Source organism: Cervus elaphus, chromosome 20, assembly GCF_910594005.1.
Source record: "Cervus elaphus chromosome 20, mCerEla1.1, whole genome shotgun sequence".
NCBI classification, from domain to species: domain Eukaryota; kingdom Metazoa; phylum Chordata; class Mammalia; order Artiodactyla; family Cervidae; genus Cervus; species Cervus elaphus.
In genome coordinates, this window is record NC_057834.1 from 79,832,897 (window position 1) to 79,904,985 (window position 72,089).

At 35.8% G+C, this 72,089-nt stretch overlaps 1 protein-coding gene across 1 annotated transcript; it reads left to right on the top strand.

The window, feature by feature from the left end:
• Positions 1-9,147: 9,147 nt before the first annotated feature.
• ODF2L (outer dense fiber of sperm tails 2 like) lies at positions 9,148-45,906 on the top strand. Its single transcript, XM_043877267.1, is given in 18 exon segments — positions 9,148-9,346; positions 15,980-16,148; positions 18,029-18,161; positions 19,051-19,118; positions 19,120-19,174; positions 20,577-20,636; positions 20,763-20,834; positions 21,378-21,494; positions 24,785-24,970; positions 27,375-27,484; positions 28,250-28,385; positions 34,834-34,944; positions 36,223-36,327; positions 38,514-38,672; positions 39,959-40,044; positions 40,128-40,290; positions 42,604-42,729; positions 44,945-45,906. Coding segments are annotated over 17 exon segments (1,929 nt in total). The 5' UTR covers positions 9,148-9,346; positions 15,980-16,035; the 3' UTR covers positions 45,074-45,906.
• The last annotated feature ends 26,183 nt before the right edge of the window (positions 45,907-72,089 follow it).

The window sequence follows — 72,089 nt, forward strand, 5'->3', positions numbered from 1 at the left end:
TGTGTTGCTGATAGAGAAGCCTATGCATGTGTGGGGCAGAAAAACATATAGTATATCTCTATTCCTTCCTCTTAATTTTAACTGTGAACCCAAAAGTGTTCTAAGAAAATTAAGTCTTTAAAAAAAGAGAGAGCTAATCATTCTAATTTTATATCATGTGCTTTGAACCTTAAAACTATCATTGTTTATTAATACTGCCTACTTATGGGAAATCAGGATTTATTAAGGTCAGGGCTATGTGTTCTACAAATAAAGTAACTTGCTCAAGACTTACAACTAGAAAACATGAATGCAGATGGAATGTTTTCAAAGCCCTTGCTGCTAATCACTATGTTACTGTAACAATGCATTTCAACCTTATCTCATGCTTATTCCCAGCCTGATCTCCAGTGGTTTCAGTTCAGTTGAGTTCAGAAGCTCAGTCATGTCTGACTCTTTGTGACCCCATGGGCCACAGCATGCCAGGCCTCCCTGTCCATCACCAACTCCCAGAGTTTACCCAAACTCATGTCCATCGAGTCGGTGATGCCATCCAACCATCTCATCCTCTGTCGTCCCCTTCTCTTCCTGCCCTCAATCTTTCCCAGCATCAGGGTCTGTTCAAATGAGACAGCTCTTCACATCAGGTGGCCTAAGTATTGGAGTTTCAGCTTCAACATCAGTCTTTCCAATGAACACTCAGGACTGATCTCCTTTAGGATGGACTGCTTGGACCGCCTTGCAGTCCAAAGGACTCTCAAGCATCTTCTCCAACACCACAGTTCAAAAGCATCAATTCTTCTGCACTCAGCTTTCTTTATACTCCAACTCGATGATCCAGCGGATGTTGGCAAATTGATCTCTGATTCCTCTGCCTTTTCTAAAACCAGCTTGAACAAGTTAGTCCCAAACTGGGGTTGCTGCATTTCCGAATGTTTTCTGGTAAGGACTTCCTTTCAACAACAGGTAGCATGTTGCCCAATGTTACAGACTATATATTTGTGTTCTCCCCAAATTCATATTTAAGAATGTGATGGTATATGGAGATGAAGCCTTTGGGATATAATTAGGTCATAAGCATGGACCCCATATTATAGAATTAGTGCCCTCATTAAAAGACACATGAGAGAGCTTGTTTCCTTTCTCTCTCCTGGGAGGACAGGATCTATCTGTAAAGTAGGAAGAGGGCTCCCACAAGGAATGGAATCAGCTGCAGTCCATGGGGTCGCAAAGAGTCAGACATAACTGAGCAACTGAACTGAACTGAACTGAAATACAGACTGAGAGGAAATATTCATATTGTATTTGATAAAAGCACAAATATAAAAGACTCCTACAAATCCGTAATAAAAAGATTAACCCAATAAAGGTGGGCAAAAAACTTGAATTACACTTCATAAAGATATACATATGGCCCGTAACTATTAAAACAATGCTCAATAACATTGTTAATTATCTGGTAAATGTAAAATAAAATCACAATGAGATGCCACTTCATATCCATTAAAATAGCTTAAAAAAGGGTGACTATAAAAAATATTGGCAAAAATGTGAAGCAATTGGAACTCTAACACATTGCTGGTACAATCATTTTGAAGATGAAAATAGCATTTTGTTATAAAATTAAAGATATGTATATCCCATGACCCAGCAATTCCACTTCAAGGTAAATAAATGAAAACATGTTCATAAAATGCCTTTTACAAGACTGTTTGTAGCAGCCTTATTTATAATAATCCCAAACTGCAAACTACCTAGATAGCTATCAAGAGGAGAATTGATAAATTGTGATAAATTCATATAACTGAATACTACTCAGGAATAAAAGGGAACAAAGTATTAAAATATGCAAGAACATGAATGAATCTAAAAAACATATATATTGAATGAAAGAAGCCAGACACAAAATAATATATAATGTATGATTGCATTTATATAAAGACCAAGGATAGGCAAAATTAACCTCTAGTGACAGGAATTAGAAAATGGTTATCTCGGTGTGCACATAGGTGGTGAGAAGGAGTGAAGGTAGTTTTGGCTGATGAACTGGAAAGGAATACAAATAAACTTTCTAGGTTGATGTAAGTTTCTAAATCTTTGTTTTAGGTAGTGGCTTTATCAGTGTATCTGATCATCAAAACTCATGTTCTGAACATTTAATATCTGTTTTGTGCACTTTATTGAATGTACATTTTAACTCAGTTTAAAAATGACCTGTAGTGATCAGGAAATAAGTAGTTATTAAAGGCAAGCCTTTGATGAGAATGGCAGAAATGAAGAATACAAACATTATGTGGTGGGTTTGATCTTTATCACTGTATTAAGGGGCTTAAAGAAAAATGCAATAAGCTCAAGAGCTGGATTGGATCCCTGGGTTGGGAAGATCCCCTGGAGGAGGGCATGGCAACCTACTCCAGTATTCTGCCTGGAGAATCCCGTGGACAGAGGAGCCTGGAGGGCTACAGTCCACAGTGACCCAAAGACTTGAACACAACTGAGTGACTAAGCACAGCACAGCGGTCAGGAAGGCTTCTGTGATTGCCTAAAAACATCACTGTGGGTTGCTGGGATGACATGGTGGTGTTGGTTTAGTCACTAAGTCATGTCCAACTCTTGTGACCCCAAGGACTGTAGCCCACCAGACTCCTCTGTCCATGGGATTTCCCAGACAAGAATACTGGAGTGGGTTGCATTTCCTTCTTAAGGGGAACCTCCTGACCCAGGGATCAAACTCACATCTCCTGCATTGCAGGTGGTTTGTTGCATTGCAGGCAGATTCTTTACTGCTGAGCCAGCATACATATCTAAATCAAATATTAACACTGTGAAGAGCTGAGTTACAAAGAAAGTTGAACAAACAAACTGACAAGGTGAAAAATTAAGGCAATGATTGAGAAGGAGCTGGATCTTGAGAACTGTAGTGAAGCTGTTTGGATAGACTTAGATAATTCTGTCATCTTGATACACAGACCTTACAGAGCTTTGGGCTTTCTGAAAAACTCCTCCTTCCCTGTCTTATGAGGCTGGTCCTGTCTTTTTAGAAAATTCTGAAATAACATCGGCTGAGGAATTTACCTTCTTATAACTCAGTGTTATCACTTCTTTATCCTTCTAAACCAGTACCACCGAGTAGAAATATGTGAGCCATATACACATTTTAAAATTTTCTAGTAGCCACATTAAAAATAGTAAAAATAGTTAAAGTATAATGATATATCTTATTTAATTCCATGTATTCAAAATACTATCATTTAAACATGTATTCAATATAAACTTATTAATGTATTATTCAGTCCATTTCAGTCACTCAGTCGTGTCTGACTCTTTGTGACCCCATGGACTGCAGCACGCCAGGCTTCCCTGTACATCACCAACTCCTGGAGCTTGCTCAAACTCAAGTCCATTGAGTCGGTGATGCCATTCAACCATCTCATCCTCTGTCGTCCCCTTTTCCTCCCGCCTTCAATCTTTCCTGGCATCAGGGTCTTTTCCAATGAGTCAGTTCTTCACATCAGGTGGCCAAAGTATTGGAGTTACAGCTTCAGCATCAGTCCTTCCAATGAATATTCAGAACTGGTTTCCTTTAGGATTAACTGGTTTGATCTCCTTGCAAGCAAGGGACTCTCAAGAATCTTCTCCAACACCACAGTTTAAAAGCCTCAATTTTTCAGTGCTCAGCTTTCGTTATAGTCCAACTCTCACATCCATACATGACTACTGGAAAAACTAGCTTTGACTAGTTGGACCTTTGTTCACAAAGTAATGTCTCTGCTTTTTAATATGCTGTTTAGGTTGGTCATAGCTTTTCTTCCAGGGAGCAAGCATCTTTCATTGCTTGAAATGAAGCGTCTTTCATTTCATGGCTGCAGTCACCATCTGCAGTGATTTTGGAGCCCCCCAAAATAAAGTCTGTCACTGCTTCCATTGTTCCCCATCTATTTGCCATGAAATGATGGGACTGGATGCCATGATCTTAGTTTTCTGAATGTTGAGTTTTAAGCCAACTTAATATGTAAAATCAGTGTGTATTTTGCACTTAAAGCATATCTCAATTTGAAATAGTCACATTTTAAATGTTCAATAGCTATAGGTGACTAGTGACCTCTGTATTCTCCATATTGAACCAAGGTTTCTTAATGTCATCACTACAGACATTTAGCCTGAAAAATAATTTTTTTTTTTTTTTTTTTTTGATGTGAGGGCTGTCCTGTTCATTTAAGGATGTTTAGCAGCATCCCTGGCTTCTACTCACCAGGTGCTGGTAGTACTCTCCCACAGCTCCAGTTTTGACTCCAAAAAAAGAAAAAAAAATGTCAAGAACCACTAGTATAGATCTACAGAGTTGGCTCTCAGTATATTCTAGGGTATAAGTAAAAAGTCTGGCCTAGGAAAAGGCTTTCACACAAAACATAGCAAGAATTTGCTTATTTGTGCTGGCAGAAACCTATTGAATATGATAATGAATTCCAATGGTGTTAGAACAGGCATGAAAGAATACAATTTTTGATGAGACAAAAATGTTTAATGACTATACTTTACCAGAGACCATAGATTTTTCATGAGCATCTGGGGTGATTCTAAAGATTTTCTTTGTCTTTTGGTTGAAGCCTGGACTCAGTGGTGGCCTGCACTTAAATATAGTTGAAATGCTAGAACTCTCTCAAGATGTTTTAGAGGATTGATTTAAATGATTTAAGGAGATAGGATAGTTGGAACAGGTTTATCATGTGTGACCCAGTCATCCATCTCCAAATATGTCCTGAAAAGGCCCAAAAGACCTTCTCTTCACTAATGCATGGAGAAAATAGTGGGGAGGAGCACCAGAATCCTTTCACAGCACTGTAGCTGCTATCCTCTAAGCCCAGGGATGAAATTAGGAGATAATGCCATTTAATGGGGTCCCCAATTCCCTAATACACATAGTAGAATCCAAAAATGGCAGAGATCAAATGACCACACTTAACCATCAGAGATGAGGTAGTTGTGGTTATGGTGATAGGCAGGAGGGCCAGAGCAGTAATTATAGTCATTTCACTGAGAGGCATCTTTAGCTGTGGATAATTGATCATGGTGTCCCTACAGCGAAATGGATGGACAATCTACATGATAATGAAAAATTGATAGATATGATGAAGAGAGACCTAAACTTCATCACCTTAACGGAGATTTACAATATCTTATCATTGGCTTCTTAACTCATGGCTATTAAAATAGGAAGCCCAGTTGGAAGCTTTGGAACTGCCTTTTCTACAAAAGGAGTAAACCAAAAGCAATACCATATTCCTGGGGAAATTCTAGTGATTAGTGCCAAAAGCAAAGACTCAAAAAATGCAGGGTGGTGATTCTCACCACACTCCCATTTAATTTGCCATTTGGCCTGTGTAGAAGATGAATGGGTTGTCTAAAATGTTGATTCCTAGCGATTCCTAGGAATTAGATGCAATTCTTAGCACCTAATATGCAGATATCACTCTAACAAATGTCTTTTACTCTTCCTAATATGCATGGAACAACTGAAACTATTCAGTTTCATTTGGAAGTGAGAGAATGAAGGAGAATTTATTTATGTAAAGCTTTAATAATTCTTTCACTCCTTCTCATAATTTAGTGTGCAGGAACCATGATGATTTTATCACCTTATGGGACATCACTTTTGTCTACTCTATTTACAATAATGTGCTGACAAGACCCGATGATCAGGAAATAGCACATACCATAGATGCCTTGTGTAGTAAATTGTCTCCCATAGATGCTATGGACCTTGACACTATCTCATTCAGAGGTGGAATCCCTCACATTTGGCCTGACTCTCTGATATATTTTAGATAACAAAATGCAGCGGAAGAGATTCTGTGTAACTTATGTGGCCATAGATCTGCAGTTTCTGCCTTTGTTGCTTGGAACACTTACTCTTGGGATACAGTTGCCATGAGGAAAACTCAGGTATCACACAGAGAGCCACATAGATGGAGGGGGAAGAGGTCTTAGCCTCTCAAGTGAACCCACCAAGTCACTAGATACGTAAAGTCATCATGGATAGTTCAACTTCAGCTACAATCTGGTTGCAACTTGGTGAGAGACCCCAGGTATTGCCACATGGACCAAAAAAAAAAAAAAAAAACACCCAGCTGAACCCTGCCTGAAGTTCAGAACAAATAAAACAGTGTTGTTTCAAACCACTAAGTTTGATAAAACAACAAAAGAAAACTAAAACAAATTGGAAAGAACACATATGATTTGGGGGTGATGGGGAGGGTGGTTTAAACTCTGTGACAATTCAGAGTTCTGATACCTCACTGAAATTTCTGGGGTCCAAGTGGTCTGGGATATATTTGCTTATTCCCTCGAAATGAAAGTAGTTTCAATTTGCATCCCTTTGGATCATGATGTTGTATTGGCTAGGGTCACTCATTTAGCTGTATTCACCTGGGAACAAGGCTGTGACTTGAAAGTCAACTGGCCCACAGGTCTAGCACCTCAGGTGAGAGGCTCAAACAGCTAGGATATGGCTAAGTCTCCTTCCTCAGCAGGGTAATTTGATTTCTTATATGGTTTCCAAGAGAGGAAAGCAGAACCTTCTAGGTCTCCCAAGGCCTAGGTCTGGAACCAGTCTAGGATCACTCTTTCACTACACTGTATTGTTCAAATTCAAGAGGAGGGAAAATAGACTCCATTTGTGACGTGTGTACAGGCCTGAGAATTGTTGGGAGGCCATCTTTGGAAACAGTTTATTGTACCACCAAACTATTTTTTAAATTGCTTTTTTATTTTGCTCAGTATTTCTATTCATTAAATATCTTTAACCTATTATTTCATTGTTTGCTATTTTACATTATAGTGTACATTTGGTGCCATGAGGGGAAAAAAAAAAACAAACATAAATTTTATCCAGCACTGCTGAGGGGGAAAAAACAAACACATAATTTTTATCCAACTCCATATTGTTGGATCCTACACACAAATGTCCCACTAATGAGTTTAATGTTTATTAGGCATTTGATGTTTTAAAATGCTTTATATCAGAGGTTTGCATACTACGTCCCATAGGCCAAATCTATTCTGGTACTTATTTTTGTAAATAAAATTTTATTGCAGCACTGACAAGTGCTTATATATCTTCTATGGCATCTTTTCTGCAACAGTGACAGAGTTAAGTACGACAAAGGCTGTATAACCCACAAAATTGAAAATATTTACTGTGTGACCCTTTACAGAAAAAGTATACTGGCCTTTGCTTTAAATTATGCAGAAATCCTTGGCAGATTGTTTCACAGGTGGTCAAGTATTTAATGATATTTGGGGAAAGTGGGGTTTTTGATGGACTGGAAAGTTTTCCCATTATGTAAAAATGGAATAAAAGATATTTCTATCCAAAATTTCACTATCCAACCAGATTTCAGGAACAGACTAGAGTCAGATAATGAGGGATTCCATATTTACTTTACCTGGACAATTCAGTTAAATAGGTCAATATAAGAATCTTATGTAATCATTTTGAGATTTTTGTGAATGTTTCCTCTTGAATGTTTATACAGGTGGTAAACAACAAAACAACAACTTATAATACCAATACAATTTAAATAAGTATTTTTCTTAACAAAAGCCTAACCTCTGTGTACAGTTATTTTTCTATGACAAGTTAGCAAAGTTAGTTAGAATCCTAGTTTAGCGCTAGAAACGCCCCAAGAATTATGCTTCTTGGGCTTCCCAGGAGAGGGCTTCCCAGTGACTCAGTGGTAAAGAATCTGCTTGCTAATGCAGGAGACATAGGAGACTCAGGTTCAATACCTGGGTCGGGAAGATCCCTTGGAGTAGGAAATGGCAATCCACTCCAGTATTCTTGCCTGAAAAATCCCATGGACAGAGAAGACAGTCCATGTGGTGTTGCCAAGAGTCGGACAGGACTGATACGAATCATGATACAGCCTATAAGCCATGCTGCAACTAGAATGTATCCACAGCTGCTAGAGAAAGCCAATCTGTTCTCATCCCAGCTCAGGTAAGGTTCACCAAGGGGGTACATAGAATGATGAATACGGATTCTAATGCTGGGATTTTAACCTAGCTGTACAGTCTGAAACAAAAGCTTGTGGTGCAGAAAGCGCTTCCCAGGTAGTGCTAGTGGTAAAGAACCTGCCTGCCAATGCAGGAGACATAAGAGAGGGGGTTCAATCGCTGGGTGGGGAAAATCCCCTAGAGGAGGGCATGACAACCCACTCCAGTATTCTTGTCTGGACAATCCCATGGATAGAGGAGCCTGGCAGGCTACAGTCCATTGGGTGGAAAGGAGTTGGCCATGACTGAGGGACTGAGCAGGCACGGTTGCCTCAATTTTATTTGTCTTCTTTTTTTCAGGTGAGAAGACTAGCTCAGAGAAGTTGACTTGCCAAAGGTCATGATCCATCAATTACGTACTTACAAGTGCAGTTCCTACTGCTTTTTAACATTAGCATATATGGAAGTTAATGTATTGTGAACTTGTGCTGGGGTTGGGGGTCGGGATGGGGGAAGCATTGTTGGAATCATCAACGGAAATTGTTCTTTAGTGAAACCAATAAGTGGTATGCCACGGTTAAACTACTCAGTTGATAAGTTTATTTGTGAACCTAATGTGATGCCCACGATTTTTAACGTTAGGTTGAAGCGCTGTTTAACTTTTTTGTTTTTTAACTTTTCCAAGTAGAATTTTGCCTTGTTCAATTTATAAACGTATCAGCAGGCTGTAGCACCGATACAAATAATCTGAGACCCGAGAGACGGCTAGGAGGTAACCGTCCGGATCTCTCACTTAACAGGACAAAAGAGGCCCAGAGAATTACCTCGGATAAATGGCTTTTAGCTGTTTACATTTACAGTGAACTTTCTTCAAGTCGCGATTGCCTTTTTTTTTTTTCAAATTTCCCCCTTTAAAAAACAAAAGGAGGGCACTTTTGATGATTCAGGCCTACTGTCAGAAGATTTGGAATGCATCGGCCTTATTTCCCTTTCTGGGTGAACTCAACAGTTAAGACTTTCGGTAACTATACACGAGTGCTACCCTTCTCTTAAAACAAAAGGTTGGGGGTGGGGGAATTTACCGGGAGAAGCAATTCAGAGACAGGACGCCTCCCTCGTGCCCCGCCCCCTCACTCCTGACAGCAGCAGCCGACGCCGGCGCTCGCTTTCCTGAACTCGGCGGATTGGCTGCGCCGCTGCGGACCCGAGCGAAGGGGCGGGGCGGCCGTTGCCAGAGAAGCTGCTTGCTGGTTACCAACTCGAATTCGCCTGCGTCTGGAGTCGCGTCCTTGCCTGCCTTCCTAGCTTTCATCCACTGCACTGCCCCCCGCATCCTGCTCCCTGCTGGCCCACCCAGGGCTGGAGAGCACAGGTATGCTCGCCAGGGTTTGCACCAACGTTCACCCAACGTCAGCCTTCGGGGCCCCTGCGGACCCAGTGGCGGCCTGACGTCACGGCGGCGTGATGACGCAGTGGTGGAAGCGACGGCCTGCTTTTGGAGGGGAAATCGTGGGCTTGCGCGGCGGAGGGTCGGTTACCGCGGGTGGCTTTAAGGGTCCCGGGTTGGGGCCGTGGCCGTGGCGAGTTACGGAAGTGAAAGGCCCTCGCGTCCACCCAAAACTAACCTCAGCCCCTTTCTGCCTACACCTCCCACTCGCAGCCTGGGCTTGGGAAAGGCAGCGAGGAAGGGTGTGGTCCCTGGAACAGCCTGGCAGATCTTAGCGAAGTGGGCTTGTCCAGGACGGAGACGTGATCCAGACGGCCCTGGTAACGGCAGCCCTTCTTTAGGAAATACTGCCCCTTCACATATTCGGCTGATTTTGAAGTGCCCACTATATAATATGCCAGGCTCTAGTAGGCTCCGGGGCTCCTTTAGTAAAGAATACTTCAGGCCTCAGGAAATAATTCCTTTTTCAGTGTCCTAGATTTCCAGTCTCTATTCTTTAAAGTGTATGGTTTGGACAAGTCACTGACTTTCCTGGTTTCAATTGCCTTATTCGTAAAATGAGGGGGGTAAGCCACTTTCGAGTGGTTGTAATAAGAGATTTAAGTTAACCAGTGTCAGGTTTTGAGTAGGTGGTCGGTAAGTGGTGCTTGTTTAGTGAGAAAACCATAGCCAGACTTGGCTGGTGTTGGGGAGCAAGTATGGCAAAGACATTTTTCCTAACACTTCACACACAGTTAGGTTTCAGGTGTTTTTGAATGAATGAGGGCTTCCTTGATGGTTCAGTGAATGAGGTTCTTGGAGTAGTTTTAAGTACCACTTGGTTAGTTATGGTTTAAAGAATAGACTGCAGAAAGCCTGTCTACTTTTAAAATGAGTTTAATACCCTCCTGCTTACAATAAAATTGTCACGGTCATGTTTGTTATGATCCTTAACAGCCAGGTATCCATTTTCTTGCTTCTCTCTTTCTTCTTATTTCAAAATTGATGTGTGTTAGTAAGGTAGTTTTGCATCTGAAACTCCCAAAGGTATGAGAAAATGGCTTTGTTTATACCGCTGCTAATCACTGCTTAGTTTGTGCAAATGATTGAGACCCTAGAAGCTGGGTATAGCAATGAGGTTAACATAACATCGATTCCCTTGGGCACAGTTCTGTTGGAAGTCAATGATGGTTCCCCTGGGCCCTGGCTTAGTAGAACTCAGTCAGTTTTTTACTACATTGAAGATGATTTTTAATAATTCTGCAAGAATGATTTTTGAAAGAATTATTTTGAAGTTGAGTTGATTCTGTTACAGATAACTCTGAGAATGAAAAAATAATACGTTTATTTTTGAAAGTTTTTTTTTGATGTGGACAGTTTTGAAGTTTTATTGAACTTGTTACAGTGTAGCTTTTGTTTTATGTTTTGATTTTTTTGGCCATGAGACATGTGGGATGTTAGCTCCCTGACCAGGAATTGAACCCATACTTCCTGCATTGGAAGGTGAAGTCTAAATCACTGGACAGCCAGGGAAGTCCTAATACACACTTTTAAAAGATTTTCTTCAAACTGGTCTAAGTTAATTTTTGTATTTAACGGGATAAGCAGTCATTTTCTGCAACTTAAATGTTGAGCATCCATTCAGATGGTCATGAGTAAATAAGGGGTTACATTTGATCATTTCCACACTGTTCTCTTGCTTTTCCTGTAGTCTAATTCCTTCATTGTTTTCCGTGGTGTTTTGTTTGTTTGTTTTAATCACCAGCAGGAGCAACTTTTGATTTTTAAAAAAATTTTTGTTGTAAAACGTTGAAATTTCATCTGTCTTGGGACCTATTTCTACTCTCTTCCATATGCCTAGTCTATTTTCCAAAACATGACTGGATTTATCTTTAAAAGATGCACTTCTAATCTGGCATTCTCCTGCTTAAAATTATTTAATGGTCTGTCTTAACCTTTTGGGAAAAAACTCAAGCTCTTGAACTTGGCATAGGATTACTGCTTTCATGTGTCCAGTCAGTCTCATCTTTTGCCAAGTGCCCCTTCAAATCATGTTCTGCCATGATTCCTTGTTCTTACTGGTACTTGACTCTCTATCTGGAATGCCTTTTTCTTTTCCCTTTTGCCAACCTCAGATGTGTTCTGCTGGACTCCACTGCGGATTCACCTCTGGGAAGTCTCCCAGGATCCTGCTCGTTGCTTTCAGAGTACCCATTGAGTCCCTTATAACCTTCAGCACACTGGATTTTAGTTGTCTGCTCTCTGTCTTTTCTGGGACTTCCTAGGTGATGCTAGTGGTAAAGAACCTGACTGTCAATGCAGGAGACATGACACATGGGTTCGAGCCCTGGGCCAGGAGGATCCCCTGGAGAAGAGCCTGGCAACCGACTCCAGTATTCTTGCCTGGAGAATCCCATGGACAGAGGAACCTGGCAGGCTGCAGTCCATAGGTTTGCCAAGAGTTGGATACAGCTGAAGTGACTTAGCACGCTCAGAGTCTTCTCTCAAGTTAGACTTGTCTGTGCCTTCAAGGAGCTCAGTCTTACTCATCCTTTATTTCCTTGTACAGAACAGTTTTCATTTTTAAAATCTAAACTGAATTTATAAGAGTATTATTAAAACACTTATAAAAGAGAAGTTTGTATGTTACTTTCAGCTCTGTAAATTCTTATGTTTTAGTAACTGCTGGCTTTTGATTCAATACTGAGTTCTACCACTTCCTTACTTATAAACTTGAGCAAGCTATTTAACCTTTCTAAAACTTGGTTTCTTCATGTGTAGCTTTGGGATGTTAATAGAAACTATGTAGGGTTTTTGTGAGGTGATGTTATAAGGTAAGTTAATGCTCTGTTGATAAATGGCAGCATGTCCTCATGCTGTTCATGTGTTGAAGGGAAAGAAAATGTTTTATTTTTATCTGATAAAAGGATACTGACTATTTAGGGTGAAATGGTACTCTGAAGACTTTGGTCCAGTCTTCTGGGTAATTGGGTTCTCTATGAGGCTTGCTTGATCTCTTAACTGTTTCAGGTTGAATAATAAATTATTTGGTCACCCTCACTTATATGTTGGAACCTAACCTATGCCTCTCACAGTATTATGTAATTTTTGAGGGTAAAGGGTGACGAGTATATTGCCCTCACAGATTTAGTAGCCATTTAAAAATATTACCATTTATAAAGCAATTAAATTCTAAACTGTGTAATTCTGAAAATATTATTAGATGTTTAGGATTCTTAGTGGACTGAATCAGTCAGAGGAATATTTTGAGAAGGAGGGAGGACTTGTGCCTTGAAAATATGTATGTATCCTTTATTTACAAATCAGACACTCTTCCTGTCAACTTTTTTCTCGATATTATACAATCTGCAACCCTTTTATTTTTAAATTCCTTTATTCATTGGACAGAAGCATTATCTAATTTTCAAAGTTAATCTCTATATCAAAAAAAATGCTTTTTTGCAATTTTGATAGCTTTCACTCATAAGATATGTTTTCCATCTCTGGCTATTTTTACTCTGCCTAATTCCAAATACCTTTTTTTTTTTTTTTTTGCTATGGAGTCCAAAAAGCTATACAATTACTTCTAGTAAACTTTTGACTAGTGTTTAGTGAGGGAAATGAGTAGCATTTCTGTATCTAGTTGCTGTTCTTTGCTGAATATTTCATAGTGAATTTTTCAATATAAGCTGCATGCTTTTGTTTGACGCTAATGGGAACTAGTTTTCCAAGGGGTAGTATTTGGCAAAACAAAATGAAATATGCAAGATTCATATGCTTTTTTCTTCAGAGAGATTAGTTTTGAATGCATATTTGAAGCTGATTAGTTTGTATAGAACAATGTAGGTGCTATGGAAGGTCATGGACTGGGATCTTTCCTTTCTGTGATCATGGCAGCATCATGGTCCCTGAACAGCCATCTTTCAAATGCTTGTTGTTGGTCAAAATGGAACATTGTTTGGTGAATGTAGCTGGGTTGCCAGAAACCCATGACTACTCCTGGAAAAGGCTTTAAATATATGCCTTTTGGGTAGAAGACTGAAAGTCATTTCTATATAGGAAATTTAATTCTTTAAACGTTAAAAATATTTTAAAATTGCTGTTCTTTAGGGATTTGATCATTAAAAGTGTGTGTGCCAGAATATGTGTCTTTGTTTCACCATGAGCAAATTGGACAAAAGTTTAATACATTTGTAAATTGGCAGTTTATTCTACACAATTGATGACATTTCCTTGTGAAATATCTGCTTTTTTTCCATGCAAGAATACATTTGGTGCACCAAGATGATAGCTTTTTTTTTTTTTTATAAAGGCAAGACTTTTTATGTTAAAGAAAATTATTACATTTTTTAGCATACATATGTTTCTGCTTATAGTATCATCACAACACAAAAATAGTGGAGTACCTTGGAACCTCTCAACAATAATTTTGAGAACTTCCTGTATTCCTATATATTATAAGTGAATAATCCTACATTCATTTCCCACAAAGCCAAGCAAGAACTTATTAAAGTACTAATACCAAGCTGAATCTTTTTTAAAAAATATTTCTTTTTCTTTATTTATTTGCATGCATTGGGTCTTAGTTGCTACATGTAGGGTTTTCGTCGCTGCATGCGGGATCTGTAATTGAGGCATTTGGGATCTGGTTCCCTGACCAGAGATTGAAGCCAAGCCCCCTGCATTGAAAGTGTGGAATCAGCCACTGGACACAAGGAATTCTCAAACTGAGTCTTAACCTCATAAAATGTTTTCAATACATTGAGGATCCTTATCCTCTTACACTGATTTGTAAACTTTTGTTTTAAATATATGGGCTATTGTTCTTTTAGTGATCCCCTAAAAGATGAATCAAGGGGTGAATAGTTATAAAAAGCATCAGTCTTGATTCATCATATTTGTAAATTACGCCAAGCCTTGAGCCCTCTCCTTCAGTTATTGCTTAGCTTTTACAAGGCTTATAGGTGCTGAGGATTCTAGTAAAGAAGAAATTTTTCTTGAGATTCCGTTGTACAGAGAGACAGATATTTAAACAAGTTAATGGGCAAAAGATAAGTACCAAAACTGAACAAGTGAGTAGATGATAATTTCCTTGATTGCAGTGACTTATCCAAGCATATTCGTTTTCATCTTTAGCTTTGGTTTTTCATTTGATTTTGTGTATTCATGAAAGAAAGTGAAAGTGAAGTTTCTAAGTCATGTCTTAGAGCCCACAAGGCTCCTCCGTCCGTGGGATTCTCCAGGCAAGAATACTGGAGTGAATTGCCATTTTCTTCTTCAGGGGATCTTTCCAACCCAGGGATCCAACTCTGGTTTTCCACATGTGGGCCGACTCTTGACCATCTGAGCCACCAGGGAATGCCTGTATATTAATATTTTAAAATTTTTTCTGGACTACCAGTAGCTCAAAATATTGTTATGCCCTAATAATAGATGTTGCATATTTGTAGCAGTCACATAGATCATCTTAGACTATATGTATCTTATTCTGCATTTCCATTTTGACATGAGTTGCTAGTGTTTAAAAAATATGAGCATGCTTTCATTGGCCTATATCCTAAATATCTCTCTGATGTAGAGAATCTTCAGACAAAAAAGAGATACATTTTTTATAGACATTTTAAATGATTTCTGAATTGCTAATTAAATATTGTGAATACTTTTCAACCTTTAATTTCACATCTATCTAAAGATTTGAAAATTCTTGAACATATGTATTTTATGATACAGAAAATTAAAAATAAATTATAAGGAGCTAAAGTATCTCTGTAACAATGCAGAAGACCTTAAGTATGATGTTTGATTTTGTATAAACAGAATCAGGGAGACACATTTCCTTATATTAGAATTGTGAAAATACAGTCTTAATGATTGCCAAAGCACTAATTCATTACTTAAAATGGAATAGCTTTGAAGAAATTCATAAATGTCGTAAATTTAAAATTCACATTTTAAAATGACATCTCCAAATTTGAGAGAAAACAATTAGATTATTTATTAAGACTTAGATGCAATATCATCTGTCCATTCAGCGTCACCAAAGAATATCCTAGATTGAACTTTTTTTAAAGAATAGGATTTATTTGTAGAAATAAGTGAATTTAATGTTGAAAAGTCTACTTTTAAAAAAGCCTTTATCTTTGCAGCTACTGTTGCCAAATACTTTCAAAAGTATCTTAAATTTTTACTGTTATAGGCATGAATAACATTCATTTCTTGTTAACTAGATCTAATGAAACTGAAATTGATAGTTATTCTATGACTTTTATGTCCATTTTCTAGTCTGTTTGGATCAAGATATTTTAATACTTTAAGAAATAGACTAATAGTAATTTCTACATTCTTGTGAGTATGTAGAAAATAGTGACTTTTTGGAAGCTGGCAGTTGACAATTGTTGAATGATTGTGCTATGCAATTTTGATACTATTTTAAATTAGTATCACAACGAGTAGCAGCTACAATTTGAGTTTTGTCTGTGAAATATTTTTCTTTTATGCCTCTTTAGGATTTTTATCTTATATGGTGATAACAGAAAAAAATAATCTACTGAAATGTTTAGTAATGAAAATATTTCCTAGGTTTCAGCTTATGTGGAGAACTTGCTGTGGAAGCCACCTATAAATCCATTTAATTTATGGAGGAGACTGCAAGTGATGGAAGTCATTCAGAAGAACTCTTTTCCCATTTTGAAAGTAGATCAGAAAAAGAACATTTACCACAGGATGCCAGTGAAAGTCATCTCAGCTGGTATTCTCAACAATAGCAGGGGATAACTTAATTTTCTTGATTTCAAGGTTTCATATTTTGTCCATATTGTAAACTATTTGAATCAAATATAGCATTCTTTCAAGGATATCATCTAACAGTCTAGTAATTGATATTTATTTAATTTGATTACAAAGTACTTATGTAGCAGAATATGGCTATTTTGAAATTTTAATGACAGCAATTAAAATTGAAAACATTACCTATAAAAATTTATAAAGTGTATACCTTTTTACCTAAGGTAAATGGAAATATAAATACCATGTAATAGTGGAAATATAGTTCATGAGTACTAATTCACTGTCATTTGGTATATTGCTATGTAACAGATACCTGTCATACTTTGCTTCTTTGATATGGGGATGCACTTGTTTTTTGTATGACTCATTGCTCCCCAAAGTGACAATCTTAAAATACCGTGGTTGTTGCTATGGATGGTATAGTGCAGCTTCTAGTTATAAATGAAAATAATGTTTGGTCATATATAATTATTTTTGACTTTCTGTACGTGGTTTCTAATAATGATAATTGTCTTTTGTAGCCAGCATTCCTTAGGCCCATCATTTTAAGCCAGTGGTGCTTAAGACAAAAATGTATTTCTTAGAGACATAGCCTCTAAGATGCCTTTCATTGTTGTTGAGCCGTTATATTATGTTCCATAGAAGAAAAGTGGTGTCAATTAAAGAAAGACACAGTGCTTTCTTGGAATGCTTGGAATTTTATTTATAAATACTGTAAAAGCCCCTTCAAACTTATACATAATTTTTGTCCAAATGACTCTGCTCATATAAAGATTAAATAAAATAAATTAGTGAAGGTTTTCTCAAAGCTTCTTTATACTCAAAATCCAACTTCTTTGAGTCACTTTTTAACTCAGAGTTCTCTCTGCTATTAGGAGTATTAGTGAAATGGTATTTCTTAAGCACATCTATATCTGAAATGAAAATTATTGGTGATGGGCTCTTACTTACAGTATACAGCAAGCCTACCTTGGAACTTGCTTCTAGAATGTTGCTAAACATTCTTACTTCAACAACTCCTTCAAGCCCTCTGTGTGACCCGTCTTTGCTAGAGATTAAAAAAGTGCTATATGCCATCTCTGGGATAGTCTTCATACTATCTGATGCTCATTCTATAAGTTTTGGACATGTACAGGAGATACAGCTCAAGACGGCTTCCAGACTGACAAAGATTAGTAAGAAGCATCCCTATTTCGGGACGTAAAAGTATGAACTTCTTGTTCCCCCCAAGAAATGCATCTTATAGTGATACACAGTAGTGTAGATAAAACATAACCAAGAAAGCAAATATTACCAGTTTCATTTTAAATGATAATTTTTATAAAACCAAATGTGAAGAATTTTTAGGTGTCTGGAGCAGTTTAGTTTTTTGTGTGACAAGTGAGTTTAGCTTACACATTCTTCTGGAGGAATTTTTTTGTGAAGAACCATAGATTTCAATAAGGGATTGGAAATAAGGGCTAGAAAGTCAGATCTTTTGTTTTTGGACTAGGGAGAAGGAAGGGAAGAAAAAAAGACACACATTCACATAAATCATTTTACAAACTGAAGAAGAGATGTTGAATAATTATCAAATAGCACAGTGATACATTGCTGTTGGTAGTCTTCATATTTTATACATCTTAACATTTTAGAAACTGTCTTACCATTTATAGTTATGTGTAGGAAAAATATGGAAGTATAGGAAAATTCATACATTGTCAGTGACAGTTCAGTGTTAAATTTTGCAGAGCAGTATATGGAACTGTAATACTTAATCAAGCTATGCTTAGTTTGCACAAAAAGTATAACAAATTTATGTAACAGTTTTAACTTAAATTTTCTTTGTGCATATCTAACTAGCCTAAAGCAGGACATCCAAAATGAGAAGACCGAATTGGAAGCATTATTTAAGGAAGCCGAGTTAGCAACTTGTTCTGCAGAATTACTTCTGCCATTATTTAAGGACACCATTGAAGAGATTAGTTTTGAAAATGTGAGTATTTGACTAGTGAACATCCAATAAAATGAGGAGCTAGGATAACACTCAGAATGCATTAACTGAGGTCTCATATCTTATAGTAATTATGCTCACACACTGGTATTTGATATAAAAAATGCAAGTTTATCAGTGTTCTTTTTTCCTATGTCATTAATTGCAATTCTTTTCGTCAAAAATAATCTCAGGAATGCACTTGATGAGAGGCCGAGCTAGAAACTGTGTACCTCAGTGCTTGACTTACCTGGAGTTGAACTAGAGCCAACTTCTCTCAAGAGTGAATTTAAAATATTCTGAGAGATGAAATCAATTTTCTATAGTACTATGTGGAATAAAAACCTCTATTCTAAAATTACAGTGTACTAAAGTTTGAGTTAAGGGCAAAAAAATAGATTGTATAATATTAGTTTTATTATAATAAATTCCTGAAATATTTTAGGGTTTAAGCCCTTATTTTGATTTCATTTTACTTTAGTGTACCACGTAACAAATACTATTCACTGCTATAAACTTGGCAGATTTTACTACTACTATGTGCAAAAGGGGGCCTCCCTGGAGGCTCAGTGGTAAAGAACCCACCTGCCAATACAGGAGACCTGTGTTCGATCCCTGGGTCAGGAAGGTCCCCTGGAGTAGGAAATGGCCACCCACTCCAGTATTCTTGCCTGGGAGATCCCATGGACAAAGGAGCCTGGCGGGCTCCAGTCATGAGCTCCATGGGGTCACACAGAATTGGATGTGACTTAGTGACTAGACAATAACACCAAGTGCAGAAGAATGATTGTTTTTTCTGGGAAAAAGTATTCTTTGCCAATAGTAGCATTGCATTTTAGAGTGTCTTAATGCAATGTCTTAAAATGTGTTTGTGGCTCTTATATTTTGTCAGGCTAACTTTTCTGCATCCAATTTGAAGATTTCTAAACAGATGGAAATATTAACAATAGAATTAGACACTTAAATGTGTAAAACAAACTTTAGAACATCTTCTTAGAAAGACAGAATACCAACAAGTAAGAAATACTAAGCACTACTTCAATAGTGATATTTCTCACTTGAAGGGTATATTGGTTCTTGAACTGTAGAAATTAAAATATTGGTATATTTGAAATGGAAATGATTCTTGCATTTTTGTTTGAAATGGCAATCATTAACCCCCACTTTCAGTGTTTCATGAGTAGTTTTACATGAAAGTAGCATATTTTATAGCAAATACATTTTTCTTTTCAATCTCAAGAACTTTCATTATTTGTTTTACTTGATTTCAGTTGATTACTATAAAAAACTCTTGGAATTTAAGCTCTTGTATTCATTTTATTTATGCATTCATATATTCCTTTCTTAATGGTTTTATTGAGATCTAATTCACATACCATACAGTTCACTGGTTCAAAGCGTGCAATTCAGTGATTTTTGGTATATTCACAGAATTGTGTAGTCATCACCATCAGCCTTGGAGCATTTTCATAACTACAAATAGAAACCCTTAGCCCTTTAGAATTTTGCTTCTCATCCCCATCTACCCTTCCTTTATCCATTATCTGCTTTTTCTGTATCTATGGATTTGCTAATTTCACATATTTTTTATCAAGTGAGTGAAAGCAGCTCAGTTGTGTCCCATTCTTTGCAACCCCATGGACTATACAGTCCATGAAGTTCTCCAGGCCAGAGTGGAAAGCTACTGGAGTGGGTAGCTTTTCCCTTCTCCAGGGGTCTTCCCAACCCAGGGATCAAACCCAGGGTTCCCACATTGCAGGCAGATTCTTTACCAGCTGAGCCACAAGGGAAGCCGAAGAATACTGGAGTGGGTAGCTTATCCCTTCGCCAGTGGATCTTCCTGACCCAGGAATCAAACCAGGGTCTTCTACATTGCAGGCGGATTCTTTACCACCTGAGCTATCAGGGAAGCCCTGATATTTTATACAAATAGAATCATATGGTATGTGTGACCCTCAAAGTGAATAAACATTTTCTGCATTCTCATTTAAAATATCTACATGGAATTCTTTTATTGATTTGCTGTAATTCTTTGAAATATTTCTTTTTGCTAGACTTTAGATTGCTTATAATTTTTACCTGTTTACAAACAGCATTGTGGGCCTCCTTTATATACAAGGTTCTTATGATTTTTATGTCATTGGCTTGTACTTTATGAGGCATTATTTAGAAACTAATTTTATAAATTGTGGACAAAAATTGATTTGAAACACTTAAGCAAAAATCTTTCTGGTTTTTAACTTAAAAAAGCTGAACTATGCATAGTAGTTGTCCATATTAATTTCTTTGAAAGGCAGCTATGGTCACCACTATATGCTGCACCACATTAGTTTCTTAAGTGATGCTTAGTCCACTGTCTGCTGTTGTGTAGAGAAATATAGCTTGTGAACACTGATTAATAACTTCTTTTTTCCACAGAGAGGGGAAAGTTTATCCAACTTGTTAGAGAAACTAACTGATAATGAAAGTGAAAACATTGTAAGTCTTTTATACTTGGGAGTCTAGTTTTTTGAATTTTTTTGTTTATATGCTGGTCAGTTTTATAAAATTAGCCAACATTACCCAAGTTGTGATATTCTAACTTTTACATTATATTTATTGAAGAATCTTAAGAACAAAGTACTTGAAAAGGAGACCTATATCCAAGAACTTTCTTCTTTGTTTCAGAATGAAAAGGTAAGCAAATTTTGAGCTTAATTCATCATATTTTCTTAATATTGACTCCTTCTTTCTCTTCTTTCCATGCTGGCCTCCTATTTATCCTCATAAATAGACACAAAGATTTTTAGGTTATTTGGACTTTTTCCCCAGTTTTATGTATCAAATATAGCATCTTAATTTTTTAAAGTTGTTTTTTCTTTTTAGATTTTTATGATGCTTCATTCAGGGTACTTGGCATAAGTCAGGGACCTATGTATAAATATATATTTCAGTTTTAGTATAAATTAAGGTATTTCTGTGTTTGTAGGATCATTTTAGACATATCCATGATTTTACTTAGGAGGGTAGATAGGAACTTGTAACAAGAGATAATTAGGAGTTATTAAATTATAAAGGGGAGTAGGAAACATCCCCTTGATTTTATATAAAATCCATTCGTAATGGGAGTGTTGTACTTTGCTCTTTAGCAAATTTTTAGATCATATCCAAGTACTGTGAAGTTTAATATTGTAGAGAAATACATTAAATAACACATTTTTGTTTTGTTTTCTCTTATAGGCAAATGCTTTGAAAGCAAGCCGTTTTTCACAATCAGTGAAAGTAGTACATGAACGACTGCAGTCCCAAATTCATAAAAAGGAAGCAGAGAATGATAAATTAAAAGAACACATAAAGGTTATAAATACTCATCCATTTTTATAGTTTTAAGTGCTAAAAGTAATGAATGACAATATAGTCTTAATTCTGGAATTTAGTGGATTTGAAAGAATTTAAGTGTTGCCATGGGAAATCCATATTTGAGGTAAATCTTAACATTTCTGGTCTTTCTAAAGATTTGGCTGCAGATCCTAATGTGAAAATGCCGTCTCTGTTTAGTACCGATCTAGGAAGGATTTGTAAAGATTGAATTACTTAAAAAAATCTCTCCTATTATTAGTTAAATTATATTTATTTGGAAAAGCTATTAAATATAAGAGAAAATTAAAATAACTTTAAAATACTGAAGTTATTAATATTTGGCATACGGTCATCTCCTTTTATGTGCCTATAATGTACTTAAATACTCTTGCACTTATTTAATGAGACAATAATGTTTATTATATTGTTTTTGTTACTAATGATAATAACATTAAGATTAGGTAACCTAGCATTGGTGTTTAGATAATCAAGTAACCTGTTATACAGCTTTTTTAGCAGGGTAATTAAGAGGAATTCTCTGGTTTAAACTGCATAGTTTAAATATTCTTGTGGAAGCCTCACAGTCACTCTTTGAGGTGAGAGTTCTAGGTTGCTTTGATATGACACAAGCTAACTGGATCTACTGTCATTTTTGCCAAAGGAAAAGAAGCAGTGCTGCCACTTTTGAAAGAGAAGTGTACAAAGACAAACCCCACTGAGTGTGAGGACTTCTGTGCGGGATTTCTGTTTGCTTTTATCTTCCTGAATCATGGCAGATGCCTGTAGCCCAGGCACATGTTTTTCACGACTGCATATCGAGGGTTGTTTTTTGCCCATGAAAGAGACATTAAGCAGACTTATGTGAGATATAAATTTTGTCTTTTGTCTGCCTTTAGGTGCTTTTTAGCACTTTCCCCCAGAGATTCCCTGTGTTCTTTGCATCTGTGTCTTAGGGCACTGGAGATGAACTAGAGTTGAAATGTACTGCTCTGTCATGGTAAATATAAAAGAATACATGTAATTTAACATCCCAGATTATCTACTACAATTTATCTTTTCTTTTTTTTTAAATTATGTCTTTAAATAGCAGTTAGGAAGTTCTTGAAAATATTTTCTTCAGTTTAAAAATGAAATAGTAAAAATTTTTTTAAGTTAAATTAGACAGTTCCTTTTTATATTCATGATATTTAGGAGAGCAAATATAAGGCTATAAAATCCTAAGATTTTGCCATCACATTCACCTGTCTGATACTTTGAGTTGACCGTCTCTTATAAAATTCCATTATTTAGAAATAATTAGAAGTTGAATTAGCTCATGGATTTTTTTTACATTCCTTCTAACACAGTTTTGGAATTTATTTAGGGTTGACAAGTTTTTTTTTTTTTTTTTTTTTTACAAATGTGTGCACAGTGAACTAACTAACTCAGTTTGCCAACATAAATCTCATTTTTTTTAGTACTGTTGATGACTCAACAATTATATTAGGTCTTTTAAATTTTTTGGTTATATTATAATTCTTTGAGAACTACCTTAAAGATACTTTGAACTCATTTTTCTTTCTAGATCTTTAAAATATGTCAATTAGAGTTAGAAGATTTTCACATTTTAGAAGAGACAGAATAATTATCTTTATAATATACTGCAAGTATAATTCTTTGGGAAGAGGAAAAGGCAAATAGTTGGTTTAAAATATATATCCGTTCATTTGGCAAATGACGGTGAAGGGATTATTTTGAAACTATAAAAATAATTTGATAGTTTCAGCATACTTCCTAATAGTGGTTGAGCATGGGATTTGATAATCTAGTAGAAAGTCTTGTGGATCCATGTTCAAAAAAAATCTATTTCACCCTGTGTTAAGTGTGCCTGTCATTCATGATGTGATGATGACACCCTGTGGTTTCTTAGAGAAAGTACAGCTGTTTTTCTTGGGTTGGGGAGGGTTCTTCCTTTCTCTCAGCCGACTTAATTATATTGCGATTTGTTTTCCCCAGCTACTTATTAAAATGGAGTTTTTTAGTTTATAGAGATTTTTAAAAACACTTTAAGAATGTTTTGCTTCTTCTCTTAGTTTGTGAAGTTACTTTTCAAAGAGATCAAGTCTTTAGATCCTGTTTAAGATGTATCTTTTAAACTCAGTTTTACTGAAAGTTAAGTGTAGTTTTTTGTTGATCATAAGGTAGAAAAGCTCCATCTTTTACTGTAACTTCTTTGATTTTTTTTATTGAAATGATTGTCCAGGAAATGAAAGACTAAAAGTTAAATTCTTTAATAATTTTGCATTCTTTTCAGAAACACAACTTTTAAGAAACATAGAAATGTTAAAACCTTAAGTCTTTAAGGTCTTAGTTAGTACTCAGATGCTTTAAAATACAAAGTTTTAAGATAATTTGAAATGAAAACATGAGTTATCGCACTAAATCATATTCATCATTAAACCAACCTAATATTCTGTGTTAAGTTATATCCCCAAGAGATATGTAAGGAAAGTTATGTCAATTAACATTATCAGACTCAGTGAATAAAAACATGCCTTACCTTTGGGTAAAAAGATAACCAAACATCTTTTTACCCTTAATGACTCTTGCTGATCTGGTAGTCATTTCTCAAACCCTGTGTGGTCTTAGAATAATAGCTTCAACAAATAGCTTACTACTTACTGGGCAAAGTAGCACTTTTATTGTCTTGATGTAACTCTTTCAAATGTCAAGACTTCCTCCTTAATTCTAGTAAATTAAAATATAGCAAATAAGTTTTTGTTTATCTCATTTATACTCTTCATGATCTATAGATTTTGATTATATAGCCTTTAAGCATTTATAATTTGAACTGGAGTCCTAATATATTTGGGGAGCTATTGATTCCTTTGAGCTTTATGTATCTACTGTTTGAATTGTCTCTGGCTTAATTACATTTTTTTTTTTTTTTTTGATTTGCAGTAACTAGTAAGTGCTATATATAATTTCTAGATGTGAAACTTAAAAAAAAAAAATTCTAGTTAATCAAAAAGGTTTTAAGGGAATTAGTGTTTCTGCCATAATCACCAGTATTAGCATCTTTAGTAAGAGTAGTATTAGTTTTATATAGGTTTATACATTTTAAATTTGCACTGTATAACTGGTTACAAATAAACATTGGTGAAATCACCTTTCTTCACTGTTTTGCTTTTTACTAAACTTTTTAGTCCTTTTGATAAATTCTATGTGGACGATTACTTACATATTTTAACAATGTTTATGTCAAATTGGCATTCTAAAATAACTTAACTACTGCTGATATTTTTTAGAGCTTAGAAACCCAAATATCAGAATGGAATTTGCAGTTGAAAAAGAGTAAGTATGAGGCTGTAGCAATGAAAGAATCAAGTAGGCAAAAAACTATTGCTCTGAAAAAGGCATCCAAAATTTACAAACAAAGGATTGAACATTTTACTGGAGACATGGAAAACCTTACTTCCCAAATTAGAGAGCAGGTGAGTTATATACATTCTTCCTTAAAGAATTGTTTTATGTACTTAGTTTATGTACTTAACTTCGTAATGCTTAGTATAATTATCTTGTTGGAAAAACTTTACTCATACTAATTTTGCTTTAGTCTTTATTTTGAAAGATTACATAAAGTGACAAATTTGCCTGTTGAATTACATCAGCATTTCCTTGGGACTTTATTTAAAGGATACGTAAGTCCCAAAGCATCTGTGATTAACTAAGGGTTGTACCACTTCATACATACTCACCCTTGGAAATTTACATTGCATATTAACTTTAAATTAAAGTACATTAACAAAGGCTCTGAGAAGGCCTTCAACATCAAGGAGGGTATTGAATTCAGAGTTTTCCACCACTTAGTTAGCTGCGTGAATTCTTCTATTCACAAAGTAACTCTTAGAACTGATTCTGAGGAGTACCAGTTTGGGAAATGCTGATTTGTATTATTAGACCATATGACTTTATTCAATAATTCACTTCACTTAAACTCCATAATGCATTTAAATACACGTGCTGATGTAAACCCACCATGTGAAAGTTATCTTTGGGTTTATTAACACAGTTGAAAATTGACTTAGTGCTTTGTTTTTGATGAATTGTGTTTATTCAATTACCAAGTAATAAAATATTTACTCTTTTTAAGTACCATTGGTATCCCACCTCTTAAGAACTTAGATATGAATGAAATGAAAACAGACTTGCATAAAAGCTTATATAAACAAAACAACCTAATATTTTATAAGCTCAACTATGAACATTAAAAAACTCTTAATATTTAACCTACATTCAGAAGAATTTAATTAGAAAAAAGACTTGAGGACTAAGTGCAAGATCTGTAAGGCTGAAGGCCTAGTTGAATGCCTGAAAATATTCCTGTGTGTTAAAAACTAATGGAGTCATTAACATTCTTGGGATTTTCTTTTAACTAGCACCATGTCACTCATGCCCCAGATCATAGTATAGGAAGACTTTGCCCCTTGTTAGCCTGGTGACTTTGGGTAAGGTACTTAACCTCTCTAAGCTTTAGGTTCTTTATCTATAAAATAGGGGATGATAATACTGCCTGTCTCATATAGGAATAAATGAGAAAATATATGTCAGATGCAGTGTCTGTCAGACTGCGTTTTTGCCACGTTAAGCTCCTTTCTATTCCTCTAATGCGGGTAGTGTGTTTGTTTCACTGTTCTATGCTGTTGCTGGCTGTAATATTCTTCTCAGGTTCTGTAATAGCTGATTCTTTTAAAAATCATTCTGGTATCGTTTTACTTGACATCTCTTCACAGGGGCCTTCCTTGACTACTCCTTTTGAAATAGCCCCACAACAGTTAATCACATCAATGTCTTAAATTTTTTTCTTAGCCTTATTTTATAGGCAAAATTTCTAAATATCTTAATTTATATTCTAATATAATTGCCCAACATATCCTTCATAATGCATATTAATATTCATTTACATGTAATATAAAAACAGAATACTAGTCTTTTTTAAATACATTAAAAATATTACTGTAAAAATGTAAAAAAAAATTGTCTCTCACACAGTAGATGTTGAATAAACACTTGTTCAGTGATAGGAAAGAAGGAAGCACCCAATAAATGTAAACTGCTCATATCGCTACTTCTAAGTCTTCTTGTTAGTAATTATGGGCACCGTTGTCATTCTAGTGAATTTGTTTTTCTTTAGAGAGGGGGCACAATGGCTACAGCTCTTTAGGTGTATTTGTAAAGAGTAGATTCATTTGACAGTTATTTGTTGAGAGTCAGTAGGGTGATCTATACAGAATAGCTTGGCATACAACTATCATATGACCCAGCAATTTCATTCCTGTGTATTTATCCAAAAAAGCCCAAAAAGCTAATTAAAAAAGATATGCAGCCTAAAGTTCATAGCAACATTATTTATGATAACCAAGATATGAAAGCAACCTAAGTATCCATTAACAGATGACTGGATAGAGAAGATGTAGTGTATACACACAAAGGAATATTACTCAGCTATAAAAAATGAACTTTTGCCATTTGCAACAACATGGATGGACTTGAAGGGTATTATGCTAAGTGAAATAAGTCAGAGAAAGACAAGAGTTCAATAAATATAAAGGGAGTTATTTTCAGTAATTATGAAATATTTTTTAAAAATAGCTCCACTAACATCCTTAAAATGTTAAGTTGGAACTGTTATTATATGCATATAAACTAATAGTATTATAAAGTCATTATTAAATTTTACTTTAATGTTTTCCTGTGTTCATATCTGTACACTGAAATTTTCTGTAACAAAAGTTCCATAACTTATAGGGCGAGGGTTTCCTTGTTAATAATGTGTTTGTTTTTAGAACAAAACTAGTGTTATTAAATTACAAGATGAGTACTTTATGTATTTTTTAGGAAGCCAAGTTGTCTGAAACAGTTTCAGCTTCCAATGCCTGGAAAAGTCATTATGAGAAAATTGTAATAGAGAAAACCGAGTTGGAAGTTCAGATTGAAACAATGAAAAAGTAAGAAAAAAGAGAGTCCTTTTACTGTTTTATAAGAAATGTTTAAAAAAAAAAAAAAATGTTTTCAGTTCTTTCCTCTTTGAGTAGTTTATATATGGTTCCTATGAATTACATATGTAAAGCTATTGTCTGATTTGCTGTGTTTGCTATTTATAATTTATAAACTTTTCTTACTCTACTTTAAAAATGCAGTTAAAAATTATTACCCATTAAGATTCATTTTATTCACAAATTATTGATCCTTAAAGTGTCTTAAATGCATAACAAAGAAAATCTGAGTAAAAATATGTATGTTTTATATTTTGTTATTTGTTATTAATAAGTTAACAATAAAGAACTATACATTTGCTTTTGAATGTTTCACTTTCTGTATATTTTCTTCAACTTTTTAACTGAAAAGTAGTATATATTATTTGCTTCTAAAGATTAATTAATATCTTACTTGATCCTTTTATTTATCTCTTTCCCAAAATTGTGTGTATGTGTATATGCATGTATGAATGACAGAAAGACAGGCCTGCCTGTGGATCATAGTTTAGATGTTTTACTGACTAGTGAAGAGAATATTGTGTACTCTTTCATTAGTGTCATCCATGGATAATTATTTCTAATCAGTTATTCAGGTAGAAGTAACCTTATAGATTATGGTTTCCTAATTCCTTTGTTCTGAGTGTGATTAACTTTTGAAACTGTACAAAGAATAACTTCAGAAGCACACTTAAGATATATATTGTTTGAATTAAAATTTCTATGGCTTTTATAAAGGCAAATCATTAATCTTTTGGAAGATCTGAAGAAAATGGAAGAGCATGGAAAAATTTCATGTGAAGAAATTCTTAGAAAACTTCACTCAATTGAATATGAAAATGAAACTCTGAATCTTGAGAATACAAAATTAAAGGTATTATGTGTTTGTGTGTATGTATATCATGTTGTATAATGACAACTTAGTCCTTTGTAGAAGTAGCTTGAAGTAACATGTTTAGAAGTATGCTGTTGTATCATTTATCTTTTATGTTTCTCAGAGTTTTGGAATATCATTATAATAAGTAATTCTAAAACTATATCTTTGTATCTTTATATACTTATATATGGACAATACTTATATATTTAAATGTTTACAGTTGTGTACACAGATACATGTAAAAATCGTTTTTAGTTGTACTGAATAAGATTTATGAAGCTGAATAACTCTCTTTGTCTCAACCTAAGAGAATTTATTTATTCTCCAATTTTAGCAGTTTAGGTGAATCTCCAAAATTACATTAACTTTAATGCATAAGATTATTTCTAGGTGTCATGGTTATGATAGGATATGGCCTCAGGCTTGGTCCATTTGAAACCAGAAAGTATATTTTTTGGCTGCTTCATAACCAGAAAGAATTTTCCAACTTAATCAAATCTGAGGGACAATTGAGTTTTATGTACCAAAGAAAAGATATAGAAGCTTTTATACTTCTTGAGAAAAGGGATATTTGAGTTCCCACTCATAGATATATGTAACCTGATGAGACCTGATTAAAGAGGATGACATCATTTTCAGTTCCTTAATACTGTTTTTGGAGGACAGTAAATAGAAGACAAAAAAAAATCTGTTTACAGGAAAAAAGGCGAGATTTGGCAGTTCAAAACCAGAGTGGCATCAGAGAACTGAGCTACTTTTTAGCTCTCTACCCTGCCATTCAAATGGGTGATGGGGCTCCATCCATTATATATCCAAGATTCAAACAACAGGATGGAGGGAAACAAAAGATTATCTCTCCCTTTCCCCCCATTTCCTCCTCTTTATGGAGACTTCCTAAAAGTTCCATACCACCTGATTCTTCTCCTTAAGTATGGTCACTCAGTTGTGTCCGACTCTTTGTGACCCTATGGGCTGTAGCCTCCCAGGCTTCTCCCATGGGATTTTCCAGGCAAGCGCCTTATTTAGGTATTAATATATGGCTCCCTCTAGTTACAAGGGAGACTCGATAATGGAGCCTTCTAGAGATCCCGAGCTCTAGCCAAATATGAATATTGCTTATTTCCTGCAGTTTGTTCATGTTTTCTTCTATCCCTATAGTTTTACTATTGTTACAGTTTGGAATTTTTTTTCTTGAGTATATAAATCCTACCTTTTCTTTAAAGTTGAGTTTAAATACTCCTTCCTCCCAAAGTCTCCTCAATTAGGATAAATCTTTCCTCACAAACTTCCATCTTTTATGTAGAGGATGCCTAGGGGAGGTCTGACATATAGTTAGTTCTCGTTCAATATTTATTGAACAAATTCTTTTTTTTCCTATTAATTTATTTTGATTGGAAGATAATTACTTTACAGTATTGTAATGGATTTTGCCACACATCAACATGAATTAGCCACAGGTATACACGTGACCCCCTATCTAGAATCCCCCTCCCACCTCTCTTCCCACCCCATCCCTCTGGGTTGTCCCAGAACACCAGCTTTGGGTGCCCTGCTTCATGCCTTGAACTTGCACTGGTCATCTGTTTTACATATGGTAATGTACATGCATGTTTCAATGGTATTCTCGCAAATCATCCACCCTTGCCATCTCCCACTGAGTCCAAAAGTCTGTTCTTGACATCTGTGACTTCTCTGCTGCCATTCAGGTAGGATCATTGGTACCATCTTTCTAAATTCCATATACATGTGTCAATATACATTATGTTAGTATAATTTCTTTCCTTTCTGACTTGCTTCACTCTTTATAATAGGCTCTTGTTCATCCAGGTTCATCATTAGAACTGACTCAAATACATTCCTTTTTGTAGCTGAGTAATATTCCATTGTGTATATGTACCACAACTTTCTTACCCATTTATCTACCAGTGGATGTCTAGGTTGCTTCCATGTCCTAACTATTGTAAACAGTGCTGCAGTGAACACTGGGGTACTGAAATGTGTCTCTTTTAGTTCTTGTTTCCTCTGGGTATATGCCCAGCAGTGGAATTGCTGGGTTGTAGGGCAGTTCTGTTCGCAATTTTTAAAGGAATCTCCACACTGTGCTCCATAGTGGCTGTACTAGTATACATTCTCACCAACAGTGAAAGAGGGTTCCCTTTTCTCTACACCCTTTCCAGCATTTATTGTTTGTGGACTTTTTGATGATTCCATTCTGATCTGCATGAGATGATACCTCATTGTGGTTTTAATTTGCATTTCTCTAATAATGAGTGAAGTTGAGCATCTTTTCTTGGTGTTTATTAGTCATCTGTATGTCTTCTTTAGAGAAATGTCTGTTTAGGTTTTTTTGCCCATTTTTTGATTGGGTTGTTCATTTTTCTGGTATTGAGCTGTATGAATTGCTTATATATTTTGGAGATTAATTCTTTGTCAGTTGTTTTGTTTGCTATTATTACTCCCATTCTGAGGGCTGTCTTTTCACCTTGCCTATAGTTCCTTTGTTTTTATTTCCATTACTCTGGGAGGTGGGTTATAGTGGTTTTTGCTGAGATTTATGTCAGAGAGTGTTGTGTCTATGTTTTCCTCTAAGAGTTTTATAGTCTCTGGTCTTACATTTAGGTTTTTAACCTGTTTTGAGTTTATTTTTGTGTACAGTGTTAAAAAGTGTTCTAGTCTCATTCTTTTGCAGGTAGTTGACCAGTTTTCCCAGCACCACTTGTTAAAGAGACTATCTTTTCTCCATTGTACATTTTTGCCTCTTTTGTCAATGATAAGGTATCTATACATTCATGCATTTATCTCTGGACTTTCTATTTTGTTCCATTGATCTATATTTCTGTCTTTGTGCCAGAACTATACTGTCTTGATGTCTGTAGCTTTGTAGTATAGTCTGAAGTCAGGAAGGTTGACTCCTCCAATATCATTCTTCTTTCTCAAGATTGCTTTGGCTATTCAGGGTCTTTTGTGTTTCCATAGAAATTGTGAAATTATTTGTTCTAGTTCTGTGAAAATTACTGTTGGTAGTTTGATAGGGATTGAATTGAATCTACAGATTGCTTTGGGTAGTGTACTCATGTTCACTATATTGACTCTCCAATCCAAGAACATGGTATATATATTTCTCCATCTATTTGTATCATCTTTGATTTCTTTCATCAGTGTTTTATAGTTTTCTGTACACAGGACTTTTGTTTCTTTTGGTAAATTTATTCCTAAGTATATTATTCTTTTGAATGAATTCTTTACATGTTTTGTTGTAGAAGAGGAAGCAGCTTTATTGATTATGTTTATATTTTCTTAATTTCCTTGATATCCTTCAGAGAGGGAATTAGGATATTTCATTAATTATAAGTCTGGTTTTTAATTACATATAAAAATCATTGAGTTAAAGTTTATATGTTATCATATTGTATTAATAATTCAAAAATATGTATTTTTAACACATTCTCTGAATTTTGTTCAAGGAAAAACATATGTTATATACAATGTAAAATTGTCTAGATGTTGTATTTTGTTACTTTCTCTTATTTCGGAATAATTTTTGATTTTAGTTTCAAATGAAGATGATACTAGCTGATACTGTTTCCAAGGCCCAGTGACCTCCTCTATTAAAAACAACAAAAATTATTTGGAGGGTTACAAAGTTCTATTTGTTCATTATAGAAAGTTTGAAAAACAGAAAAGCACAAGAGGATAAATCTAAAAATCACCTATGATCTCACAAATGAAAGAAATTAAGTTACTATTTTAGCATATATATAATTGGGATTTTGTATTACTTTCAGATTTTTTTCTATTATAAATAAAAATATGGATGGTTTTAGTCTTTTTGCATATATTATATATATATATATTTTAGGATAAATTTCTGGAAGTAGAATTATATGGTCAAAAGAAAGACCCATTCTTAATGTTAGTGTTATATATTTCCAAATCACTCATCATAAATGGGTCCTTATACTTTTGGCAACATTTGACAATTTTAAAACATATCTCTCCAAATTTGATAAGTGATCTTACCTAGTTTTGGGGATTTAGATACCATCTATATCCTGACGGCTCTCAAATCTATATCTCTAGCCTAGACCTTGGCCCTGAATTCCAGACATATTATGTGTTCTACTGCTTACTTGAAATCTCTTGGATATTTCATAGATGTCTCAAAGTTATCATGTCCAAAATAGAGCTCCTATATTCTTCAGTATGGTTCATCCTACAAAGTTTCCCTTGCCTCAGTTAATAGCAGTCATCCTTTCTATTACTTGACTCCTTTCTCTCATACCGACAATCCAGTTTGTCAGCAGATCTACTTCAAATACATCCAGAATTTAACCACTTCTCACCAGCTTCACTGTCATTGTCCTGGTTCAGCCCACTGTCATCTCTCATTATAGTGACTTCCTATGTCTTCTCTGCTTCTGCCGTTGCCCCTGTAGTCAGCATTCAGTGTAGTAGTAGAGTAGTTCCTATAAAAATGTAAGTCGTCTTCAGACCATGCCACTGCTCTTGGTTAATGGAGTAAACCTCTACAAGGCATTATACTATCTGACCTCTGACATTACCTCTCTGACCTTATCTTCTTCCACACTTCCCTTTTTCTTGCTTTCTGCTACATTGGCCTTCTTTCTGTTTTCCTCTAACTGACCAGGTTTTCTCCCACTATGGCCTCTTTCCTCAAAGCAACACATCCTTTTGGTGTTTACTCCAGAGTCTTTTTCAGGAGGCCTTCCTGGTGGCCCATTCTCAACTTGTCCTTACTATCTTGCTATCCTGTATGATATATCTTACATCTTGTTCTTGTTTTCTTTGTCTATATACTCCTTGTTTTTGTCTGTCTATACATGGGGTACATTAAGCTTATGATGGAAGGGGTTTTTGCTCTTTATGTTCACTACTGAAAGACTATAACCAGTGCTTAGGGCATTTTGTAATAACTGGTAAGCATATTTTTTCATGTATTTTTCATCATTTCCATTTCTGCCTTTTGGAATTACCTACTAATTATCCTTTACGTGTCTTTTTTTTTTTTTTTCAAAATTATTATATAAGGGCTCTCTCTATATTAAGGGTATTAATCATTTGTCATAATCCTTCACTTTGTTGCACATTTTGTTAGCCTGTTTAGTACTTTGAGGGCTCTGAAATTTTGGCGATACATATGAACCTATGTATGTATATGTGTATGTGCGTGTGTGTGTATAATGTGTGTGTGTGTGTATATATATATATATATATATTTTTTTTTTTTCCTTTATGGCTTCCTTTGTTAGTCTCTCACATTTCTGTGTATCTTGGGAGCAGTGTACTGACTATGATCGAGAAACAGACTTATCTTTTCAAGGATGTTTGTATAGTGAATATCCTTGGGAGATAGTAGTGTTTCCTTCTACCAAAAGGTATGCTTACTGCCTGTTATAAGAGATTTGGGTTCCCTAAATTTGGAGTTGCTTCTCTATACGTCTCACTGTGTATACAGGTGTCATCGGCCCTCTTGGTATTGCTTTGGAGGAAGTGAGGCTTAGGAAACTAACACAAACACTGATATAAGACTCACCCAGGAGTCTTCTGTCTTCTGCTAGTAACCATGACTATGCTAGGCTAACTGGTAGTCTTGGAGGGTAAAAATTTCAGACTCTTAGAGTTCTTGATATCCTTTTTAATTTTATGCTTAGTTAGGTTTTTACTATTCTAAAATTAAATTTTACCTGAATCTTCTGTGAAAAAAAGTGTAAGCTTAATTTTTTTTTAATATTTAACACATTAAAATAAATATATAATTGACCAATGTAAAAATCATGTTTGCTGAAGGTATATTGTTAACCTGTTTTTTCCTAATGAATGATTGTCTTATTACCATTATAGTGATCCATATTTTCCCTGTTTATTTAAAAATTCAATCTTTGTCATATACTAAATATAATCTTAATATATTTTTTTTCTATTCCATAGACTTCTGTATTATATAGAGAGGGGTCGCAGAGTCAGACACGACTTGGCGACTGAACAACAGCATACATTTTAATATCTAATAAGTACTGAGATTCTCTACTTAGTATCCTTTAAAATTGTTATTAGTCTCTTCTATTTTTCCATATGAATTTTAAGTTAATTTTCTCATATTCCTCTTCCCCTCAACTGTTTTGGTTGTAATTATAGTAAAGTTGTATTGATTTGTAAAAAACTGATATGTCAATAGTATTGAGTCTCCCCTTCCAGGAATGTGGTCTTTCTATTGTTCAAGTCTTTTAGGTCAATAAATTTTTAAAGTTTAAAAATATGTTTTTAATAAATTACTTTTTGAAATTCTTAATTTTAATGGTAATCATATGCAGTCAGAAATAAGCTAATTTTATTAGCTTTGTTGATAAATGAGTTAATTTTTAATGTATTGAAGTACAAATGAATTCTAATGATTTATAAAATCTATTTATATATTCCTTAATAGAGTACACTTGCTGCTTTGAAGGATGAGATTGCCTCTGTTGAAAATGAACTCTTAGAATTGCAAGAAGTAGAAAAACAACAGAAAACCCTTATTGAAGTTTATAAAACTCAGGTGACCATTGCATTTATTTTAATGTTTGTTAAATTTGGTAGATAATTTAAACATTGTATTTGTTTATGGTTTAAAAAAGCAGAACTGAGGAAAGATGGAGTTATTGTGTTAAAATATGATTTATCTCAAAATATTTCTTAAGGTCCCAAATTCATAAAATGATTCTTCTTAGTCCTAATTCAAATGTGCTGTGTTTATACTGGATATTCCTAAAAGTGATATAAAATTAATTGCATAGGTGTAATGGAACTTATAGTAATCTTGTTAGTTAATTTTAGTTATATTTGTCATCTTGTATTTTTAATGGTATTGATTTAGAGTAATGACTCCATTCAAGGGTCATTAAAGCGCAATATTTCCTCTTTGCATCTTAATAAAATATAATTTAGATTTATTCTCATGAAAGACCTGGAAAAGAACATATGTATTGAATAGAGCATATGTTAATTGGTAATTTATAGAAAAGCTTATGATTTAGAAATACAGTATTTAAGAAAAAATTCATTTGAAAGATAGGACATATGCAGGTCCTTGAATGATGGGTAACAAATTGGTCAATAAAGATTTTATTTCCTTGAAAGAGAGTGTTTGAATTGAAGGATAATGGACTAAAGGTTAAAGCTGAAGGAGGGAAATAATGTAGGTAAGTAGGAAGGACTCCATTCCCATGGTTTAGATGGGAAACTGGAATTGAGACTAAAATTTAGTTAGAATATTCCAGTTATCCCTGCTGGAGGTAAGAGTGGAGGCTGTGATGGACTGTGTGATGCCTCACTGGAAATATCATCTGGGTCTTCCAGCTGGTGGTTCTGATTCAACCCTCCATCAAGAATACTGTGGATGAGTATATTCTTGGCTCTGGGTCTTGCATAAAGTGCTTAGGTTTTTTTTTTTTTTTAAACATATTTTGATTTGTAGAGTGAAGTAGTTGCTTTGGGAGCTAGTTTGGACCAGAGACCAATTCTTTAAAGTGACATTGACCTGCTAATGAAGGTTTCTCTCTAATATTCAGAGCTCAGGTGAAGATTCTAGAAATATTATGGGAAAAGACAGGTAAATCACAAAAGGACTGTGGATTAGAGTAGAGCACTGAGTGATTCGTGTATTTAAAGAAGGAATAACATTAGATAAACATACTGACGGTACTAATAGGATAATGATAATGGGTTTAAAATTGAAATTTAAAAATTTAAATTCACATTTTTAGCTTTTTATTTCATATAATGGTTCTAATAAGAAAATAATGCATATTACTGTAATAATATTTTTTATTTTCAGATACAAAAGGTGCAAGAAGCAGCTGAAATAGTAAAAAGCAGATGCAAAAATTTGCTTCAAGAAAATAGCCTAATAACAAAAAACAAAAATAAAAAATTAAAAAAGGTTAGCTTGACATTTTAAATAATAAAATGTTTTATTTATGTTTTGTACTGTATGAATTTTATATGAATTATTTTATATAAATTTTATATAAATTCTTTAATTTTCTTTAGTTTAGACTTAGGAATTATCTGTTTTCGATTTCTGTGGCAATTTGTTGTCTAAGGAAGTAATATTTCTTCACCTGAAATGTGATAATATATTTTTAAAATTTTTCCTAAATATTTAAAAAATAACATAAATGTTTAATTTTTCTGATACAAGAGGAGACTAAAGGAGCATCAAAAGTGGTTATCATTGAGCTTCATGCAAAGTTGACTTTCATTTTTAATCTCACCTTTTTTATTCTGATACTAAATCTTTTGTGTAAAAAAACAAAGTAAATATTCTCTTCTAAATGCTTTTTTGGAAGAAAAGTAACATTAAAAAAAAAAAAAGAACCCAGAATCATTTCCTTTTTTTTTCACCCTATTGCGAAAGAATGAGGGGAAGGTCAGTGTTGGCAAGTTATGATGTTTTTGTGACTATTTTTAAGTTTTTAAATGAAACCGCATCCTTTTTGGGTCTTCTCACATTGCTTTTGGTAAGGAAGCAGTGAAACTTGTAGGACGCTGACACCCCTGACTCGCGGCTGGGGAGGTCATGGGATGTTACTGGTTAGTTCAACTGAGTGTACTAAGGTGACTGTCTCTGGGTTGCCCCCACATCTTGGAATTGAGAAGTCTGAGTAAGACACCAGTGTGAAGAAGCAGTCAGTCAGAGCAGGCATTCTGCTGGTTAAAAGAGAGAAAGGTAGGCCATCAGATGTGCAACTTACTACTTTTCACCTATTTTTAGCAGACCAGAGAAGAAATCATTTCATACCTCTTGATTACTTTTTCTCATGAGACATACCAATGCAAATGCCTCCTCTTTTATAGGCAACACTATAAATAAAAGTCTATTTTAGAAAACCTGTTCAAAAGGCTGAAGAGGCTGGGGCCTGTGCAGGGTTTTCAGATACTGTGAGGTCACAGTGTTTTCTTACTGGTATTAAACCAGATAAGCTGTCTTTTTTTTTAAGTGAAATGCTTCCTTTTTCTTGTCCACTGTTTTAAGTCTCTTTGTCTTTCTCATGGGCTCTTAGATGTTTGGGGACCCAGAGGCAGGCATTTTTCGAATTTTATCATTTGTGATCCAGAAGGCCTGATGTTGCATAGTAGCTCTTGGTATTCCCTGTCTTGGGGAAAAGTCTAGCTTTTGTTTTTCTTCCCTATGAACATTCTTGGTGCCCTATGTCTTGTTATTTTCTCTTAATTATCAGTTCAAGCAATTTTTATGGTTGCTTCTTGTCACATCTCTACAAAAGTGCCGCCTCGAGGAATTGTAGCAGCCCAGAGATAATATAGGTACAATTAGATTTGTTCTTAGTAACATAGTAACATTAATGATCAAATTATAGTTTCCTGAATACTACAGATATTAGGTATTTTGAATTTACATACAGCAAACTTCACTAATTCCGACTCCGCTGAGTGCAGCAAGGCTGCTCTATTCAAAATATCTGCGTTACTAGATCAGATTTTGGAAAAAAGTCTAAAGTTACTTCGGACTGATGGCTGGACAGCAGAAGACTGCTGTACCAGCTTTCTTAGTAATGTCTGTGCTTGCATATAAATGACAGGATGCAGTCAAAAGTTTACTTTCCTAAGTAATTTAAACATTCGCCCTGCAAGCTAATATCACCATATTCATTTACTCAACAAACTTTTTGTACACTAATTAAAGTCCAACATACTTTTGTGTTCTATATTCTTATGTTCTTATTTAATGGGTGGACTTCCCTGGTGGCTCAGATGGTAAAGAATTAACCTGTCATGCAGGAGGTCCAGGTTTGATCCTTGGGTCGGGAAGATCCCCTGGGGAAGGAATCGGCAGAATGTGCCTGGAGAATTCCATGGACAGAGGAGCCTGGTGGCAGTCCATGGGGTCATAAAAAGTCAGATATGACTGAGAAAGTTTCACTTTTCATTCTTATTTAGCACAATCGAACTTGAAGTTTATTCTTATTTATTTGGTTAAATCTCTTTTTATAAACTCTTATACCTAAAGTATTTATTATATTACAGGCATATCTAGTATTTAAGATAGTAAAAACATGAATGCTGAATGTGTGATCTTGCACTTATTTCCCTAATGCTACAACTCAGATGAGAGGCCAGATGGAGTCTCATCTGAAGGAGTTAGAACGAGTCCGCGATTCCTTGACAGCGGTGGAACAGAGGCTTCAGGAGTGTCAGGAGAGCCTGCAGCACCACAAGGGGAGGTGTGCAGACCAGGCGCACACCGTTAGGGAGCTTCAGGGCCAGGTGTCAGCCATCATTTTGATTTTCGTTAGACGTGTTAAATGCTTTGGAATAATTTCGCCAGTTGAGGGCACTCCTGTCAGGGGTTGATTATTTTACTCTTATCTAAGTAAGCTGATAAAGTGTCAGTTTCTTGTGAATACTGTGATTATTTTGTAAGCTATTCTTGTTAGTATTTTATCATGAGAAATGGTAGTTAAATTGCTAATTTAGTTTATTCATACAAATCTATATTTAAACATTTGAGGACAGTAATAGCATGAGAGAAGGAGCAAAGCTATGCTTACATGTATATTTTTGATGTCAGGATAAGATAAATTATTGTAATTTACCTTATAAAAATTAGAATTTATTTCTGTTAGAATTATGCACAAATTTATTTGGATTATTCTCAATTATTTTTTTAAACATATACTTTTTCACTGCATCAGAAGAGAGAGATCAATGGGTTCCATATAGCCATCTCTTAACTAAATGCCTAACACATAGTAAACACTTAATAAATATTTTTTAATCTTTTTTTTCAAAGAAGCATGTCCTAAGGTGGTGGCACATCTTTTTATTTGCAAAATAATTTTAGGAAGAATTCCCTATCTTCCAAATTAATCTGGATTTAATATTGAAAATCATCTCTTTAAAAGAACCCAAACAAAACTTTGCTGAGTTTATCTCCTGAGAAGAGATTTTTCTAGGAAAATGTCAAATCACACTAACTGAAATATGAGAAAAAAATTTTTTTTCAAAACTGCATTATTTAAATGTAGCTTTTAAAGCAGTGGGAAGAATATTCTGTTTTGGTGTAGGCAAGTGTATATTTGGTTGATTTGCTTATCTGTTTTGTTTTGCTTCTCATAAATATGGTTTTTATTCAGTAGTTACAACTTGACAGATATTCAATTATTAATCACTGCCTGTAGGTGAATCAGAAAACTGTGTAAGAATAATCCTAAGTATCCAACAATAGGAGGTTACTGTTTAAAATCTTCACATTTACCTAACAAAATACATGTTATTTTTCAATAAAACATTACTCAGAATGTTTGAATTGCCATCTTTTAGTAAAAATTTTAGTAGATAATTTTCCATGAGGCAGCAATAGTTTTTTTAAAAAATCCAGGAATTTAAGAATTTGTTTCTTAACAATGTAATATTTCTTGGTGTCTCTCTCTGTAGGGGTAATAATATTTATACCATTTTCTCTTTTGTAATTGTTCTAGCAATAAACTATGTAGATTTCTCTGGAAGTCACTTATAAAGAAAATGACCAAGAAAACTTTTTTCTCTTTTAGGTTGATGAAAATCATAATCTTCTGACAAAGCTTTCCCTGGAAGAAGAAAATTATCTTATTCAGTTAAAGTGTGAAAACCTTAAACAGTAAGTATTAAATTGATTTAAAGTTGGTATTACATTTTTTTTCTACACGCTCTAATTTAAAAATATATGTCTTCTGTAAAAAGAAAATTAGAACAGATGGATGCGGAAAATAAAGAGCTTGAAAAGAAGCTGGCAAACCAAGAAGAATGTCTTAAGCACAGCAATCTTAAGTTTAAAGAGAAATCTGCAGAATATACAGCACTGGCCAGACAGCTGGAAGCTGCTTTAGAAGAAGGAAGACAAAAGGTACAGATGGCCTTTATTTAGAAACGTTTTAATTAGATTACCAAAGAGTCATCTTTTTAAACAGACGATATCTCATCTTGCCAAACCTAGTTATTGTTTTTATCCTGATGACAGGGTGAAGGGAGCAATTACATTTTTGTTTTTTATCTACTTTTCCCTTTTGGAGCTAAAGAGATACATTACTGGTCCAGAGTTCTTCACTAAATAAATGGTGATGTGGCAGGGTAAAGGGCAGGAATGGAAAACACTTTATAGGAATCGCCCATCTTCTTTTTTTTAATGAAACCAGAGCAGATATGCAAGTTACTGAACCTTTTGGTTTTGATTGAGATTCAGTGAGCTATAAAGCTTAACTCCCCTTTGGCAAATGTTGTAAAAATAAATATGGACAAGAATTAATTTCCAGTTAAATCCGTGTGATTAGCATTTAATAAATATCTCACTGTCTGTTGAGAAGCATTCTGTTAGTGCTTCTGATGCAAAGATGAGTAAGAACTGGCCTCAGCTCTCAGGACACTCACAGTTCAGTAGGGAAACAACATGTGAACAGACAGTATCACCCAGCAAGTAGGGAAGTACAATGTAGGGAAGACACAAGGGACACTTCCAGGTGGGTTAGTTCAATCTGGAGATGAGGAGAAATGATTCAGGAAGATCTCAGAGAAGAGGTAAATTTATCAAATGATTTGAAAATGTAATCTTGAAAGACAGGAGGTGGGCTTTGGAATTCACAAGAGGTGGATTTGAATTCTGGCCCTGACCCATTGTATCCCAACCCAGGGCAAGCTACTTTCCAAACTTTAGTTTCTTAATTGATAAAATGGGGATGATGAGCTTCCTCATAGGATTGAATGACACTGGAAAGAGATTGTCTATACCCTGATGACTCTCAGAAGTATATCTCTGCCACAGGCTTCTCTCTTTCTTGACATCTAAATTCGTATGCTCTGCTATTTATCTCCTCTTAACATTTTTAAGCAACTCAGACTTAACATGTCCAACACCAGACTTTAAATGTCTCTCTGAACTCTTCTACTTGTGGTCTTTCGCAAGCCTGTTAAAGGCAATTCCACAAGAGTGAGAGAACTTCTGATACCCTTGAAATCTTAAGTGTCACATAGACATATTTTTATTTTTTTTAACTTCTGGGAAAGCTCTTTAAGTTGACTTTGAAAGACATATCATTGAATGAAAGCTGAGTAGTAAAATGTACTGCCAATGATAGAAATGTAATCCAGGTTTCTCAGTCCCAACCTGTGGGAGGAGAAGTGACTTGAGCCTGGGTTCAGACTAAATGAACCTTGGAAATGCTGGGTGCTCTCAGATTCCTTCTCGGAAGTATTCAGAGTCCTCGGAGATGTGTCTGCCCGCTCCTTTCTCTCCTGCTGCAGTGAAATATGGAGCTGTCTCCACCTGCCACATGAGGAGTGCCATCACTGCCCTGTCACTGCAGTCCACACTGCAGGACATTGTAAAGGACACAGATACTTGTCCTGGGGGCTCTTTCTCCCAAAGCTTCAAATCCTGTTAGAATTCTTCTCTCACAATCACCCTTGGAATTTGTGCACAAGAAATCTTTGTAAATAACTGTATAATAACTTAGAATTTAGTCTGTAGGAGTTAGGTTAGAGGACAGTCCTTCCTACTAGCTCCTTGCTCCTGAACTAGTCTCTGCCTCCACTTTCATTCTTGTGGTTCCAACCCACCTTTCCTGCAAATAGGTTCCCATGTATCTGAATCCTTGGATAACATCGCTAAGCTAGACTTTCTGCTGAAATAAACCATCAGAGAAATACGAAAACTCAAATTCAGACCATTTTGGAAGTGAATGAATGAAAAACCAATCTTGTGTGTGTGTGTGTGTATGTGGTGTGTGGTGTGAATATCATCTACCCTGCCCCCAATTCTCTCCATCCAAGTCTGTAGTCAGCATTGATTGTGAACTTTCTATGTCCCACCACCACTTTGGATGCCATGATAAATATAAATACTGTAAAAACATGGCAGTTAATCTCAGCAGGTTGTGGAAATATAGTATTGGGGAAAACCTGCCTACGTCACATCTGTGGTAATATATACACCTCTTCCGCTTGAGGCTACTTTTTCAGATACTTCCATACCAAACAGGAGAATGCATGCTTATGCTATATGTGTTTCTCAAGATAGAACACCTTTAAACCCTTTCTAGTTAAGTTGTCTAATATCCAAATAATATCTATTTGGACAGAAGAGGATACAGTATAATTATGTCAAGGCTTTAAATTATATCTTAAAGCACATTTAGCTCTTTTACTCTTTCAATTAAAATTATAGGTTTCTGAAGAAATAGAGAAAATGTCATCTAGAGAAAGGGCTTTACAAGTCAAAATAGTAGATCTGGAAAATGAGCTTAGAAAGAAAAATGAAGAACAAAATCAACTTGTTTGCAAAATGAACAGTGTAAGTATTAGTATGGCTTAATGTATTTTCATTAAAAATAAGTTAGCATTTAACATTCTTACCATGGAGTTTTAGTTAAACAGTTAAAGTGAAGGGAATCAAGGCTATTACTTTACTGATAGTACTAAAAATAACAAATAATATAAATCATAAAAATAAAAATGTCAGCATTTGGCCAAAGAATTATTATCCTGCATCCTTGGTAGCTTCTATTACATTTCCCCCAAAGTCTCATCAGGCCCTTTCTCTGCGTATTATTTTTACATGACAGATGCTTAATGAAAGTTACAGATATCATTTACTTGTTTTCTTTCTATTATGAATTTTTCATTTTTAAGATAAACACTATGATTAGATTTTGATAGTATTAAATGATGAATAGTATATTTTAGGAAGTTACAAGTTGATGATTTAGATGTTTAATTATATCTGCATGTGAGGTGGATGCTTGGGTCTACTCAGTCATAAAATGAGAATACCAAATTGGCTGTGTTTAGTTAGTCTTCAAAATGTTTTCTCCTAACTATTCATGAAATAGTTGGTGTGATATACTATGAAAGCTAGCACAAGTTGTGATTGACTTAGTTGAAAACTAACTACTTAACAGTGACATAGGAAATAATAGTACTTTTATTTTTTCCAGGAGCCAGACTCTATGATAACTATTTTTTTCATTCCCAAACATGTAAACCATTGACAACATGAAAGGTTCAAAAGTTAAATATTTTAGCCATCATTATTAATTTTATTACCGTCAAAAGTGTCATGGCAATTTAATCAGAACAAAACATTTCTCATTTTTAGTTTAGCACAGGCCTTCACTTTATTTCACAATTTTTTTTAGTCACAGTTTCTGTTATATTATAAAATGTGCAATATTCTGCATGTAATTGAAACTTCTAAAAAATAAGTATATTAAAATGAGGTATGTGTGTTATAATATTCCCAGTACTTGGTTAAAGCTGCTAAAATAAGTAAATTTAAGATCTGATGTTTTGTTAAGCTTGATGATTTTTACAGTAGTAAAAATTTAGAATTCTGACCCTGGATTTAGACATTGCTGAAAAATGGGTTTATTTCTGTCCCTTCCCAAGAGCAGTTCAGTTGGCAGTTTCAGGTATTTGTTTTGTATACATACCTTAGCTCCATCTGAATTGTAAGCACCCTGAGAGGCTGTCTCATAGTTAATTGTATGCTGCTGTCTTCCATAGTGCCCGCCCCACAGTAGCAGGCCCCTACAGGTTTTCTGCCCAGTGCTTCAGAGGGAGAGAGCAGGTGGGATGGATACCCAGACCCAAGGGTGACCCTCAGTGGCCTACTCTAGATCAAGAAGCCTGAAATGTCTTCGGAATATGTTATATACTTATATATTATACTAAAATCTATGTACATTTTGCATTCTACCTTATAATATGTGTGTTTGTATTAATATTTTTTCCTCCGAGTTGTTGAGTAAAATGAATGTTTCTCAAAGATCCATTATAGTCATTCTTTGCCTTTGTAGACTGCAGCCTAGCGAGTTGTTTTATACCACCCACTACACTTTCCTTGGGGGCACTGCTCCGTTTCAGAAGGTATTTGGTGTCACTGAACACCTGGTCGGAAGGATATAAAGGATTTTTCTTCTCATGGTTCCTGCATTTTAGTTGGAAGCTAGGTGATTCTTGTAGCCTGTCTATGTAAAATAGTTCAGTAAACAGATCTATTTGGGAATTTACACACAACTGAATATTTTAAAAATACATTACATTTTAAATGTTTGCCTCAAAGACCACATATGATATTGAGTTCATTTTGTTTTTAAAAGATTCTAAAAATAAAATGTTCATATTATCAAAACTAGAATTCTGTCAGTTTTTAAGATAGCAAAAGTAGTCAGCCTTTTAAGCAAAGAAAATGACAAAAACTAGTATTAAAATATGCTATGTTAAATGTAATAGAAATTGTGACAGTTTTAAGTAAAATCTATTTAAGTTAATCATATTAAATATGTATAATTTGGGGCTAAGTGAGTGTGTATTACAACAAACTATCACAGAGAGATCAACCATGTATGTGCTCTAATAGTCTAGATTTTAAAGAAAAGTGAGCTCTAAGATTTTTTCTTTTAAAAACTTAAAAACTATGTATTCAACTATTGTGTATATAAATTTTTATATTATGACTGTCCTTTGATATTGTAATTATTAACTATTTTTATTTTTTTTTTATTTAGAAAGCACAACATCAGGAAGTATGTTTGAAAGAAATACAACATAGTCTTGAAAAGTCAGAGAATCAAAATGAGAGTATTAAGAATTATTTACAGTTTCTTAAAACCTCTTATGTAACAATGTTTGGATAAATTTTTGGCTTTACTTTCTATAAACAATAGATTTTTACTATGAGTAAAATGTAATTAGGTAAAAATTAAATATGTTATCTATTGCTGTACTTTATGAGTGGTGCTATTAGGCTTTTATGTAAAGATTTTTGAAACATAATTTATTATCCAATTGAAATTTTAAAACAAGATACATGTTAGTATTCCTTTTTTGCTGGGTAGTTTTCACTTAACTCTGGATTAATATCTATTTAATTTATTTTGGTTTTTAGAATATTTTATACACAGAAAAGAAGCTAGAATCATTCTTTGTGGCTCTAGCCACCATTCAAATGAATTTGTAATAAACTTTGCCCCATTATGAGCCAAATACATGATTTTAAATAATGTATGTAATTGTTTTACATTATAGTCCTATATGTATATATATTAATATAATAAAATAAAATACTTTGAATATTATTTTTAATAATATATTTGCATACTTTCTAAAGTTGCCAAATGTCTCAGTGTACTTAATATTGTTTCAAATATATGCTAAAATGCCATTATAATTCCTGTGAGGTTTTAAATATAGAATTCTAAGTCATGGCTTCATTAAATGTCAACTGACAGTGACAGATGAAAACTGTCATGACGTTGGCATGCATTGTTCCTTTATAAAGAATAGGTCTTTAGTCTCTCCTGTGAATTTATAGTCTTTTTTTTGTTCATCTTATGTTAGTGATTGATATTATTAGTGTAGACATTCTGAAACCCCTGAGTTCACTGAGAGATTAAAGAGGACTGATTTTTCCTACCCCTTCCCATGGCCAACTCACATGGGATGATCAAAATAAACACTCTTAATACCAGGAAGCTTTAGAGTGAGATCTTTGTTATTGGGATGGAGTAGAAGAGACACCAAGAACATGTTCTCTGTAATCTCCTACCCTATGTGTCAAGTCAGGATACTCTACAAGGGGTCGGATATAATTGACAAAGAATCAAGTAATAGTGACTCCTCTCGGAGAATGACTTGAGAGCTGTTTATTCAAAGGATACTCAGGTCTCAAAAGATCATTCAAAGCAGCAAGTTGTGTACTACACAGTCGATCCTATGAACTGAACTCAGTCCCTCCAAGATGTTTTATCTGCTTCTCTGACCAGAAATGAGGGCCTGCTTTTCTCTGGTCCCCTCACTCCTAAGACTGCCGTTATCATCCACAGGGGCATACTTCCCAGTGACCCAATTGCTTCATGGTATTTTTCAAAAATACAGTAATTTCAGAAACTGGCCACAATTTTTGCCTAACGATTGCTAACAATATTAGTGTTGCCTTTTAATTTTAGATCATAGTACTTGTGTTACATGCTTGAACCCTGTCGTTCTTTCTTCATCTCCTTAGGCAAAGGCAGCCTTAAGAAATATTCTCATGAAAGAAAAAAAAAATACTCTCAAGAAAAAAAACTAAGGTTCTTGAATATTTGCCACTAGACTGTGAACTCTTTAAGAACAGAACTGTATCTTATTGATGTTTCTATTTCAGCCACAGCACAAGACCTGGTATATAGACACTTGATGTTTGTGGATAGGTAGATAGATGGATGTTAAAAGAAGGAGGTATTCATTTTCCTGTTTTAAATATGAAGAGTATAAGAGGGATTACTCCTGTGGCTGTGGTATAAAACTCTTTGAGTTTTAAAGTTAGTATTTGAACTCGAGTCTTCTGACTCCAAAATCTCTGTACAATACTTTTTTCCTGTTGTAAGCAGTGACAGCAGCATTAGCCCAGCAGCAGCATTGCTATTATTTATTGAGCACTAGTCTGTGGGTGTTCATTGGAAGGACTGATGCTGAAGCTGAAACTCCAGTACTTTGGCCACCTCATGCAAAGAGTTGACTCATTGGAAAAGACTCTGATGCTGGGAGGGATTGGGGGCAGGAGGAGAAGGGGACGACAGAGGATGAGATGGTTGGATGGCATCACCGACTCGATGGACATGGGTTTGAGTAGACTCCAGGAGTTGGTGATGGACAGGGAGGCCTGACATGCTGCAATTCATGGGGTCGCAAAGAGTCGGACACGACTGAGTGACTGAACCGAACTGAACTGAGTCTATGCCAAAGTTCTGACTCTGATATATGTATTAATTCATTTACCCTTTGTCTAATGAGATAGGTGCTATTAATTACATTTACTTTTCAGGAAACCAAAACACAGAAAAGTAACTCACTCAAGGTCACACAGCTAGTAAGTAGCAGGTATCCAGAATCTCTTCTCTCAGCTATGACTATACTATCTTCATGTATATTTCATAAATAAAGGTAATGGTTTCTTGTAACAGTCATGCATTACTTCATCTATGAATATTTTCTCTAATTTTAGACATTTTTAATTTTATCAAATAAATTTGTGTATATGGTATTTAAAAGTTGGTCCCCACCATATTTTGGCTAGACTATGGAAGGAAAAGACCCTAAGGTTGGTACTTAGATGTAATGACACAGAATAACAAAGGAAATTTACCAGAACTAGAACTTCAGCAATCTCCATGCTTAACGTTTCCATGTGAAGCATTAAGCACAGACATTGGGTTTTTCTGGCATGTGAACCAAACTCAGTGTCAGGGAGGCTCACAGTCAGTCCCCTGGAGTCCCCAAGTAGTGTCTGCTTCCAGCTTCCCATCATCCCAGACGAGGAAAGAAAGCCCTTATTCCCACAGTACTAATAGGCTGGCAGGATTTTCCGTTTATCCTTGATATTCAGGGTCTCATGACTCTTAAGTTCTAAATGTTTCCTTCCATTATTTATGTGATTATTATGTCTCTACATATTCCTCCCCTCTTCCTAATTTTGTCTGCTGGATCTGACCTCCACACCATTTGCCTTTTCCCTCAGGCTATCTGTTACAGGACTTCTTGTGAGGCATTTCTTCCATCTGATGTTTCTAACCGCTTATATGATTCTCAGGGGCAGTCATTCTCTTTTTTGTTGGATACTGAATTTCTAAATAAGAAGTCTTGAATTTTAGTTCCTAAAAATGTTGGAGTTTTTTTTGTATTTTGCACTGTAATTCCATTCTATTTTCATTAAAATTCTCTTGTTTCTTCCATTGGTCTTACTTCAGTAGGCATCTCCTGTTTCTGTTCTGTTGGCCATCTTTCTTTCAGAGCGCTGTGAGTGAATTTTAATTTTCCTTGCCTACTCATGGTTGTGGTTCCCTCAGTGTTTGCCAGCAGCCTGCCTTGCATATTTTTGGGGCAGTAGGAAGCTAAGTGGTGAAAGGCACCATGGCTTCAATTCTCATGGCCTGAAACCTCTTACCCTGCAATGCGGTGCTGTGAGAAACCATTCTGCTCCCAGACTTTTCCAGTCACAAGCATCAGTGCTTTCCCAGCTACCAATATTGGAAGCACATCACTCCACTGAAGAGTCTGCTTCAAGATTTTCTGGGGTCAGCAAGTTTGTTGTAGAAACAATGAGTGAAGTTCCCTTCGGAGGGGAACCACGGGCAGCGTCTCTACCAGGAACAATATGCAGCACTTTAAAGAAGGAATTCAGCCTGTATCAGAGATTTGTTGGTGATTTTTATTTTTAGGGTAAAATAACTCTTGGAGTTTTGTATTGGATATGATTAACTTTTCATAATCAAAACAAGCATTTATATGCACATATGTAGAGACAGTTCACATATGTTGGTATGAGCATGGAGGAAGGTGTAGAAAAACCTACATGCCTTGATAGGGTTGGAGGAAATAGTAATAACTTTTCACTTATTCTGATGAGCTTATATTTCAATTTTTTTTTCTAATCAGATTTTAAAAACTTTAAACAGAGGACAGGCATGATAGGTATAGAGTGGAAGAAAAGTAGACTTGATAAGAGGTCATGGTCTGACATTGAATCCTGGAATTTGATTTTCAGAGGTGGACTAATTTGGGACAAGGAGAAAGTGGAGAGAAGCCTGATTGAGGAGGAGCTTGGGGGGTCACTGGAGTCCAGGGTGCTGAGCTGAGAAGTCTTGGATGTGAAGCTATCTGGGATGTAGAGAGCTTTGGAATAGAGCAGAAGGATAAGCAACTAACCCGGTTAAATGTGAGCAGATGAGTCATGACTCTGGTAAGGAGTCAAGTTTCTGGTTGCATTTAGAATAAAATCCAAAATCCTTAACATGACCTTTGAGACCCTGCCCCTCTCCTCAACCCCTCAGACCACTCCCCTCACCCATTTGCCCAATTGTACAGTTTCCTTGAAAACTGAGTTCTTTCCTTCTCATCCTTAAATTCTGTCACTCTTGGCCTGACCAAATCCTACGGATTCTCTCATATACCTTCTTATTCTTTTCTTTCATAATTGACAATGATTTGCATAATTATGTTTCATATTTGTCTTACTAGATTTTAACCTTCATGAGGATTTACTGTTCTATAGCCTACAGCTAACAAGGTGCCTGGCACACGGCAGACGCTAAGTACATACTTGTTGGATGGATAAATGATGGGGTAGTGATATTGTTCCTAGTTCTGAGCTTCAAAGTAGGGACAGGATTTGGCTACTAAAGGGCAGTTGTATGGAGTCTGGGAGAATGAGTATCTTTGACTTCTGAGAGCTGCCAGGGAAACAGTTTCCTGGGTGAGGGGTCAAGTTATCTTTTAGGCAGAGGTAGAGACAGAAGAGACTTAGGATGTAGAGACCTTGTTTATAATCTGATACGCATATGTCCCAGAGGCCGCAGTGGAAAATGGGAGGGAGCAGGTAGTGGAAGTCAGGAAAATAGAATGGGTTCTACTTATGGCTGTTTGCTTCAGATAGTTTAATAGGAATTTCTTTTTTTTCTTGTCTAAGAATTAATAAAAATCCCATACATTGTCTTTTCTTTTGATGCTACTGAACTGGGAAGTTGGTTAAATCCCAAGTGTACCTTAGTGGTTTTGATGTATTTAACATTATAACCAGTTGCAGTACTTTCAGATAACACACACACATGCACACGCTTGCACAAATATTTAAAAATAAATAACATTTTCCTTAAAATTTAAGATTTCTTTAAAATCACAAAGTTTAGTCTTATTTTTAAAAATAACTTTAGTATCTTGCTTCTTTTCTTCTTATATAGGTTTAGTTTGGAGTGGGAGGTAAGAACAACTGTTAGGAATCCTCTGTATCTAGTTTGCTATTAGAGGAAGTTAAAATTGACAGTTGTTTATGGCCAAAACAAAAAAAATTAAACCTGTAATTAACTGTCATACATTACTGACTAGAAACATTTTATTTGGCAAGCTTGAAGTTTATTTTTTGCAGCCTTTTTGTAAAACAGATATCTTTCCCTATCATTCAAAAAAACAAACTCAAAAAAAAAAGAATTAACTAGAGAGGGCATCTAAAGCCAGGGCAGTAAGACATGGTCCTTAAAAAAATGATGATTTCATTTTAATAATTAAATTTCTTGAATAATAATAAAACCTCTTGACTCTCACCTGATATTGCCTAAAACTATTCTTATTTTTAAAAGGTTTGTTTTCATCTCTACAGATAAAACACTTAATTACCTTAAAATTTCATAAATTTTCATTTCTAGAAGTTTAACTTTGTTTTTACTATTGTGAACGTATTTGAAAAAAAAAAATTTTTTAGCCTTATCAATAGTATCCATGAACTTGAACACTATCAGAAGTTGAAGCATTTCAAGAAATAACTTCTAATGAGCTGATTCATGCTAAAACTCTAAGCATAACACTTGAGGGTAAAATAGACTAGAAGACTTTTATACTTTCTTTTATCTGCCCAACATTTAAAGAGCTATTACAAATTAATAAAATATAAATGCCTGTCAGATAAAATAGCCACAGGAAAAAAAAACAAACAACTCAGAAGATTCACTAATGACCAATAAACATGTTCATAGGACGTTCATAGATATTATTAGTAAAGAAATATAAATGAAAATCTTTTTTTCCCCTACAATAATTTAAAAGACATAATCTTAGTATTGACTAGGTTGGGTAAAATGAGAATGATCATGCACTACCAATAGCTTACTGTTCCCCTATCTCTGGATATATCATAATATATTATTTATTGCTCCATTATTGTATAGTTATGTTGTTTCTGTTTTCTGCAGTGAATATCATTATGTACAATTTGTTGTCTGCATCAAGTTATTACTTTAAGATAAATGCCTATATATGAATTTTTGTATCAAATGCCATGAAAAATTTCAAGATTCTTGAAACACAGAATTGTTCATGCCATTTGCTACAATAATTTGCAATTTAGCCATTTGTCAAGAGGTATAGTTAAGTGCTGGCAGAGCTACTGTTAAATGCCATTCCATTGCTTAGTCATTGCCTGGTATCTAGTGAAAATGGTTCTGTCATTCAGCATTCAGATGAGTATGAATTTGGTCATCTCTCAGTTTTGTTATATCTGTCAAGTAGGAATGTGAACATGCTTTGAAAATTATAGAGTTCTGAAACTGTAAATATTAGTATTTGTTCCTAATTTTAGAAGTGCTGTATTTTTTATTTCTCATTAATATTTAGTTGTTAGCAGTTTAGTAATACCTGAAGCTGGTGTTTATTCTCCCATGTCTGTTTATTTTACTATCCATTTGTGTTAAAATTTTCTTATGTAGTTAAAAGTCAGGTGTAGATAGTGTGAAATGAATTCCAGATATGAATTTTCATTGAAGATAGTTATATAAAACATTTTCTACTTTGTGAATTGTTTTTGCCTAACACTTTTTAAAATTATGACTGCTGATCAGGATTTTTGGTTTTTGAATTCTTCATGAAGTTTATTAAGATGTGAATTAATAAATGTTTTAAAATAAATATCAATAATATTTGTGATTGTGAGGGGTTCAGTCATATTTCAAGGCCTTCCCCCTTCCCCACTTATTTTGAAACTGCCTAAGTAACAAATTTTTTTTTAATTGGAGTGTAATTGACCTATACTATTGTATCAGTTCCAAGCATACAACATAGTGTTAGCTATTTCTATACATGATTATCAGAATAAGTCCAGTTACCATCTGTCAGCATACAGAATTATTACCATATTATTAACTATATTCCCCATGTTGTATATTTCATCCCTGTGACTCATTTATTGTGTAACTGGAAGTTTATCCCTCTTAATCAGAGTTTTTAATTTGAATATTGTGTTAGGATTCTCCAGAGAAACAATATATATGGCATTGGTTCATGCGATTATGGAGTCTGAGATGTTCCATGATCTGATGTCTGTAACTTGGAGTCCTGGGAATGCTGGTGGCATTCCTCAAAAGCCTGAGAGCCAATGTATAGTTTATAGTCTTGAGCATAAAGGCCTGAAATCCAGGAGTGCTGAGGGCGAAGAATATTGATGTCCCCACGCATTGTAGTCAGGCAAAGAGCCAGTGAATCCTCCCTTCCTCCACCTTTCTTCTATTCCAGCCCTCAGTGGATTGAATAAAACCCACCTACATTGGGAATCTGCTTTATACATGCTTTGTATATGAAATTTCCCTCTAAGCACTCGTTATATGTATCCAACAAGGTTTGGTATATTTTATCTTCATTATCATCCAGTTTAAAATGAGTATAGATTTCTATTTTGACTTAATATTTAATCCATGGATGACTTGTGAATATAGTTCTAGTTTTTAGGCATTTGGTTATTTTCTAATTTCCTAACACATGGAAGTGTTTCAGATATCTTTCTGTAACTGGTTTCCAGTTAAATTCTTTTATGATGAAATAATATACCATGAACAGTTTCAGTCTTTTGATGTTCATTTAGATTTGTTTTAGGTCAACTTAGTTGATAGCATTTTTCAGGTCTTCTTATATTCTTACTGTTTTTTGTCAACTTGTTCCAATTATTGAAAGAGTTGTATTAAAATTCCCACCTATAATTTGGAATTTGCCTATTTTTCCTTTTAGTTTTATCACTTTTTGCTTTATACATTTTGGAGCTCTATTGTTAAGTGTATATACAGTTAGGACTGTTATGTCTTGGTGAATTGACCCTTAGTACTATAGAATCTCTCTCGGATAATATTTCTTATTCTAAAGTCTACCTTGTTTCATATTAATAGAGCCACTGCAGTTTTCTTTTAATTTGTGATTGAATGCTATATTTACTTTTAACACTTTTATTTTAGGCCATCTGTGCTTTTATGTTTAAAGAAATTTCCTTACAAACAGAAATCTGACAATCTCTGCTTTTAATTGAGGTGTTTAGATAATTTTCATTTACTATAATTAATAATATGGTTGAATTTAAATCTACCATCTGGCAAATTGTTTTCTAATTGTACCATTTGTTATTTTAGTTTCCTTTTCCCTCATTTGGATTAATTAAATATCATTATTTCATTGTATCTCTACTATTGGGTTATTAATTATATTTTTCTTTTTATTTTTAGCATGTTTAAGACATACATCTTTAAGTCCTCACAGTCTACCTTCATGTAATAACACAACACTTCACATATAATGTAAGAACTTTAACACTGTATAATTTCATTGGCTCTCTCCCATCTGTGTTGCTATTATTATCACATTTTACTCCTGTATTTGCTCTAAACCTCACAATATATTGTTACTATATTTTCTTTGACAGTTATCTTTCACAGTGATTAAAAATAAGAAAAATTGTGTTTTATGTTTACCCTCATTCTTAGCATTTATGGCATCATTTGCTTCTTTTTGATCCATTTTTTTTTCCAGTTACTATCATACTGCTTATGTCTGCAAAACCCTTTAATGTGTTTTGCAGTGGAAGTCTGTTGGAAATAAATTCTCCCACTTTTATCTTTTTCTGGAAAAAACTAGTCTTCATTTTGAAAGATATTTTCACTTTCCATAGAATTTTAGATTGACTTTTAAACAAAAGTTTAAAAAGTTCATTTCTCTAACAAAATTCATTATCTTCTGACTTCCATAACTTCTGACAAGAAGTACATTATCAACCCTATCTTTATCTCTGTTTTGATTCTTTCCTTGTTTTCTTCCCCCACCCTACTACTTTCAACATTTTGTCTTTGATTTTCTATAGTTTAACTATGATGTGTCTAGGTTTTTCCTTTTTATTTTATTTTTCTTATCCTTAGAGTTCTCTGAGCATCTTAGATCTTGGAGAGTTTTGTCTTTCATTAGTTTTAGCCATTGCATTTTCAAATGTTTCTCCTGCTTTGTTCTTTCTCCTCATTCTAGGACTCTTAATTTCTTATGTGTTAGACTTTGGATATTGTCACACAGCTCTTGGATGCTCTGTCCTCTCTTTCTCTCCCTTTCTTTCCCCTTTTCTTTCTTTATCTCTCTCTTTCCCTCTCTCTTTGTTGTATCTCTTTCCCTTTTTTTTTGTTTCAGTCTGGATAATTTCTGTTGATCTACCTTTCAGTTCACTGATTGTTTTCCTTGGTTAGGTCTAGTCTGTTAATAAACCTTTTGAAGAAGTTCTTTATCTCTGATATCATGCTTTTTTTTTCCCATTTATTTTTATTAGTTGGAGGCTAATTACTTTACAATATTGTAGTGGTTTTTGCCATAGATTGACATGAATCAGCCATAGATTTACATGTGTTCCCTCTCCTCCCCATCCCTCTGGGTCTTCCCAGTGCACCAGCCCTGAGCACTTGTCTCATGCATCCAACCTGGGCTCGTGACTGTTTAACCCTTGATAATATACATGTTTCAATGATGTTCTCTCAAAACATCCCACCCTCACCATCTCCCACAGAGTCTAAAAGTCTGTTCTATACATCTGTGTCTCTTTTTCTGTTTTGCATATGGGGTTATCGTTACCATCTTTCTAAATTCCATATATATGCATTAGTATACTGTATTGGTGTTTATCTTTCTGGCTTACTTCACTCTGTATAATGGGCTCCAGTTTCATCCATCTCATTAGAACTGATTCAAATGAATTCTTTTTAATGGCTGAGTAATATTCCATGGTGTATATGTACCACAGCTTCCTTATCCATTCATCTGCTGATGGGCATCTAGGTTGCTTCCATGTCCTGGCGATTATAAACAGTGCTGCAATATTTGCACAACAAAGGAAACTATAAGCAAGGTGAAAAGACAGCCCTCAGAATGGGAGAAAATAATAGCAAATGAAGAAACAGGCAAAGGATTAATCTCAAAAATACACAAGCAACTCCTGCAGGTCAATTCCAGAAAATTAAATGACCCAATCAAAAAATGGGCCAAAGAACTAAACAGACATTGCTCTAAAGAAGACATACAGATGGCTAACAAACACATGAAAAGATGCTCAACATCACCCATTATCAGAGAAATATAAATCAAAACCACAATGAGGTACCATCTCACAACGGTCAGGATGGCTGCTATCCAAAAGTCTACAAGCAATAAATGCTGGAGAGGGTGTGGAGAAAAGGGAACCCTCTTATACTGATGGTGGGAATGCAAACTAGTACAGCCGCTATGGAGAACAGTGTGGAGATTCCTTAAAAAACTGGAAATAGAACTGCCATATGACCCAGCAATCCCACTTCTGGGCATACACACCGAGGAAACCAGATCTGAGAGAGACACGTGCACCCCAATGTTCATGCTTTTTATTTACAACATATCTATTTAACTTTTTTAGTTTCTATTTTTCTGCTGAAATTTCCCATTTGTTTATACATACTGTCTACGATTTTCATTTGTTCCTTTAACACACTAACCATAGTTACTTTTAAGTTGCTTTCTAATAATGTCAACATTTGTGTGTGTGTGTTAGTTGCTCAGTTTGTTGCTCCGACTCTTTGTGACCTCTTTGTGAGTTTATACTTATTTATAATTTTATTAACTTTAAAAATTCTAAATCTATGGATAACTTTTTTAGTATTTTACAGATGATAAACACAGATTCTTTATACAGTTCTCAGAAAACCTCTTGCTTAATTAAAAATGTAAGCTTTTATCTAGTTCACAAATGTTTTATTTAATTTATAAATAATTAATCCAATAATAAATCAAGAGTTTACTGTGATAGCTGGTGATGTGGAAGACTATTAGAATGTATTTACACATTATAGTTTAATTGATTCAATGTGATATCCTTTTATGGGATGATAAATATGTAAAGAAAGCAGTAGCCTATGATTATGGCATTAATTCCTGCAAGAAGTAGATTATAATTAGATAGTGTAATTACTATAATACTCAGTTGGGAGTAACTGGAATGGCTGGGAAAATAAGATTATCTAAGCTAATTTATAGTCATCAGGTTGGTACTGATGGTGGGAGTGTTATAAATGATGGGCTACTGTGTGTGTGTTAGTGAGCAGCAGCCAAGAAGGACTGCATTTACTATAGGAAATGGTAAAGGCTGTGCCACCATGATAAAGCTTTATGAGGTTGCCAAGTCAGACACAACTGAGTAACTGAACTGAACTGAGTAACTTTCTAATCCTAAATGATTCAGAAGTAAATTAACAAAACGTTAAAGGCAAAAGGATCCAGTTATGATCCTCTGTTCAACTGCCAATAAGAAGGCAATTCTGTAACCATATACCGGTTAATGATTTTGTATTTCCAAGTAAAGGGAGACATTTTTACTAAAAGAAAAGAAATAAAGTTACCTATTATAGGTTATTGGATTGATAAGAGTAAAGAGTGAGGTGTATTGTATAATGGAGTGTATTTAATGTTTATTACTAAGGCAATGGGAGACAGTATAAAATAGAGTTTCTTAACTCTCAGTTCAGTTCAATCTCTCAGCCGTGTCCAACTTTTTGTGACCCCATGAACTGCAGCATGCCAGGCTCCCCTGTCCGTCACCAACTCCTAAAGCTTGATCAAACTCATGTCCATTGACTCAGTGATGCCATCCAACCATCTCATCTTCTGTCATCCCTTTCTCCTCCTGCCTTCAGTCTTTCCTAGCATCAGGGTCTTTTCCAATGAGTCAGTTCTTTGCATCAGGTGGCCAAAGTATTGGAGCTCCAGCTTTAGCATCAGTCCTTCCAATGAATATTCAGGACTGATTTCCTTTAGGATTGACTGATTTGATCTCCTTGCAGTCCAAGGGACTCTCAAGAGTCTTCTCCAACACCACAGTTCAAAAGCATCAATTCTTTAGTGCTCAGTTCTCTTTATGGTCCAACTCTCATTCTTAACTCTAGTTCCCAATTAATTTAAGTATTTGTATCTGTCAGTATAAGTTTTGTTTTCTTCAGACTGCTTTCACATATTTCTTTGTAAAATTATTTCTAAGTATTTTGGAGTTTTTGTGTAGAATCAGAATTGTTAGCTTCTAACTACTGACTAATAATCTATATGAATACTATCATTTTTATCTTGTTTTCAGTTATATTACTAATTAATTCTGTTTTCCAATGGATACTCTGGCCTTTTATAAATAGGCAGCAAAAGATTATAACTAGCAGTATTAGTATTAACACTGTACTTTAGTTAAGTATCACTTGTGCTTTAAAATGTCTTTTTATAAATGATTTATTTATAGCAGGATCCAAACAAAATCCATACATTGCATTTGGTGGACATGTCTCCTGAGTCTTTAACAGTTTCCGTTCCTTAATTTTTCATTTATTTATGGAACATTTATATTTATTTATGGAATACATGGATCATTTACCCTAGAGAATTTCTTACAGTCTGTACTTGGCTGATTATATTCTCATGACATTATTTAATATGTTTCTTCATCTCCTGTCTTTCCCGTAAACCAGTAATTAGGTCCAAAATCTTGATTGCATTCAGTTTTAAATCTTTTTGGCAAAAATACGGGGTCGCAAGAGTCAGACACAACTTTGCGACTAAAGAGAGAGAGAGAATCTGTATGCTTTCAACTGCATGACATTAGGAGCAATGCAATGTCTGGGTGTCCTACTATTATTAACATTAAAATGGACCAGTGGATTCAGATGATGTCAGACTAATTCATTCACTAAAAAAGAATTACATCAACCTTTTACCAAATGCTTTTAAGCAGCCATTGATGATCATTGCCAAGTCTGTTATTTTATTAAGAAATTTTAATATGGTGATCTTCAAATTCTATTATCCTTCTGCATCTATTCATTATTCATTTTCTACTAAAAAAACTTTACTTCCTCAACTGTTTAATTATCCTGAAGGAAAGCTGAAATGCTTGATTTAATTTTTAGAGTAATGAGTGAGTGCCTTCTGCTGTTGCTGCTGCCAAGTCGCTTTAGTTGTGTCCGACTCTGTGCGACCCCATAGACGGCAGCCCACCAGGCTTCCCCGTCCCTGGGATTCTCCAGGCAAGAACAGTGGAGTGGGTTGACATTTCCTTCTCCAGTGCATGAAAGTGAAAAGTCAAAGTGAAGACACTCAGTCGTGTCCGACTCTTCACGACCCCATGGACTGCAGTCTACCAGGTTCCTCTGTCCATGGGATTTTCCAGGCAAGAGTACTGGAGTGGGGTGCCATTGCCTTCTCCAGAGTGAGTGCCTAGTAGCCTCAAAAAGTGACAAATAAGGTTTTGGGTTTTTTAGTATATTCTTACAGATTTTATGTATAAATACATGTATATATATGTAAATGCAACCCACTCCAGTATTCTTGCCTCGGAAGTCCCATGGACAGAGAAGCCTGGTGGGCTACAGTCCATGGGGTCACAAAAGGATCAGATACAATTTAGCAACTAAACAACAATGTCTATTTTAACCCACCACAGTAACTTATTTTTATTTAAAAAAAACCCTCTTTTTCCTGTAATAGTGAGTGAGACCTGGGTAGGTATGTGTGTGCCTGGTTTGCATTTTTTAGTTTGTATTTTTCTTATTTCATATATGTGTTATTAAAAGATTTTCTTGCTTTAATTTTTATATATAGTAAAATATGGTCTTTGTAATTTCTGATATTGAGAATTTATTATCATTTTTTTACTTTAGTATTCATTTTTCCAAATCTTCCTTATTTTGTCTGTTTTATCTGTCATGGAGTAATTCTGATGTATATTAAAGTCTCCCACTCCATATGTGTTGCTGTCCATTTTTCCTTCTATATGAAATACTTTTTCTACATAATTTAATGTTGTTATTATTTGATGTTATCCTTTTTCCTTCATAGGAATCAAATTGTGCCTATTTCATTGGTTTTATTTTGTTTCAGTGACTTTTCATGGAAACAAGGAATTTGCTACTTTTTCCATCCTCTCCTTTTCTCAGTCTTTGATAATTTAGTCTGGGGTTGTAAATTCCATCATTTACTGGTTTTTCATAGAGCAATATAGTTTTACTTTAAAACTAAAAATTAATGTTATAAAATAATCATTTGCATTTATATTTTTATCTTTAACTGATTTCATAGGAATCCACACCTAGCCTGGAAACCCTGAAGCTGGCAATAAAACCATGTTAAACAGACTTCAAAATTGCTATGAAATAGATGAGGAAAATGCTCTTTCCTTTTGTTAACAAGTAAACTGACATTTAGTAAGGAATTTGAGGCTTCTTTATTTTTAAGATAGATTTAAAAAAAAAACTAATTCAGAATAACATGGAATCATTTCAGTTTTTGTTTGTTTTTAAGACATTAATTCTATATCTACATTGGGGCCTTACTCTTTTGAAACTTGTTCTTATCCTATATGAGGCTACTTTTCAAGTTTCAGTCAGGGTAATTCTTTTTCAGTTTCTTCAATGATTGTTGATCTCACACATTTTTTAACTTAATTTTATCATTAATAATTATGAATATAACAAATATTTATTTAAAAATAGAGGGTACTGAAGAATATGATGTGAGAAGTATTACTTCAGCTGATTCTCATCCCAAATTCCACTCCCCAAAGTAGCCACTGATAATAGTTGCCTAATCATGCCATTTAACCTTCAAAAGATAGCCTAGTAGTTCAAAAGATCAAAAGATAGCCTAGTTCTCAAGTAGTTTAGTCTAACAAAGAAACAGAATCTGGTTCAAAAGTTCAAAAGATAGCCTAGTTCTCAAGTAGTTTAGTCTAACAAAGAAACAGAATCTGGTTCTTTTACAAATAGCAAGAATTAATTTTCAATATTTAAAAATTTTAGTAACCCACAAAGCTAGAGATTACTGAATAATATTTAACATGTTTGTTAATGCTGAAGTGGCTAAGTAAACATTTTTCTGCAATTTATTTTCCTTTGTCTCTTCTGAGTAAGAGCATAAGCTACTCTTTTAAAAAAAGATATTTTTCTCTATTTCTAATATGTATAGAAAATTTTACTTGCTATTACTATCCACATAAAATCACTGTAAAATTGTAGTAACTTAAGTTCTATTTTAAAAATGAAAGTATGATTTAGCAGTGGCCTTTTATATGTTTTCCACTTAATGCAGTCCTTTTAAGGCCATACATTCCAGTATCCAAGTTTTAAAGTAGTTTGTATACACCCAAGAGGCAAGGCCATGACTTTAATCATTTCCTCACCAGAACTTCAATTATGCCAAGCACTTTTTAATTATCCTGCAGCCCACAGTCTATTCTTAGTCAAAAGCCTGACTTGTACACAGGCAGTATATTCCTCTGTGGCAAGATTCAACTCACCACTTTGCAACCCCACCCATGAAAAAGCTCTGTGAATTAAAAGCTACTAAATTAAGTGTGTATTTTTAACAGCCTCAATTTTAAAGTCAATTTTGGCATGACAGTAGAAGATATTTTTTTGAAGTACAAAAATGCTATGTTGGCATTTCATGGTATTTTCAGAATGCAGTTTGTTTTTCAGGTTGTCTCTTTACAAAGTTAGTTTCTTCTAACATTTTTTTTTTTTTCTAAAGGGAATATATATTGTCATCTTGTCCCATCACTTTTATTTTTGTATTATTTAAGAAAGAAGATTCTGAACACAAAAGAGTGATTATAGAAAAGGGACTTCCGTGTGAGGACAGGGCTGTAGGGTAGCAGGAAAGATCTGGAGGCCCAGGGGGCTGCAGGGGAAGCCCAGAGCTGACATGTAGCTGGGCTTAGCATTTCATGCACAGACCAAAGCCTGAAATAAGTCTGAAATTAAGAGAAAAATAAACTACATAGAATTATTGTGCTTTTTTCACTTCTTAGTAATGGAAAATCTATTTTTCCCAGTGAATGTAAATAGAACACAAAGTCATTTCAGGACAAGCTTGTATAATGTTTATATAACATAATCATTCAAAAAATAGTTAATGAGGACCTGTTCCTTGTAAGACCCTGTGCTACTTTTGTCATAATGTAGCTTCAATAATTTACTGCTTCATGATCTAAAGAAAATGCAGTGTTCAAAATATGAACTTGAGAAACATGCCAGAAACTTGTGGGCTCCGTAAACACAGTCTTCCTTGTTTTATCTTGCCTTCATCCACCATAAAGGTGGGAATATCTAAAAACTCAATTACCCAGCCTGCCTTTCAGCTAGAAGCTGCATGATGGGATTCTGGCCACTGAGAAGTAAAGGGAAGGCTGTTGGTGCCACATGGTTTCTTTCTGCCAAAGGGCTCTGGAAATGCTACTGTCATCACTAAGGGCGACAGAACTGAAAACCAGGAGACTGGGTCCTTAAAGGCATCCTGGGCCACTGTACTAGCTGTGGACTGCCTGCTCTGGGACTTCTTGTGATGTGACATGAAGGAAGCCCATCCTTGTTTAAATCACCATTGGTTGGGGTTCCCGTTACTCTTAGTTGTATGCATATTCTTAGCTGTATGCATTACTAAATGACTCAAGAATAATTTAACTTGGCAATAAGCATGACAATGGGCTTCCCAGTGGTGATAGTGGTAAAGAATCCACCTGCCAATGCAGGAGAGATGAGATGTGTGTTTGATCCCTGAGTCAGGAAGATTCCCTGGAGGGGGGCATGGCAACCCACTCCAGTATTCTTGCCTGGAGAATCCCATGGACAGAGAAGTCTGGCGGACTACAGTCCATTGAGTAGCAAAAAGTTGGACGTGACTGAAGTGACTTAGGACGTATGCATGACAGAGGTGTTCATACTCCTAATTGTGGTGGCCAGTCTCCAAGATGGCCCACAGTGATCCCAGCCTTCCTTCACACCCTTGTGCAGTGCCCTGACACACTCTGCCAGGGTCACTGCTACAGTAAAAATTATAAATTTAGCAATAACTTTTAAGATCATTTATATTTAGTTTTTATAGAATGTCACATATTTCTTCTTACATATGACATGTGTTCTGGTCAGTTACAATACATATCCTTTATTAAAATTGGAAAATAAAGAAAAAAATAAGTTCAAAAACTATTTACATAATACTATATGCCAGGCTCTCTTCTATATTCTTCAACTTCATTAACTCACCTTTTTTCTTCAAATAATTCTTTGACATATTACATAACCCACTTTGCATTTGGAGAAACTGAGGTAGAGCGGGTAAAAATCCTGCCTGAGGCTACACACCCCGGAAGTGGTAGGGCTGAGATTTGAACCCATAGATAGGCTGGTTCTAGCTTTTGTGATCTTCTCACCGTGTAAAAGTCAGCTGCAATCCTGCTAACCAGACAAAACTGGTCTCTTTCCTATAGTTCTGCTTAAACAGGTGCAATGTGTTAGTTGCTTACTTCTTAGTGTCACAAGTCAGTTCCTACTGGCATTCTCAGTTCCTTAAGCATCATTGCTCCTCCAGTTTTTCACATTTATGTCAATGCTGAATGTCATCTATATTCTGCTGGTTGCCGACTCTGTCAGTCACTGTTCACTCAGGCAATGAGGGCCAATAGAGGGGATACAGTGCAGAAAAATGGTTGGAAAGATTGGAGGAGCAAAAAGGAGAGGTGTTAAGTTTACCTAAAGAAGAGTAACTTTGGCAGCCACTAACATGCTGATACAGGAGAAGCAGGATGGAAGGTGCTGCTACCCAGACCCCAGCCACAGTCGTGTGCCCTTGAGGCTGCGGGGAGCAGGGAGTTGTGCAGCATTAGAAATGAAGCTAAGCAGACTCTATTACAATATGCCAGCAAATTTGGAAAACTCAGCAGTGGCCACAGGACTGGAAAAGGTCAGTTTTCATTCCAATCCCAAAGAAAGGCAATGCCAAGAATGCTCAAACTACTGCACAATTGCACTCATCGCACACGCTAGTAAAGTAATGCTTAAAATTCTCCAAGCCAGGTTTCAACAGTATGTGAACTGTGAACTGCCAGATGTTCAAGCTGGTTTTAGAAAAGGCAGAGGAAACAGAGATCAAATTGCCAACATCTATTGGCTCATCAAAAAAGCAAGAGAATTCCAGAAAAAAACATCTGCTTTATTGACTATGCCAAAGCCTTTGACTGTGTGGATCACAACGAATTATGGAAAATTCTTAAAGAGATGGGCATACCAGACCATCTGACCTGCCTCTTGAGAAACCTGTATGCAGGTCAGCAAGCAACATTTAGAACTGGACATGGAATAGCAGACTGGTTCCAAATCAGGAAAGGAGTATGTCAAGGCTGTAGATTGTCACCCTTCTTATTTAACTTATATGCAGAGTACATCATGAGAAACACTGGGCTGGAGGAAGCTCACACTGGAATCGATTGCCAGGAGAAATATCAATAACTTCATATATGTAGATGACACCACCCTTATGGCAGAAAGTGAAGAAGAACTAAAGAGCTTCTTGATGAAAGTGAAAGAGGAGAGTGAAAACGTTGGCTTAAAACTCAACATTCAGAAAACTAAGATCATGGCTTCCAGTCCCATCACTTCATGGCAAATGGATGGGGAAACAGTGGAAACAGTGACAGACTTTTTTTGGGCCCCAAAATCACTGCAGGTGGTGACTGCAGCCATGAAATTAAAAGACGCTTACTCCTTGGGAGAAAAGTCATGACCAACCTAGACAGCATATCAAAAAGCAGAGATTATTTTGCCGTCTAGTCAAAGGTTCATCTAGTCAAAACTATGGTTCTTCCAGTAGTCATGTATGGATGTGAAAGGACTGTGAAGAAAGCTGAGTGCCGAAGAATTGATGCTTTTGAACTGTGGTGTTGGAGAAGACTCTTGAGAGTCCCTTGGACTGCAAGGAGATCCAACCAGTCCATCCTAAAGGAGATCAGTCCTGAATATTCACTGGAAGGACTGATGCTGAAGCTAAAACTCCAATACTTTGGCCACCTGATGCGAAGAACTGACTCACTGGAAAAGACCCTGATGCTGGGAAAGATTGAAGACAGGAGGAGAAGGGGACGACAGAGGATGAGATGGTTGGATGGCATCACTGACTCAATGGACACAAGTTTGAATAAACTCTGGGAGTTGGTGATGGACAGGGAGGCCTGGCGTGCTGCAGTCCATGGGGTAGCAAAGAGTCGTACACAGCTGAGTGACTGAACTGAACTGAACTGAGACTCTATTACATTCTACAGTGGGAAGCATTTTTTATTATGCTTGTGCAAGCCATCAGGGTTATGTTTCAATCACAGTGACTGATAGGCTAACTTCAAAACAATGGCATCAAGAACGTTTCTAGTCTTCCTTGGCTGTGTTTAGGATAGGAACTTTTCTAAATTGTCCCTTGACCTGGATGAAAATAAAATGTAGTTAAAATAAAAAATGAAAAATAAAACATCCTGAAGACGTTACAGGAGTCTGGGAACCCTCCTTTTCAAACCATGTTGCTTGTCAGGGGCTAAGGCTTACCTGCTGCTGCTGCTGCTGTTTGTGGGCGCTACCTCTAGGAGAAGGGAAATCCTTCTTTCCGCTCTGCCAGGGAGGATGGAAAGATGAGCATGCAGACTTCTGCCTCCCTACAATGCCAAGAAGCATAGAAATGTGGAAATGCAAGCATGGGGAATGGCCAAGAAGCAGACCAGTCTTTAAAACACTTTTTTTTAATGTGTTTTTCGTGTTGTTAAATATTCTTCCCACAATTAATGGCTGCATCATGTTCTTTGTTAATTACTAATGCTCTAGTTGTTAAGTTTATTGCTGTCTTTTTTAGTATTAATTTTCCTTATTTTCTTTGAGATTTTAGTTTGAGAGTTTATCTTATGTGAGTGTTTCACCCTCCTCTCCTCCAAGCTTCCATTTTATCAGTTTCTCTGTCACCTGCACCCTCCTTTCCCCCACATCTCTAGCCCCGGGCTTGGTCTCAGCTGTGGCTTGAGCTCTTGTCCCTTGGTGACTGGACATATCAGAGACCTAATCGTTGAGCTGGCAAAGGGTAACACTGTCCTTGCCTCAAGCTTTAGAAAGGATGCCTTGCTCTGTCACCCCACACAAGTCCAACTCTGGGCTGCCTGAGGCTTTGGCTCCTGCATACTGCCACAGATTCTCTCATCCTGCTTTTGATATGATTATGGCTTTTCTTTATATTAAAAGCTATCATAGCTCTGTTTACAGCAGAGGGAGGAATGTATAGCACAAATGCATAGTGTCACAGCAATGGTAAATCTGTCAGTACATTTTGCTGATTTGCTTGGATTTTCTAGGTAATCACATTACACAAGAATAACAAGAACTGGAGTCACCATTTAATCAGTACTTACTACATGGCAGGTACACTCTACCATGCACTTTATCTACATGTCAGGACTTGGAAGTGGGCAAAGAGGATTACTGGTGTCTTTTAGTGGAGGACTGGCCTTTGGCCAGGTGACCCTCAGGACATTATCTGATTCCAGGAATGTGCACTTTCAATTGACTTTTTTTGACTAGATTATTTTACAATTCCAAAGAGGCAGCTGTTAAATGGTGAAAAAAAATAGCAATGCAGTGTGTGTTCATAACAAGGTAAATGTATTTTGACTGGTCAATTATAAAGCTTAAGTGAAATGCTCATTTGAAAACAGGTCTTACCATCTTATTGGTTCCCTGAAAAAATGAAGAGTTGAATAAAATCTTTGATATATGTCCATTTTATATTTATATGAGTCATAATTTTATTGTTTTGAAAATTATGCTTTAGCATATGTATCTTCTAATAGGCACAACCTGAGAGAAAGGTATTATTCACATTTAATAGATGAGAAAACTGAGACTCAGATCAAATGGCTTACCCGCTTAGTGTCAATTTAACTAGTGAGTGGCCAAACTGGAATTTAAGTACCACATTTGCTGTCTTCAAGATCTATGCTCTTATATATTATTGCCTGCCTTGGAAAAACTCCATTTGATGACAAATGATTTTTTTAAAAAATATATTAGCATCAATAAAACAATATCTAAGTGTTTGCCACGTGCCATGCATTGAATTACACATTTATGTGGATGAACTAATTTAATCAAGATGGGAAAACTGAACCTACAGAGGTTCAATAATTTGCTCAAGATTTTCCATGCTATTTCTGTTTTTATCTCTTCTTTTTCCTCATGCAGTAGTACTCAGCATTAGTTTGAGTGTCTAAAACTGTCCAGGGTTTAAATAGAGGTATTTGAAAAATAGAACTCAGCTGAAGGTCAAATCATAGTAGGAGCTTAGCATATTGAGAAACCATCCCAGCAGTAAGTAAATGACTTTTGCATGGACTCACTAAATCAGTAAGATCTGCCTGGTACTGCCAAACAGTAGTGCTTATAAAAGTCAGTATTTGCGAAGGAAATGTTCTCTTTCTATGATTTAAAATATTTGGATGACCTAGTAATATTTTTTAGTAAACTTCCTCATCCCTTTGCCTACAGAGGCAGAGAAGGTGGCTTAAAACCTATTCACAATCTTTCAGTCTTGCCCTCTTCTACACAGTGGCTTGAAAGCTAAAATACCTTTCTAACAATCTTTCCACTACTGATGACCCAATTCTAGCCAATAATATATAAGTCATTGGATTAAACTTGGAAACTGCATTTTAAAGGAATACACTAAGCTTCCCTGGTTCGGAAGGGAGATGAACCATGAGGTGGGACAGCAACCATCTCTTAAGCATGCGGAGAAAAGCCACCTGCCAAGAATGGTGCAGCAGAGATAGGAGGTCTGACCCTGGGTTCTTGATGGAATCAGGGAACTCATGTACCAGCCCTCTACAGCCTTACATGAGAGATCTTATTACACAAAAAATTAGCCCCTTAACTATTCAGTCAGTTTCAGTTGGTTTTCATTGTTTTTGTTGTTATTATTGCTTGCAGCAGAAAGAGGAAAAAAAATTAGCAATGGGAGGAAATATATATACAAATCATTTGACTTTTTTTCAGTTTTATTGAGGTATACTTGACAAAACTATAAGATATTTAAAATGTTCATCACAATGATTTAATATGTTTATACACTGTGAAAGGATTCCTCCCTAGTTAATTCTTCCCGTCCATCATCTCACATATATATCTCCTTTTTTCTGATAAGAACATTTAAGTTATACTCTCTTAGCAAATTTCAATTATACCATACAGTGTTAACAACTCTAATCACCATGCTACACATTAGGTCCTCAGCCCTTATCATCATCTAGCTGAAAATTTTCTTATATAATTGTTTTAAGTCTACAATTTTAGCCTTTTCAGAGGAGGAGAGAATTTACTTCTCAAAAGTGAGTAAATTGTATATAAAACTCATTTTGTTTGATGCAAGTAACTCATCCTTTTCTATATGGATTGTCCTTATTATCTTGATTATTAATGGAGAGAAACACAACTGTTGTAATTTTCTCAAAAGGAGATGGGCAAGTTGTGGGCAGCTGGTTTTGAATGAACATGTCATTTCATCATACAAGCTTTATTGAATATGCTCATTAAGGTCTTGCACCAGTGGAATTTTATAGCTGTCAGAATCCATGATCCCATTCAGTCTACATGAAATATAGGTTGACAGTATCAACGCTGCCAGAGGAGAGTCTTCAGAGGACAGCATTTCACCCTCTACTGAAATATTTTTCCTTGATACTGGATCTATGACATTTCTTTGGCATCATGTCATAGTATGAGGTTTGCCTATGTACTAAGCCATTTGTTATAAAGTTCCTTGATAAAGAGATCAACTATCATGTATTATTTTTAATTTTTGAGTATATATTACTGCCATTTTAAGAGTTTAGTTACACTTGTTGTTGTTGTTTAGTTGCTCAGTCATGTCTGACTTTTTATGACCCCGTCATCTGTAGCCCACCAGGCTCCTCTGTCCACAGGGTTTTCCAGACAAGAATACTAGGGTGGGTTGCCATTTCTTTCTCCAGGAGATATTCCTGACCTAGGGATCAAACCCACATCTGCTGCTTGGCAGGCGGATTCTTTACCACTTAGTCACCTGAGAAGCCCCTTAGGTATTACTAGGTCTCAGGAAGAGAAGCACAAAGCATTAGATGGTACTGAACACCTCTTGGTTGGCAGAGAAGGAACGAGGAGCAGTGACCCCCATAAAGAACCTGACTTGGGAGTGGCAAGCAAGCCTAGGATGAGGGCCAGGAGTAAGAGTCTCAGCCCTAATTGGATATGAGTATTCACTAGGTGAGTGGGACACAGTGTTTGAGGAACCTGCTTCACAGAACAGAAGAAAGAGATAAGAACTCCCCAGCTTTCTTCCACTCCACCCATGAGCTCACGTGTGTCCTGATTCTCCTTCCTTGCATCACTCCCATCATACTGGAATCACTCTGCCTTCCCCTGTCTGAACCTAGTCCCCCCATCATGCCCTGAACCCTAGCCCTTTGGTGCGTGCTGACCTTGCTCAGTACATCATCCCTCCTCTTTCCTCTGTCCTCACTTCATTCCCCATAGTGTTTATATGTATCTAAGGTTTGTCAGTCCCACACCTTGCCTCTCATCACCATCCTCTCTCCCCTTTCTAAAGCTAGTGTTCTTTATGCAGTTTTGAATGTCTGTCTCCACTTCTGTACCTCCCACTCTCTCCTTGCTAAGCCTGCCTTCTGCCACCTAGGCTCCACTGCAACTGTTCCAGCCACTCTGGCTTCACCAGCCGTCTCGTCATGCACTTGCCTGCTGATGTGATCCAGCCCCTGTTGCCCCTCAGCCTCATCTCCTGTACTCTGCCTCCTTACTCCTGCTCATCCAGCCCCACCAACCTCCTTTTTATAATTCAACCTGCACAAATCCTTGTCCATTTCCAGGCCTGGGTACTTGTTCTTTCCACAGCCCCAGATTCTCTCCCCCATGCTCTCACACAGCTGATTCATTCTCATCTCTTGGGTCTTGGCTCAGATATTCACTCTCAGAGAGGCCTTTCCTGAACCATACATGGTGTGTGACCTTGGGATCATCACCCAGTGAGCTGGGTTCATAGGAGCTCTGCTAAGAGGAGGGAATGATGGGTGGAGCTGCTCATCATACTGCTCACATATATTCCCTCATCAACTGAAGAGGGAAACCTTGGGCTGAGCCTACAAGTAGGGAGTAAAGGGCTTAGGCTTGCTTTTAAACTCTAGATCAATTCATCATTTATCAGACACCTAAAGTGCCCAACTGAGTTAAGTGTTAGGTTAAAAATATAAACAATGTATATATCAAATATATGTATGTATAAACAAACATAGTAATTTACTAAGCAGAGGTATACACAAATTGGCCATGGGGGACAATCAGTTGTCTAGGGGTGCTGGGAGATTCAAAGAAGAGTGAAAACATGAAACAGGCCTAAAACTTATCACATAAAACAGGGAAAGCAATCCCAATTTGAGGAAATAGCACATGCAAAAGTACAGGGAGATTTCTCATGAATATTCAATATGGTGGATAGAGGTGATGTGAAGACCCACCTCTACCATTCCTCTCCCTGACAAAACAGAAATATTTAGCATCCCTGTGACTGTTATGAAGTTGGTGCAAACTTTTGAGGAGAAAATTTTATATGGATTTTGAAATAACTTTATTTTGGAGTAAATAATTTATGGCTTGCTGTGATATATGGCTACTAGGATAACTTAACACTTCTGAATATTAAATATCAACTCATATAACAGTTCCAGCTTTGGAAGAGAGAAAGATTAGAGGTGGATGGGTAAGTTGACTGGACTGGAAAATGGACAGGTGGGAGATAGGCGGTAGATGCCAAGGAATCTGGTAGAGAACTGGGGTGGTGTTTCTTTATTCAAAGTTTTGTTGGATGATGTATCCAGCTGCAGGGGTGAACTGGGAAAGCCATCCTCATGTCTCTATATGAAATTTTGATTTTATTATAATAATAACAGTAATTACTGAAAATGTACTATGAATTAGATATTATTCCCTGTTCTTTTCTCTTTATATATTATCTTTAACCTGGAATTGATACTTTTGAACTGTGGTGTTGGAAAAGACTCTTGAGAGTCCCTTGGACTGCAAGATCAAACCAGTCAATCCTAAAGGAAATCAGTCCTGAATATTCATTGGAAGGACTGACGCTGAAGCTCTAATACTTTGGCCACCTGATGTGAAGAACTGACTCATTGAAAAGACCCTGATGCTAGGAAAGATTGAAGGCAGGCGGAGAAGGGAACAAGAGGATGAGATGGTTGGATGGCATCACCAATTCTATGCACATGAGTTTGAGCAAGCTCCAGGAGTTGGTGATGGGCAGAGAAGCCTGGCATGCTTCAGTTCATGGGGCTGCAAAGAGTCGGACACGACTGAGTGACTGAACTGAACTTACCCTGGAAGAAAAGTATGAAAAACCTGAGATTTGGAGAAGTTAATTTACTTACTCAAGATAATACAGCAAGTAAATCTATGTTGTCAAGATCTACAACAAGTGGATTTTTTTCATGCTTTCCTACCATATAAGGGGGACAACTCCTACTTCTTTCTTAGCAGACTCAGATTACTTCAAGTCCCACTTTCAAATCTAATCACAGCTCTGCTTCAAGAATCCTCTCCAACTCTTGTGCTACAAAGGACACTGAAGAATTGCACAGCTATTCTAATAATGCTCTGCTTTAGTATAACTGGTTTTCTTATAGCATAGAATGAACTTCTGCAAATATGAAGTGCTTTCTTTGCACCTGAACCCTGTCCACCCACCACAGTCAATTTATTCCTGGAGTCTTTCTATTTCATGCCTCTCCAGAGAGAATTTACTACTGTATCTATCGTGGTTTCTGTTGTTTGCAACTGAACACTGCTCGTTGGGCTAAGTGAATGGAATTATTGCCAGCTATTAGATGGTTTATAAAATTATTGGAAGGGCTATAAGAAGAGGCTCTAGGCTGAGAAACCTAGGATTTAGGTTTCAGGAAACAACTCCCAATATCCAAAATCACACAGCTTCTGCATGGCCAGAAACTTCACAATCTCTTCTTGACATTTACAGAAGACTACTGACAGGAGAACCTTAGTCTTTGCCCATCCACAGGCACAGAATGAAAGCCTCCCACCCTTTCTCTCCACTCAGGACCAGCTTCATGAGCAAGCAACCCGTGCAGCCAGTTAAGGTTCAACACTTAGAAGGGCGCCACTTTAGAAGTTTAATACTCTGAGGTTGCCATCTTGAAATTCTTGATTTAAAATTTATATTCTGAAGAGAAGTCCTTTAGGACAGTGGATTATGCGCTGGGAATTATGCGCCGGGAGCTTGGATTTTTCTCCTGTCGCCTGCCTGTGACAAGTTCTCCGCCAGCCCATCCCCTACACTCTAGCGCCCCAGGCCTCCCCTTCCCTGCTACTGCCCGGCGACCACCGCCTTCCAGCCCCAGGTGGAGACCTGGCCCCAGGAGCCAGGAGGATTGGGACTGACTCCCGTCAGGCGCATGCGCCGCTTCAGCAGGTGCTGGGCAGCTCGGCACCGTCCGCCTCCCTGGCGGGTAGCTGCGCCCACAGGTGGTGGCGGGGGTGAGCCTCTTAACTGCCTTTATCTAGGCGCCTGGGGCCTCTGGGCGTGGAAGTGGCAGTACTTTCAAGGGTCACTCATCCTCCGTGGGTTGGGGTGCCAGCCCGTGGAAAAGAGGGATATCTGAATTGACTTCTGGAAGCTTCTGTTGGTTCAGCAGCCTGTGGGAAAAGAAACCGAACAGCCAGTGAGCACGTGGTTATGGACAGGGAACCTGGGACGGTGAGTATTTTAGGGTCCTCGATTTCTGGGATTTCACATTAAATAAAAACAGAGGGGTTAAAAAAAAAAAAAAAGAAACCACCTTGATAAGTTGTGGAAAAGACCACAAAAGGAAGACAAAAGTCCTCCTCCCCGCTACAGGGGCCTTGTGTTTTCATTTTATATTGGGTCCCACAAATTCTGCAGCTAGCCCAGTCTCCA